Raw genomic sequence first — 72089 nt, 5'->3', positions numbered from 1 at the left:
GATTACTTAAGTTCAGCTCAATTAGCAAGATAACGATTATCAGTTATGTTGAGTTTAATAACTGTTGAGTTACTGAATTCTTAACCAGGACCAAAAGGGGAAGAAGTAAAATTGCTGGAATAATAAAAATGTCCTTAGATGGGAAGCAATGGTAACTTAAATCAAGAGAACAATCATAAACTGAAAATACCTCAATTATCATTAATTCAAATAACAGTCTGTAACATGGAAGAATTCATAGATCCAATTATAAAGGTAAATAGCCAACTCAAATGCTGAAATAAATAAATAAAGTGAAAGGGAAGTTTAAAATAAAGAAATATAAAACCTGGATTGAGAGTCACTCTTAAAGCAAGAAGAAATCCTAATCCTAAGAGAGAGAGAGGAGAAGATCTCCCTCTCAACTAAATCTAAATCATTGAAAAATAAAATATGCGAGCTCTCTTTGAATGGATGCATTCCCACACTTTATAACCTCTGGTCTATGCTGTCTGTACTTGGATCTGGGCCAAAAAGGGCTTCAGAAATCGCTATGAGCATTTTCTGCAATTTCTGGTGCGTGGCCTCTGTCATGTGGTCGCGTCATTTGGAGCTTTTCCTTGCCACGCGGTCACGTCAGTCATGCGACCGCGTCATGTGCGTTCTGCTTAAGGCGCGCGGTCGCGTCAGTCATGCGGCCGCGTCGCTGCTGATTCGTGCTTGGCACGCGATCGCTTCATCCATGCGGTCGCGTGGATACCAGTTTTCTTAAAGCTCCGTTTTGCCTTCTCCTTCCTATTTTGTATGTTTCCTTTTCCATCCTTTAAGTCATTTTGCCTTGGAAAATCTGAAACTACTCAACACACTAATCACGGCATCGAATGGAAATAAAGGTAATTAAAATAATTAATTTTTAAAGCTTAGGAAACATGTTTTTTACAATATGACATAATAAGGAAGGGAAAGTAAAACCATGCAATTAATGTGAATAAGTAGGTGAAGGATTGTATAAATCACTCAAATTAAGCACAAAAGAACTCATGAAATATGGGTTTATCAACCTCCCCACACTTAAACACTAGCATGTCCTCATGCTAAATCCAGGGTAAATAATTAAGGTTAAAGTGATGGAATGTCATGCAATGCAACCTAATTTAAATGCAACTACCTAAATGAATGATGCATCACGCAACTCTAAATTATTCACTCATATATAAAGCTTACATGTAGTCAAGTTAATTCACATTCTCAAGGAATCATGTATATATATAGCCAACCCTTAAATAATAAAGCATTTTAGCAAATGAGATGGGAAAGAAAACATTGTACAAACTTGCAAAACAATTAGTAAATTTAAGCACAGATATATGTTGATGAGTTATTGAACCCTCACTGGATTTTGGGTTTACTCTCTAGTCACTTAGTATTTGTTGGGTTTATTCACTCTATTTTTCTTTTTATTCTTACTTTCTATAGCTTTGTTCTTCATCTAACCAATCAACAATTATAGAATATAGTCATACCAAAAAGTCATGAGGTCTTTAATTGAGGTTGTAATGGGGTCAAGGTAAAGGTAAGGATTTATGTATAGGGTCAAGTGAGCTAATAAGTGAATCCTTAATTAGACTAAGATCTCACCTAACATACATATTTAGTAAAACAAAATCTCTTTACCTATTTTCCCATATTATCCCACTTATTGTTACATACTCATGTTTCACTTTTTATTTTTTTATTCCATGTGCATTGCTTTTATTTTGCATTGGGGAATTTCTTTTGTATCCCCCTTTTATTTAAATGCTGAAAAATAACTCTTCTCTTTTTTTTTTTCAAGGCACATGGCAATTAAATCACTTTGATTTTCTCATGAGCATGCTTCCCAAATTTATTTTATTTTTTTTAACTTCTCTACCTTTTGTTTCTATCATCCATGTTCCCAAAAGGTTTCCCACATTTAACTCTATTCATGATTTTCTATCTTAAGCTAACCAAGGATTCACTTGGGATTTTCTTTTGTTTTTTCTGCTTAAGGCTAGTAATTTGGCTAAATAGAATAAAGGGGTTTTAAAAGGCTCAAGGGGGCTAACAAGGGTGATGTAAAAGGTAGGCTAATTTGGGGTAAGTGAGCTGAAATCAAATGATGGCCTCAATCATTCTATTGGTATGTATCTACATTCTATATTCTATAATTGGACATATAGATTAAAGCAAAGTAAAGAACATCAGAATAAAAAGAAATGAAACACACAGAAATAAAATTATGATTTGAATGCAACCATACAATTAAGCTCAAGACTCACAGGCTGTGTGTTCTCTAACTCAAGCATCATATATCATTTATATATTGTATGCAGGTTTATTTAAAAATTCCCATTATTCTTATAAAAAATTTATTTAGGGTAGCTTTTAAAGTTTTAATGTTCCTCCTTGATGAAATGTTGTCAGCTTAACTACATCATGTAATGCTATATATAAGGTTTGTGGATTTAAATATGATATGTTCAATTTCCTAGCTTACTTCCTTTTTATATTTTTCTATTTAAACTATACTATCTTATGCTAAAAAGGGTAAACTATACTAATTAATCCACTAATAAATCAGAATTGCAAACTAAACTAAATAACTAAAATAAACTAAATGGCTAAAATATGAACTAAAGATGCAAAATGCAGAAAATAGAGTAAAAATATATAAAAGCAATGTATAAGTACTCAGAAAATAACAGTAAAAAGAAAAATACAGAAAAATATCCAAAATAAAAGAAAAAAGATGTAGTGGTTCACCAAAATAAACGCCAGAGATGGCGACCTCCCCACACTTAAAAGGAAGCATCGTCCCCGATGCTCAATCAAGCCGGGTGTGAAGGAGTGTTATCACTGGAAGGGATGGTAGGTGGAGTCTCAGTGGTGGTAGGCTGGGAGTCTGGCTGCTTTGGAGGAGGTGTTGACTGGATCGGGATCTCAAGATCCACAGCCTCAATCTGATGTGGGACCGCTGCCTGTGGTGCGGCTGGTGCTGCCTCCTGGGGATGGGTCTCTGCCTTGGGTGCATCCGCCTCCTCCTCAGATGCCTCGGATGGTGTGTCAGGCTCGGAGGGGATGTCACCAGATCGTATCATCAGCTTTAGGTGCTCATAGCGTTGCTTGTTGCGACGCTCCATCTGGTCAAGTCGTCGGAACAAGCGGTGCACCAGATGATAGACGGGTTCTGTGGCAGGTGGAGGTGCAGTGGTGGTAGCAGGGGTAGGTGGCGTAGCAGTGGAGGAAGAGGGTCCAGTAGACGGTGGGGCTGACTCATCAGTAGCAGTGAATGGTGGTGGTCTGTGGCCCAAGGCTAAGAAGTTTCGGCTGTGCGGAATGATCTTCCTGCAATCCGCCGCTGGTGGTCTCTCATCGGCATCCTCCCGTGGCACGTCAGCTCGACGGCCAAGCTGTATAACCAGATACGGAAAAGGGAGGGTGCCTCGGACGTGGACCCTGGCCATATAGTGCCGAATGAAACGTGGCAGATAAAGGTCCTTATCCTCCAGCACACACCAAAGGAGGGTGATCATAGCAGCCGAGATCTCCGTCTCGTGAGTACTCGGCATCACATAATTACTCAAGATCTGGTGCCATAACCGAGCCTCATCATTTAAGTACGCTCTCTTGATCCCTCTAGGCATGGTAGTGTCCTGACCCATCTCCCAAGGAACTGTCGGGTCGAGAGCTGTCCGTGCCTTCACGGCATCCCAATCAAACTGCATCTGACGCATGTCCTCCTCAGCCTTTGAATAACCATCAGGCTGATCGGACTTGGCTGGGAGCCGGAGAATGTCCTCTAAGGCCTCTTCATTGACCAGAATTTGTTTTCCTCTCAAGTTCACGGCATCTAGGGTGGTGAGATAGTAGTTGCAGTAGAATTCCTGGACCCAAGATGCGTTGACCTCTGTCAGTGTTCTCTCTAAAAAGAACCAGCCCCTTTGCTTGATTTGCTCAGTGGTGTACTGCTGGAGTGCTTCAGGAATCTTCAGAGTTCGTTCCAGGTATAGATTTATGGAGTTTGCAAAAGCCGGGTACTTCAGCTCATAGTACCGGTTTGCAAATTTTATAGGATCATTCGCAGGGAGCAGCTGGTCAGCTTTTTCCTGCTGTGTGAAGTTCTTCTCCCGCCATGAAGAATCGTGCATTAGATCAATGATGGACTAGGAGGAATCTCTTCTCTTGCGCTTGCCAGTAGCCTTGCCTTTTCCTTTCCTTTGTGAGGCAGACATCCTGAAAAACAGAAAACCAGAAAATGGATAAAATAGGAAAGCAAATAGGCAATTAAACAAAGGAAACTCAAAGCGGCAAGGGAGAAATAGAATAAGGAAAATGAGTAAATGAAATGTGATTGAATTTATGTTAAATGGAAAAATAATCAATATGCCATGGTGAGAAAGTTAGAGGGAAGTGAAAATAAGCAGAAAAGAGATCAAAAGGGTTAGTATGGTTAGAATTTGAAAAAGAAATTAGTAAATTAAAATTAGTGAGTTAGTAAAGTGTGGGTTAAAGTAAGTGGCATAGAAAAATTCCATATAACAAGGATTCACAGGTAAGAATAGAAGTACTCATAATCGAACAAGGAAAACAGGGTGATGTTGATTCGAATAGAAATAAAGAAAGCAAAAATTGGAATCAGTGAATCACAAATGCAGTTTATGAACCAGGAAATCAAAGAGGATAAGAAAGTCTGCCATAGCATTCATGAAATGGTTTGGGTAAAGCAGAGTAAAACAGAGTTCAGAAATGCCAAACCAAAACATGAATGAAAACAATTCAAAAAATTTGGGCAGCATTCCGGCTAAAATTGGATTGTCCCGGAAAATAAACAGCAATCATAGCAGTTCATATGAATTAAAAACTTGCTGCAGTCATTGTTGTCAAACTCTCGAGTTAACTCGTAAACTCGTACGAGTTTACGAGTTTAGATATGGAATCGAGTTAACTCGTACATAGACTCTATCTTGAGTAAACTCGTCTAGACTCGGCTAGACTCGGTCAAACTCGGACAAACTTGTGAGTTTAGGACTGAGTTAGCGAGTTTGTGTTTTTTCTTCATTTTTGCTCAAAAAAATGTTATTTTGAATCCAAAAAAACACTTTTTTATTAGGGTTACGATAACACTCCCAAAGAATAAAAGAAAACTCACTCACAAATCACTCACCTGTGTCGTTTCTCTCAAGTCTCACTTTCTCCATGTTCTGCCGCAGTCATTGTTCCCCGTCGAGCTGCCGCTGTTTGCCTACGTCTGTTACCTCTGCTCTGATTTGCGCCATTGTCTTTGTGAATTTTACCTACTGCTTTGTATTTCTTCACATCTTCACTATCCGCAACTCCATCGTGCTATCACCATTCACGAGTTCGACTACTTCTCCTACAGTTCTATCTCTGCTCTGGTTAGCGCCGTCGTAAAATCTATGACTCTTTGTCGCCATTATTTCGTGCTGCTGCTGCACCCTCACCACCGCTGCCTGCTGCACCCTTGCCTTCGATCTGCTGTTGCTGGGACTTTGCCCCTTATTTTCTTCTGTATCCTCTATTTTTTGTATGCCTTTTGCCCTTTTTTTAGCCTTTGCTTCTTGATTTAGTTTTTTTTTTTAATTTTATTGCTTCTAATTTTAGCCTATTGCTTATCGTTTATGTTAGATGGCCAGATGGTTCAACCATTGATGACTGATTAGTAATTAATTATTTTGATTAAAATTAATTTGATTATTTGATATTGTTTAATGTTTAATTAAAGATTTAGTATTACAGATTTAGAATTTTTAATTTTGTGTGTTCTATGTTGTATTTGTATAAGAATAATTATAGAGGATTTGAATGTGTATTTTAAAATATTTGTTATTATGTATGCTACTATTTTATTTATTATATGCTTTAAGATTGATATTATTGATTTTGAAGGATTAGAATTGAGTAAATATACATTATGATATATATATATATATATATATATATATATATATATATATATATAAACTTCATAACAGGTGAACTCGTACGAGTCTACGAGTTAACTCGCGAGTCAAGTCTAAGTTAGCTCCACGAGTTTACTTAGACTCGCGAGTTTGACAACCTTGGCTGCAGTTACCAGTAATGAATAGAAACAGGAAAATTTAGAGTAACAAGCAGCAATTGCAAAAAATCACAGCATATGAACGAGGTCACAGGAACAGCAGAATTGCAGTTATGATAAAACATAAACAGGAACAGTGCAAGTAAACAGACCTAGATCCACTAACCACAGCCTAAGCTACCTAACAACCTAAAAATCCACTACAGCATGCATATCTATCTATCCTAATGATGAACAGAAACGGAAAAAATTACAGAAAAACGATGAACGGATAAAAGGGGGTTGCGTTTTGCGAAACCTGGTAGGCGGGAGGGGTGGAACGGGGAAGAAGGTGGCTGCGGCGGCGTCCGGCGCGGTGGCGGCTGAGGGGGGCAGTGGCGGAGAGAGGGTTTAGGGTTAGTGATAGAAGAAGGGGGGTTTGCGGGTGGGTGGCGGAGAGGGGGGGGGCGCGGCTGGATGGCCGGCGGTGGTGGGCGGTGGTCGCGGAGGACAGTGGTGGAGAGGGGAGGAGAGAGGCAGAAAGAAGAAGAAAGAAGGGGAGGGGGTGGTACGGCGGCGGTGTCTGGATGGCGGCGGCGTTTGGGTGGGGGCGCGGTGGCGGCTGGTTGGTGCTGGGTGGTGGCTAGAGGAAGAAGAAGCAGAGAGGGAGAAGAGGGTTGGGGGTGGGGGGCTGCGCGACTGGTAGGGTTCGCGTGGCTGGGGGGTTATATTTTCAAATCCACGCGGTCGCGTGGGGCACGCGGTCGCGTGGTTGGGGTGAAAATGGGAGTGACGCGATCGCGTGGGGCGCGCGATCGCATGAGAGGGGGGAAAGAGGGGTGACGCGATCGCGTGGGTTGCACGATCGCGTCGCTGGAATTCGTGCTAAACGCACGACTCCAGCGCCGTTTTAGCGCAACTCTCTGTCTCCTTTTTGGGGTGATGTGCAATCCATGCGACGCGATCGCGTTGCTCACGCGGTCGCGTGGGATTGGTATTGTGCAAGTGACGCGATCGCATGGGGCATGCGATCGCGTGGGCCAATTTGTACGAAACGCACAAGGGCCGCACGATTCCAGCCTAACTTTCTGTTCGTTGGATCCTTACGCCGATATATATATATATCACGCGGCCGCGTGGGTCATGCGGTCGCGTGGGTGGTGTTTCTCGCAATATGACGCGATCGCATGGGGCATGCGGTCGCATCGTGCACCCTTTTTTTTTATATATATGCATGAAAAATGCAGAATGCAATGATTAGCATGAATGCTATGTATGATTCCAGGTTTAATAAATTAAAATGAAAAAGGAAAAAGGAAAGCAATTAACAAGAAAAAAATTGAAAAAGAAGCGACCATACCATGGTGGGTTGTCTCCCACCTAGCACTTTTAGTTAAAGTCCTTAAGTTGGACATTGGAGAAGTTTCCTGTTATGGCGGTTTATGTTTAAATTCGTCTAAAAATCTCCACCAGTGCTTGGAATGCCAATAGCCTCCGGGGTCCCAAACCAAGCATGCAAAGCTTTTGAGCAGCTCCAAACAGATTTTCAGGCTCCCGGGACTACGAATGTCAGGATAGAGTCCAGGATTCCAAGCCTTGCTTTTAAATCCGCCTCCGTCTTGATCTACATGTCTCCATCCGGGCGGTTTAAAAAGTAGAATCTCACCGTGGTGACCAAACGTTCTCCGTGATCCATGCAATTGAGCATGATACCAATCCGTGTACTTCGAGGTGAAGCGTGGAACCTTATTGAACCTTGTGCACCAGCTCTGAGTACGAGCCATTTTCCTCTTACTCTTAAAGCCGCAGAGAGCTATAAGCTGGCCATCTGTTTCAAGCAAACCATATTCAAGTGAATAAGTAAAGTTATAAGTTAAGGATTGTACCCACTTGAAGCTTGTATTAGGTGGTAATGGCCTTGGGATAGGTGTTTTTGGTGGTTCTGCCAGTTCCATTTCTTTGTGCTCTTCTGTGAATTCCTCCACTTCTTTGCAAAGATCTTCAATTGTATCTGTGTCCTGGTCAAAGTCTTCTATGTCTTCCTCATCACTTGAGTCATAGATTGGAGGTTGAGAGAAATCTACCTCCGCATCATCTTCATATTCACTTGGGGAAGATTCTTCGATCTCAGAGAATTCACTTGCGGATGCAAGTTCATCACTAAGAGAGCTAGACTTGTGACTATCATCATCAAGGGAATTTGCTTCTTGGATTATTCCGTCTGATTCCTCATAAACGACTTGCCTTGGAGATTGTACAGTATCCTCCTTAGCATCAACTGTAGTATCCTGGACGGAGTTTTCCTCAATTATGGATTCCCATGGAAGTTCAGCATCTCCTAGGTCTTCAACCAGCTCTTCTTCTTGAACAATGACAGCTTCTTCTAATTGTTCTAGTACAAATTCATGCTCTATCTTGTCCACTGGAGTTTCTGGCAATTCCTTCATGCTCTGCTCTTCATTGGGCTGTCCACATGGGGCTGTGGCTAATCCTTGTGTATTTGAGCGCCTAGAAACCCATTGAATTATCGCTTGCTCCAGTTGTTGAATGGTTGTTTGAAATTGATGTACTGTTTCCTTTAGGCGATCCTCTGCTTCTCGGGTTGCTGGACTTGGACATGATACAAAGGAAAGTGGTGGTGATTGGGAACGATTAGATTGGTATTGGGGTAAGGAAGGATCATATGGTGGCGAATGGTGAAGAGAAGCTTGTGAGTGTGGTGGTTCGAGGTTATGTTGAAAGGATGGTTTATATGCACGGAGTGGGGCTTGTTGGTAGTTACAAGGTTGTCCACCATGTCTTTCAGCTGGGTATGCACTGTAGAATGGTCTTTGTCCAGGATATCTCGGAGGGTGTTGCTGCCAAAAGGTTTGATTAGATCCTCTTGGTTTCATCCATCCTTGATTGGTCTGACCTTGGTACACATTCCTGCTGTAACTTCTATTTCCTTTAACAATATTAGAACCAAACTCAAAGCGAGAGGGGTGAGAGTTCATAGTAGCAAATAAAGATAAAAAGGAAAAATAAAAATAAATAAACAAGCAAAAGAAAAATATTTATAATAACCAATAATAAGGCACACGTTAGCAGTTCCCCGGCAACGGCGCCATTTTTTACGTTGGAATTTTTGCCAGTAAAGAATTTCATAAAAATAGTCGCGTTGTAGATATAGTCTCTAAACCGACAGAAATCCCTTCGTACAAACGTTTTGGGTGTCACAAGTAACAAACCCCTTTAAAAATTGTTAACCGAGTATTCAAACCTCGGGTCGTCTTCTCAAGGAACTGCGAGGAAGTATGTTCTTATTATTGGCTATAAAGGTTGTAATCGGGGTTTAGAAGATGAGAAGCAAGTAATTTAAATGACAAGTGAAGTGAATGGCAATTAAAATAAATAAATACTGTAAAGCAGACTTTTGGTAAGGTAAGAGAAGTTGGAGGTCCAACGTAGTTATCTCTCTCAACTATAATGAAAGTTGAATCTAAATTCCACTTGGTCAACCTTTACTAGGGCAAAGGAAAGTCAGGGGACTAATTAAATTGACCTTTGAATCCTATTTATTTCCTAAGAAAAGGTTGGGATTACTTAAGTTCAGCTCAATTAGCAAGATAACGATTATCAGTTATGTTGAGTTTAATAACTGTTGAGTTACTGAATTCTTAACCAGGACCAAAAGGGGAAGAAGTAAAATTGCTGGAATAATAAAAATGTCCTTAGATGGGAAGCAATGGTAACTTAAATCAAGAGAACAATCATAAACTGAAAATACCTCAATTATCATTAATTCAAATAACAGTCTGTAACATGGAAGAATTCATAGATCCAATTATAAAGGTAAATAGCCAACTCAGATACTGAAATAAATAAATAAAGTGAAAGGGAAGTTTAAAATAAAGAAATATAAAACCTGGATTGAGAGTCACTCTTAAAGCAAGAAGAAATCCTAATCCTAAGAGAGAGAGAGAGGAGAAGATCTCCCTCTCAACTAAATCTAAATCATTGAAAAATAAAATATGCGAGCTCTCTTTGAATGGATGCATTCCCATACTTTATAACCTCTGGTCTATGCTGTCTGTACTTGGATCTGGGCCAAAAAGGGCTTCAGAAATCGCTATGAGCGTTTTCTGCAATTTCTGGTGCGTGGCCTCTGTCACGTGTCCGCGTGGGTCACGCGGTCGCGTCATTTGGAGCTTTTCCTTGCCACGCGGTCGCGTTAGTCATGCGACCGCGTCATGTGCGTTCTGCTTAAGGCGCGCGATCGCGTCAGTCATGCGGCCGCGTCGCTGCTGATTCGTGCTTGGCACGCGACCGCTTCGTCTATGCGGTCGCGTGGATACCAGTTTCCTTAAAGCTCCGTTTTGCCTTCTCCTTCCTATTTTGTATGTTTCCTTTTCCATCCTTTAAGTCATTCTGCCTTAGAAAATCTGAAACTACTCAACACACTAATCACGGCATCGAATGAAAATAAAGGTAATTAAAATAATTAATTTTTAAAACTTAGGAAACATGTTTTTCACAATATGACATAATAAGGAATGGAAAGTAAAACCATGCAATTAATGTGAATAAGTAGGTGAAGGATTGTATAAATCACTCAAATTAAGTACAAAAGAACTCATGAAATATGGGTTTATCAGGTTGTCAGCTCACGTTTCAGGTCAGCAGATTTTTAATGGTAGCGTCACGAGGTTAACAGAAGGACGAACGTGCTTTAAAAATATTCATTTAGAGATTAATTTAATTAAAAAAATAATTCGGGGACGAAAATGAAAAACGCGTGATCTTTTAAGAACGATTTTGATTATTAACCCTTATTTAAATTAAGCAGATTGTTCTAAACCAAAAGATACATAGACGGCACTTATATAGTTGTATTAATAGAAAATTATGACAATATATTAAACTGCTCTTGTAAAAAAAGTTTTTCAATTAGTACGCCACTTATATCTCCTTTTTCAAATAACAACATTATTATGGGTGAATTTGAAAAAAAAATTAATATAGAAAAAAGAAATTAATATACGAACATACTTGGCAGTTAATATACGAAATTAATATACGAACATAATAGAAAAGTCCGTTTGAGCGTCTTGAACGTCTCATTGTCATGTTTGGCAACTTTTTTGAACCTCTAACCTAGAAGTGCTTTCACCTCTGAACGTACGTTCACGTGAAGCTAAAAATTCAAGCTTTTGCGTTCACGTTGGGAAAGTTAACTAGTTGGAGGAATTAGATAAAAAATTTATTCCATATCTACCAATTATACCCTTCATTTCTTGTATAAAAAGGATGCACATAACCACATAATTTCACACTTTCTGTATGTTCTTCTCTTTATGTTCTTGGTTACAAATTTTTTTTCCAGATTTATTTTCATCACCGCCAAGGTAAAGATTTTAATTTTTTTTTTTATTATTTTTAGTTCTTTCTTTCATATTTTGATTTTTATGTTTTTTATTATATTTTTTATTTGTATAATAAATATTTTTCATATCATTTTTTTATGTTATTTTTTTAATTTTCTATTGTTATATTTTTATTGTATTTTTTTATTTATATGACAACTATTGTTGATATAAATTTTTATTTTTATTAATTTTTATGATATTTTTATTATTTGTTGTTTATATAAATTATTTTTTTCTATCCTTTATTGTACTATATTTATGTTATGTATAAAATTTTTTATTTTTTTATTTGATTTTTTTATATGAATTTTATTTACTTTTTATTATAATTTTTTTGTTCATATAATATATGTTGTTGATTGTGATTATTATATACTATGTTTGTATGAATTTTTTTTTGTTTTTGTTTTTTATTTTTATTGTACTTCTTACTGTACTTTATTTTTGTTTTTATTATATACTAATTATAAGTAATAAAAGAGTTATAAATAATAAAAATTTATAGTCCAAAATGACACTAGATTAAAGAGTACTAACGACACTAGAATAAATTATAAAATATTTTTTTTGTTTAATATTATAAAATGTATAGTACTCCCTTTTATATTTTTATTTTTTATTGTTTTTTAGTTCATATGAATTTTTTTTATTATTTACTGTTCTTTATGTTTAATATGTAAAGTGTCTTTTTTATTTTTTATTCGCCGATGTAAAATTTATAATTATAATTCTCATATATTATATTTTATTGTAACTTTTTTATAATATAGATTAATTGATCCCATTAAAAAAGACAAATTAAATAAAAAATTATTCATAAGTATTAATAAAATTATGAATGTTGGATGCCAAAAAAGTCTTATATTGTCAATTTTTATATGTTACTTTAATTTAGTAAGTAAATATTAACATTATTATAAAATAAATTAAAAAGATTTATTTAAATATCTAAAGTAAAATAATAGAATAATATTCAAAATTATTTTAATTGATGTCTCTTTTAGTAATTTTTCATCTAAAAGTGATTTTGAATAGTATAATCTAAACAACATTTATTTTACTATAATTCATTTTGACATAAAGATTGCCAAACATAAATCACGTTAACACAAATTTACTTTTCATTAAAATCAAATTTACAAAATTAATTCTATGCAAACTCTCGTTTGTAAACTGTAATCCAAACACACACTATCGTCTCCCTACATGTTCTTATTGTGCGATTGTTGAAGCCAAGGTTGTGAAGAAATTTCATAGTCAACTATTTCATCAAGGGAAGTCGTACTTGTATGATAGATACAAGAATTACTACTACATAATAATAATGTTATGGCAACATTTTAGCATAACAAGTTATCTACTTCAAAAATCAAAACAGATACATCAGCTTGTGTCATCTAATTTTGAGGAAATCTCAATCCATGAATTGATGACTCAACATATATAATCTGATTGAATTCAAAGGGACATAGCAATATAGCATGTGCTCTTTTTCACATGTGTAATCCTTCCACTCCACATCTCCAACTACTCTTCATCGACACGTCATCACCACTGGCAATATTTGTTGGCCTCGGAGTTATTAACATGCTTGTGTGTATATAATGTTTTACTTTATGTATTTTCTTTTTTTTTCTTATATTAAATTGATTTTATTGAAAGAGTATTCAACATATTAGTAATTCTATTAGATTTTAAAATAGTGGGATAAAATTACATCAGTAATTCTAACATGAATTTTAGTTAATTAAGTTAAATTGATCTAATAATTAGTTTATTGGTCTATTTAAGTAAGTATGTGACAGTCAAATAATTTGACTTTTAAAAAAATACTTTTCATAAGAAATGAATGACATTTTTGCTTTAAAGAAGATATCAATTTAACAAAATATACTCTAATAATTTTTTTTGAAGGACTACGAGACTTTCAACCAAAAAAAAATATTCATTTCAACTCATTGAAGGACCGGGAAGTGCACTTACGTGATTGCTTCATTATGATCTAATGATTCATACTTCATATATATAAAATAATCCTCCTCTGTCTTAATTCTTAAGCTTGTTTGCTATAACAGTGTGTTGTGTACCCTTTATATGTATGAGTTAAAGTTATTTTCTTTGGTTAGGGTTTGTACCAACCAATCACAAAAAGCAGATAAGTTTGTTGAGTTAGAATTAACGAATAAAAGTAGAGCAATCTCACTGTTAATTTCTCAATAAAAGCAGAACAAAGCTATGCTAATGATTTTTTTCCAGAACATGTTTATGCTATATGTTAATTATTAATATATCTTTTATTTAATTTTTTTAAGTAAAAATAATTTAAAAATTATTAATATTTTTCAATTTTACATAATAAATTTAGTCAATATATTTAAAAAAGATAACAAAAAATATTAAAAAAAACCTAAAAGATTCTAATAATTGCCCAAAACACGAGACTCCGAACAAAAAAATCTATCAATCCTAAATGATTTTTAATGGATAAATCAACAGTTCAACATGTAACATAGGTTAATTCTTTAATACAAAGAAAAAATATTGACAACAGAACTAATCTGTCTCACAGAAATAATGATCAAAGATCGAAAAAAGTATTTTTTTATTGAGGGCCTCGTTGTCTTTCGAAATAATTGTCAGGGACCGTTTAAATTTTTTTTTCTATTTTTATAAATGACAAACAATTTATATATTTGATTTAATTTTGTTGCTGAAATATTTGAAAAAGTATTTAAAAAATACATCATAAAAAATACAAAAAAAAAAATGATCTCTGGGTCATGTTTCTAATTTTTTTTTTAATACTTTGCATTCACATAAAAAATATTCACTTAGAATAAAATTACTAAATAAACAATAAAAGGATTTCTTTTTTTTTTTTATAAATATACTTGAAAAAAAATTATATCAAAACTATAATTTTTCTTAAGTATATCTCTCTATATATTTAATACATTTTGTCAAATTAAGATCGTTTTCAGATGATGAAAATTTCATTTCTTTCTTTCTAATACCACTTTGACTTTATCAAAAACTTAATCATTTGAAGGCTAAAATAATAACTTAGTCGTTTGAAAAAACAATACAATAGCAGCGGTCAAATATGTTTGTTCAAATTCCATTGTAGCTAGTAGAAAGAATTGTAGAACAACGATGTATACCAGATACAGAAGGTGCCTACAAATACAATTCAAGAAATCAAGAACAGGCACCCGGTCACATATATCATTTTCCAAATTTCCACGTAGAAGCTATACTCTACCTAGCTATATTCTGACTTCTAAGGTTTGAAACATGTTAATTCAACAATGTAACACTTAAATTATAACATATAATTAGATAGATTTGGACTCATATATTATTATATTACATATTACACATAAGATGGTGATTGACACACCCTGATCACTATAGTTGCAGAAACCATGGTTATACCCACTTCCATTTTGATACCAGTTCTTCTTCTCTTTGCCATAAATCCCATAACTGAAGCTGGAACTCACAGAAAAGTAATAGTATCCAAATTGTCACACTTAGATGAAGAAGCAAATGCTTTGATTTTGAGTGGTTGGTGGAGTAACCAACACAATATTTCAAACCGTTGCAGCTGGCCTGGTATTCAGTGCAACAATGCCGGAAGCATCACAGAGATTACTTCTCCTCCAAGGGAGAATAATGACAGCTCTCTCGCGTCACAGGGCCGGTCGACAGGCATCGATTTTTCTGTCTTTTCGAATCTTGTCCACCTTGATCTCAGTGAAATGGGGTTGTATGGATTCCCAAAGGGGCTAAGTAGTCTCAACAAGCTGAAGTTTCTGAACCTATCTCATAACAAGCTTAAAGATGAACCAGGTTCTCCTTCTTCATTGGCAAATCTAACTCAACTTCTTGTGCTTGATATTTCTTACAATTACATTGGTGGTCAAATTCCTAATGAATTCAGCATGCTAGAGAGGCTAGTCACATTGGATTTGAGTTCAAACTTGTTCAGTGGAACCATTCCTTTAATCTTCAGTCATATGTCCAATCTCATCTATATGAACCTTTCTAGCAATCAACTAACTGGTGGCCTTCCTGCTACAATATATGCAAATCTCACCAAGTTAGAGAATCTTGACCTTTCCCAAAACGGATTTAGTGGTCTCATCCCTCAAGAAATAGGGAATTTAACAAATTTGTTAACCTTAGACCTTAGTTTAAACAACTTGGTTGGTCCAATACCTCACCAAATAGGGTACTTGAACCGTTTGACAAGTCTCCACCTTAGTTCAAATTCCATTAATGGTTCTATACCTTCAAGTTTAGGACTTTTAACCCAGTTGGAAGTGTTGACTATCAAAAACAATGAAGTAGGTGGATCTATCCCCAGTGAATTAGAGAACTTGGTTCATCTTAAAGTTTTAGATCTTTCATATAATGAAATCTTGGGTGTTATACCGAAATGGATATCTAACCTGACACAATTAGATGATATAAGACTTTCAGGGAATCAAATTTGTGGTTATATCCCATCTACTATACTTGGTCATATCAGTCATGTGGATCTCAGCACAAACAAGTTAATTGGAAGCATTCCCTTTCAGATTGGTAATATTTCATATCTAGATGTTAGTTACAACAACCTTGCTGGTCCAATTCCTGAGCAAATAGGGTACTCGAACCGGTTGACGTTTCTCCACCTTGATTCAAATTTTTTCACTGGTTCTATACCTTCAAGTATAGGACTTCTAACAGAAATGATAATGCTCACTATGGGACACAACAAGATAAATGGTAGTATCCCCATAGAAATAGAGAATTTGTTGCATTTAGAAGCTTTGGATCTTTCTACTAATAGACTTTCTGGTGTTATCCCAGCTGGTCTCTTTGGTCACCTTACATTTGTAGATCTCAGCATTAACAATTTGAGTGGAAGCATTCCTTCTCTAATTGGCAAAAGTGTTAATCATTTAGACCTTAGTTACAACAATCTCAGTGGCAACATACCTGAGGGGCTAGATTCTGTGCAATTCTACAATTTAGAGTGCAATCCTTTTCTCAATGGAGATTACCACAATTGTCAATCAGAAAACCTTAATAATGATCATGATAAAAGTTTAAGCACTTTGGGTTTGGTTTTGATAATTGTGGCCAGTATTCTTGTTTCTTTTGGCTCCATAGGGATTGGAATTTGTGTTCTATTTGCCAGGCATCGCCGTCGCAGACTAAAAAGCAAGGCAGCAAAGCATGGAGACTTGTTCTCAATTTGGGAATATGATGGCAAAATTGCATTTGAGGACATTGTTGAAGCTACAGAGGACTTTGATATCAGATATTGCATTGGAACTGGTGCTTATGGTAGTGTCTACAAAGCAGAACTTCCGAGTGGCAAAACCATTGCATTGAAGAAGCTTCACAAAACAGAATCAGAAAATCCATCTTTTTACAAGAGCTTTTGCAAGGAGGTTGAGGTCTTGACACAGATTCGCCACCGCAACATCATTAGGCTTTATGGCTATTGCTTGCATAACAGATGCATGTTTTTGGTGTATGAATACTTGGAAAGAGGAAGCTTGTTCTGTAACTTGGCCAATGAGATAGAAGCTCAAGAGTTGAATTGGAGCAAGAGGGTGAACATCATTAAAGGGACATCATATGCTCTTGCTTACATGCATCATCATTGTACTCCTCCTATTGTTCATCGCGACATTACCACCAGTAACATACTGCTGAATTCAGAGTTGGATGCTTGTGTATCAGATTTTGGCACAGCTAGACTTCTTGATACTGATTCATCTAACCAAACTATTCTAGTTGGTACTTATGGATATGTTGCTCCAGGTAAGTTTTAATTCTAGTTCTCTTCATATAGCTTCTAAAAATGGTAAAATTTGATGTTATTTGCATACTAACCTATGTAATATTTGGTTACATTATGTAGAATTGGCTTACACCATAAATGTGACTACAAAATGTGATGTATATAGTTTTGGAGTGGTGGCTTTAGAAACAATGATGGGGCATCATCCAGGAGAATTCATTTCCCGTCTGTCAAAGCCATCTACTCAGAACTTAAAGGTGAAAGATGTATTGGATTCAAGGATTCCTCTCCCAATTCTTGAGAAAGATATGCAAGATGTTGTGCTTGTTATGACACTAGCATTGGCATGCCTCTCTTCTGATCCAAAATCTAGACCATCAATGGAGGATGTGGCTAATGATTTTTTGGCTTCTAATTCACCAAGACATTTCTCTTTCTCTGATGTTTCAATCTACCAATTGATGAATCAAGAAATATATGTCATAGGTAAAAATTAGGACAACTGTGATTGTACTCTCTTATGCATGTCATCATATTTCTGTAAAGTAGTGATGCATTTATTAGTCCTTTTGGTCCTAAAAGACAAAATTGTGCATATAGGGCTTTCCCTCTCTCTCTCAAATTCACAGTCCAATTTAGTTGATAATTTTGTCCTGAATCATTTCAATTTTTATTGACAGCTAAGACTAAGAGTTATAAAAATCAGTTATATTAGTTATTACAGTTAGGCTATCCATGTATATATAGCAGTTGTGTAACCAAGAATAAACAAGAATATCATAATTCAATACTCATTCATTCTGATTCCTCAATACTCTTCTTTCTTTCTTTCTTTCTTTCTTTCTTTCTTTCTTTCCTGCATCATGGCGTTGATACTCTCTGGGTCATCAGCCACAAACAAACCTGAGCTTGTTCCCCTTACCGAAAAACTCGATGATGATAACTTCATCACTTGGAAGCACCTTGCATGGCTCACTATTCAGATTTTGGGCATGGAACATCATCTAGATGCATCCAAAACTCCAAAAGCTCCACAAGAATCTGCAGCCTATAAAGAGTGGCGGCAGAATGATCTTGCACTAACCACATGGCTTCGGGCTTCCATGTCCACTACCTTCAAGAACAAGGTAGTTCACTGCACTAATTTTTCTGATGCTTGGTTCACCATTATCAATTACTTCTCCATCACGTTAAAGACTAGGATTTGGAGACTCAAATCACAGCTCAAATCCATCAAGAAAACTGGTTCCATTGCAGATTATCTTGCTCGAATTCGTAAGTTAGCTGATTCCCTTCTTGCAGTTGGATATCAACTACAAGATGAGGATCACATCCAAGTTATCTTAGATGGATTAACTGTGGAATATAGTAACTACATCACTGTTGTGATGTCAAGGATGGAAACCTTCTCAGTAAGTGAGGCAGAGGCCTTTCTCCTTCAATATGAGGACATGCTAGACCGGTTTAAGAATCAAGCTAAGGATGGTGGTGCTAGGAGAGGACACAGAGGCCGGTTTCAAAGAGGAGGACGATCTTCTTGGAATAATTCGAGGACTCTTTGCCAAATTTGTGGTGAAAATGGTCATGTGGCTTTGAACTGCTTCTATCGCTTTGACCAACAATATCAACCTGGTTTGGGATCTTCCTCAGCATCACCTCAAATTTCTTGGTATCCTGATTCGGGTGCTAGCCACCATGTTACCACTGATCCCAATAATTTCCTCTCTTCCTCACAAGGAACTCATGATCCTGATCATCTATTGATCATGTATATGTAGATAATGGTACAGGTATCCCTATTAAAAACCATGTCTTTTCTATTTTGATTGATAAAAGAATAATGATAGCTTTAAGCTGCTTAATTTGCTGCATGTTCATCAAATAGCAGAGGACAATAATGTCTTTTTTGAATTTTGGCCTAAACAATGTCTTGTTCGTGATCAGGTTTCTCGAAAACTCCTTCTCCAGGGCACCACTGGGGGAGGAATTTATGCTTTTGATCTCCTAGTTGTCCCTAAGAGGGTTCTCTTGCTAAGAAAATACTTTGAAGTCTGAAGTGTTTGTCTTGTGCATTGAATTCTGCTCCTTGTAATAATTGTACTCTTACTCATGCAGATACCTCACCTATTAGGTGTTCTGATTCTCATATTGCAAATCCAGTTACTTGTAAATTTGTAATGCTTCAAATCTTTCTATGAATTCAAATTATATGAAGTTTTTTTCCTCTAATTCTGATTCTAGTTCCTTTCTTAATTCTGCCTCTATTAATATTGATCAGCATGTTATTCAACCTCCTTTAATTAAAACTGCATTATCAGCTAATTGTGGCAAATATAATACACTTGAATTATGGAGTTTATGTCTAAGGCTTTTACTGATTTCCTTCAAATTCATGGTATTAAACACATATTATCTTGCCTTTATAGTTTATACACATCAACAACAATGATGCTTTTAAAGAAGGCACAGAACAATCACTGAAAATTGGTTTCTCTCTTTTAGCCACGGCCTCTCTTGAATTTTTATCACCATTTGAAAAACTATTTAAGAAGCCAGATTATTCAATGCTAAAAATATTTGATTTGTGCTTGCTTTCCTTTTCTAAGACCATACAATAAACAAAACTGGTTTATAAATCTGAAAAATATATATATTTGTCAAAGATATGTGCTTTTTGATGAGAATATCTTCCCTTATTCAGATTTATTTCCCTCTAATACTCATTCTGTTATGACCTTGCCAATTGTTCCTGAACAATTGACTACTAATCTCTGAACCAGCTTCATCACACTCATCAATCACAGAACTTCCTAGTGATTGTCCTTCTCATTCTTTAACAGGACTTGACTAGGCTCAAACTCAGATAACTATTAGTGTATTGAGATCTACTTACCTCCTATTCTCTCATACAACTTCTAATTCACACTCTATTATCACAATATCAGAATCAGGAAACCAAAAACCAAGAACCTTTACTGTTTCTATTACCTGGGAGAGGTACTTTTCAACTAAGGTAATTAGCCATAGTTTAAAGAAATTTAACATTCAGTTATAATTTACAAGAAGCCTTAGATCAAGAAGTCCATGCTATGCTTTCAATTAGTGAACTGTGGAGTAACCAACATAATAATGTCTCAAACCTATCTTACAACAGTTTTGAAGGGATCTTTCTTGTAATAATATTTGAAATGATTGGCAACACTCTTTCGTTTCTAGACCTTAGGTACAATATCTCAATGGCAAAATACCCAAAAGGCGAAACACACTACAGTTTAGATTGCAATCTCTTTCTTAATAGAGATTATGACTGTCCTGAATCTCAAGAAATTATCGTTTAAGTTTGTTGAGTTTGAAGAACTAAAACATTGTTAAGATGATGACTAAATATTATTGGGTTATTATCCAATTATTTGTGTGATTAGTTTTGTTTAGTGTGAAGGAAATTAATTAAATTATACTGGTCTAAGAAACATGAAAAACAGGCCACATACACAATCGTGGCGCAAGGAGTTATTTGCTCCATCACAAAAGTGTCTTATCAGATACAAAAACAAGCATTTAGCAAAATGTAGGGAAAGAAAGAAATTGGCCCACATCCAAACACAAGCCCAAAATAGTGGTTCATATCCAAATTCATTCTTTCACTTATATTCAATTTGGATAAACAACTTAATTAAGCTACTTTTGAAAAAATAGCTTAAACAATAAATGATTATATATTAAAAATAGCTTATAAATAAATTATTTTGTTTTTAAATTTTTAGTTCTAAAAGTACTTATTTTATAGAAATATGATAAAAAATAATATTATGAGAGAAGTCCTTTTTTTTAATTCCTCTATAATCTCTTAAATAGCTTCTTAAAAAGTTATAATTTGATTTCGAAAATTGCACCAGACATTAATATTATTACTTTTCATAAATTAAAAATAAAAAAAAGTTACTTTTAAAGTTTACCAAACGCACCCTTAGTTGCTAACTAGATAACTCAATTTCATTTCATTTGAACCACGTCAAGTCACACACCATCGAACCAAAACTCTCTCTTCTCTCTCTTTTCTTTTCTTTCACATCAAGTAAACTCTCTGAAATAAGAAGAAAGGAAAAGGAAATCCTGAAGTTAGGGCAAATTGAACAACAAAAAGGAGGTTTCTATTTTCAAGCAACGAAGAAAAGGTTAAAGAGGCTAGGGCAAAAGGCAAAATCAAATCAGAAAGGCAAATCACAAAAAGCATTTCTACATTTGTGATTCATTAAAGAAGTGTTGAAGAAATCATCTGGGTTACAAGTACCGATTTGGAAGATGAAGAAAGTAAACGTAAAGGTACTCTGATGTGAATCAACGTTCACAAAAAAGACTTGGAGCCAAAGCAAGAATGTAAGGTTCAGATTCAAGAAACAAGATGAAAAAAGTTGAAAGAGAATATTAAAGGTATGGTCTTCGGTCATTGCTTATACCTTCTTTCTCCTGTGAACACTGTTACTATATCTGATTTCGGAGAAGAAGTCAAACAAAAACTTCAGTCTCTACTATTTTTTACTTAAAGTATTTCAACAGATATCAAGACTGAAAGCAAAATTAAAAAGAAGCCAAGATTCAATCTCTCTCCTCTTAATCAGTGATTGATAATCATTAATTAGTATTAGAGCTTGGTCTCAAATAGATCAAGCTTGGAAGAAAGATCCTAATGGCGAACAACGGTGGTTCCAACTTAGTGGCTTACACACTGATCGAAGGACAATCCATCAACAGACCTCCATTTTTCAACGGAAAATATTACAACTACTGGAAGGAAAGAATGAAGATATTTGTTCAATCAATGGATTACAACATTTGGAAGATAATCATGAATGGTCCTCAAACTCCCACCAAAATTGGCGTTGATGGTGTTGTCACTCCCAAAACCGAAACAGAATGGAATGAAGATGACAAGAAAAAAGTGGAACTCAATGCTAAGGCACTCAACTTGCTAAACTGTGCGATCAGCTTCGAAGAATACCGGAAGATTTCAATATCCAAAACGGCAAAAGAAATCTGGGATAAACTCCAAGTTACACATGATGGCACCCCACGAGTAAAGGAAATGAGGATTGACATGCTGAATAAAGAATATGAGATATTCTTCATGAAGGAAGGAGAATCAATTGATGACATGTTTGAGAGATTCTCTATCATCATTTATAACTTGGATGCTATGGAGATTATTCATTCCGAACAAGTGCTGGTGAGGAAGGTCCTAAGAAGCTTAACAAAAGAATGGAAAACTAAGGCTACTAATATCTCTAAAAGCAGCAACTTAAGTCAAATGACCTATGATGAGTTGAGAGAAAAGTTACTAGCATATGAAATCACTCACATAAAGAATGATACAAAAAAGAAAGGAGTGACTCTTAAATCTTGTACTGAATCATTGGATGATGAATCCAGTTACTCAGATGACGAGTTTGTGTTTTTTGTTAGAAAGATGATGAGACTCAAAGAAAGAAGCAAAGGAAGTAGCTCAAAGGAATCGAAAAAGGACCTAAGCAAGGTTATTTGCCACAACTGCGGAAAAGCTGAACACTACAAATATGACTGTCCGAAGCTTAAGAAAGAAGATAAGTTGCCGAAGGACAAGAAGAAGGGACTTAAGGCTATTGCTTCTTTTGATATGAGGAACGACAGGGAAAGAACAAGAGGCTGTGACGGTGGTGGCAACTTCGGGAAGGATAAAATTGACGCTCTTTGTAGGCTCCTGTAAGCACTACTTCGCTCTGTGCTCATTATTTTCTCTCAATTTTTGTTTTTGTGGGATAGTTCTTGATTTCTTGTAATTTTAGTCAATCAAAACAGGTTTCTTAGAAAATTTAATGTACTTTATCTTTCTAATAGAATGAACTATTTTATAAAGTGTAAAGTATCTTGTGTAAACAACTGCTTATAGGAAAATAGTATGCATGATTTTTGTAATGTACTGATATTGTATATCACCCTTTTTCTTTCAAGGACAAAGTCAGTGTTTTTTTTATGTTTCTATGATAATACCTGTAGGACGAGGATTTTGCGTCATATGGCATCTGAATTGAACTTAGATATGCGAAGTGATGGTTATGTCAAAGTTAATGATCTGCTAAAGTTGAATATGAAGACATTTGCTAATATTCCATTAAGATCCCACAATATTGATGATGTTAGGGAGGTCAGTTTATTCGTATATCTTTTGTTTCCTTGTTTGTTATGTGTTATCATTGCCATTTCTATTGTAACTTAGATTATTATGTTGCATTTCTGAGAAGCATTTGGCTTGGGGAAAATAGCAAAACAGAAAATAGACACATTATAGATGGTATTGTATTGGGTCTATTGACATTTTCAACTTGTAATTCGATTTAGACTTCTATTCCTGTTATCCTGTATCAGCTTTATAGAGTTTCCCTTTCTATATCTTTTGTTGCAGAGTGATACTAGTTTGATCTTGTAAAAGCAGTCGCAATATGGTTTTGAGAATTTCTTGATCCATCCCTTTGCAACTAACACTATTATAAATCAATAGTTGAATGAATTGGATAGGATTGACATGCTGATTGTAGCTGGTCATGTCTAGCCCACTCTTTCTTTACTTACTGCCACAAAATATCTGTGGCTTATCTTTTTTCATGAATTGTTATTGTATCCATAACCTCTTTTATCCGTAAACTCTATTTATGTGCTATTTATTTGCTTGTTTAGTCACTGAAGTAAAGATTTTGATGTCTTCCATTTTCATATGTATTAAGTATTAACTGAAGACCTTTTATTCTAAATGATCTCATGTTTATTGTCAGGCTGTTCGAAAGGATAATAAGCAGCGCTTCAGCCTTATAGAAGAAAATGGGGAGCTACTTATTCGAGCTAACCAAGGCCATACAATAACGGTAAACTATTCTGTTTTAGTTGAATGTTGAAACGTGTAAATTGCTTTTGAAGCACTTGCTTGGACCATTTTACTCATTTCTTGAGGATATCTTTTCTATTGAATAACTACATCTACCATCCTCTTTAGTTTTAGTTATTCCCTTGTATGCGACTATTTCTAGTTAAGTTTGATTTACTTAGCTTTTTCGTCCTTGATTTCTTACATAGTTTTCTATGTTGATTCCCAGGTATGAGGTGAGATGTAAATGTTCTGATCTTTTTAGATGTTAGAAAAGCATTGGAGGGTATGATGATATTCCAAACACAATTCTTGAAATGTTGAACTTCTCAGTTGTTTGTTGATGATTAGTAACTAAGATATACTCTTTTTACAATCTTATTGCAGAAGGTATGAAACTGTCATTGTTTCTTCTGCATAGGTGTTTTATACACTTGTTAAATTTAAAACAAAATGGTTAAGTCTAACTCATCCTATGAATTGTTAATGAAGTTTTTCCGAAGTTTGAAGTTTTTTGCATGCTCTATATATTAGACCAAGAAAAATGTCTAATGTTGAAGTCAGGTAGGTGGATGATCCATAAACTTTCTATTTGAAAGCGCTACATGATATTGGTTACCATTAAGATTTAGTCATTTGAGTGAGCAAACTGCATAATTTGAAAGGCAATGCTACAAGTGATAAAAATATAATACAAGGCCAAAAATACATAAAAATATTTGAACTGGAAGAAGACATACTGAGTTGAATACAAAACAGAAGATGACTTTCATAAATGAAATTAGGGAAATTACAAAGAAAATATGATTAGGGAAGAAAAAGCTCTCCTAAGTTTTACCTATTGCATATATTTCTTGATTCACAAGTTGGTGGATTGAAATGCCATCAAAATGCCAAAGCAATGGCGAGTTTGAAAACAAAAGCTCATTAGCTATGTCCTGCATTGAAGGTCTTGATGTTGGGTTGGGATGTAAGCATGCTAGTGCTAATGTTACAACAAGTACAATATCCTGCATGTCTTTTCGAAGAAAAGGCAATCGAATACGTGAATCCAGTATATCTTTGAGCATGATCTTTGGAGCAGATGGTTTTGACACATTGGAAATTAGTTCCTTAGGGTGTTCGCCCATTATTGTTTCCAAAGTCACCACACCAAAACCATAAACATCACATTTTGTTGTCACATTGATGTTATAAGCCATCTCTACAATATGTCCAAACATTAAATAGGTTACTAATGATATTTCAATAATAAATAAGGGAATAAAACTACACTTTTACCTGGAGCAATGTATCCAGGAGTGCCAGCTAATAGAGTTTGATTAGATGAATCAGAAGAAAGTAGTTTAGCTGTACCAAAATCTGATAGACAAGCTGACAAGCCTCTAAATTTGAAGTCAACAAAACATTGGTACTAGTTACATCTCGATGGACAATGGGTGGAGTGCAATGATGGTGCATATGAGTGAGAGCAAGTGCAGTCCCTTTGATAATGTTTACTCTCTTACTCCAGTTCAGCTCTTGAGCTTCTTCATCAATGGCTAGGTTATAGAACAAGCTTCCCTTTTCCATATACTCATACACCAAAAACATACAGCCGTTGTGCAAACAGAAACCATAAAGCCTAATGATGTTGCGGTGGCGGATTTCTGTCAAGACCTTGACCTCATTGCTAAAACTCTTGTAAAATGATGGATTTTCAGACTCTGTATTGTGAAGCTTCTTTAGTGCAACATTTCTGCCACTAGGAAGCTGTGCTTTGTAGACACTTCCATAAGCACCTGTTCCAATGCAATACCTTATATCAAAGTCTTCTGTGGCTTTAATTATGTCTTTAAATGCAATTTTACCATCATAGTTCCTAATTGAAACGAAATCTCCATTGTTCCTTTGATTATCATCTTTGGACTCATTTTGGAATGGACACCAGAAATCTAGGCATACAAATACTATTGAAATGCATATGCCATATAAGATGCACACTATGATTACTGCGAGAATAGGACTTGAGTGATCATGAGTTGCAGAATAGCAAGGGGGATTATTACCAATCAATGAGTCTTTCAGAAGATCACAAAGTTGGTGATCCAAATCAAAGGAATTGTAAGAGATGTTGAGGTAGGATACAGAATAGATTCCCACAGGTATGTTTCCGGAGAGGTTATTGTAACTAAGGTCAAGATAAGAAAGATTGCCCATTTGAGAAGGAAGGGATCCACTTATAGAATTATTACTTAGTTGCACATAATTGCAATGGTTTAGAATACCAAATGGAATTGGTCCCTCAAGTCTATTGTTGGAAACATCTAGTATTGAAAGTCTAGAGAGTTGTCCAATCCAAGATGGTATAACACCAGAAATCTTGTTGTGAGAAAGGTCTAAAACTTCCAGATTGACCAAGTGCTCTAGTTCTATGGGGATGGGACCTTCGATATGGTTCGAACCAAGGGAGAGAAATTTCAATTTATCCAATTGCCCCATAGAGGGAGGGATTGAACAATTGAATGAGTTATTTGAAAGAGACAAATGCTCTAAATGCTTCAAGTTCCCCAAGTCTTTAGGAATGGGATGTTGAAGTTGGTTCGAGTCTAGGGAGAGTTCAACCAAATACTTGAGGTGCCCAAAAGTAGATGGAATACCACCACTGAGAAAGTTGTTAGAAACATTAAGTGTTATAAGTTGAGTGAGATTTGAGATTGAGGTAGGTAACCCACTTTCAAGATAGTTACAGGAAAGATCAAGGTACATAAGCTTTGTAAGAGTGCTTATTTCAGTAGGAATAATTCCCTTGAGTCTCATGCCACTCAGTTCTAGACGGATCAAATTGGGGAATGCAGTAAAATTGAAGTTCCTCAATTCAGATGGAGGGATAACAAAATAACGCCTTGTTGAAATCTCTATGACACTTGCAGCTTCATTGCACACAATACCAGTCCAGTTACAATGTTTTGAGATGTTGCGACCTTCCGTCCACCCGATATGGAGCAAGGCCTTTTGTTCCGCGTTCAAGGACGAGGAATTCGATGCTGCCACCATGGTGTTGGCACTCATAACAGTTAGGAGGACTAATAGAAACAAAGTGGCAACAAAGGTATGCCTCATTAGTGTTAGTAAATTGCAACCTGAGTCTTCCATGTGTGTATCTAATTTTCACTGAGTTGTGCTGTATGCTGTACACTCAATTGTTGTCGCACATATATTTATAAGAATTTAATTTTGATGCATTGATATTGTCTGTTCTATATATTTGGCGAAAAGACGAAAGTCAATGACATGTGTGCCACTTCATTATATGGTTTATGGTTAGAGAAGTTGCTAGGTTCCTTCAGCAATCACTTATGAGAATGATTAAATAAGTAATGTCATTTTCTGTGAATTCCAAGTCTCTCTTTTGGAGATGACTTATGACTTATAGATCACGGAAATCAAATGCTGAATCAACATAGTAACATAGAATGAACGTGTAAGTCGGGCATTGTCTAATCACATATACACCAAATCAAACTTGGCGAACGATATAGTCACCCATTGTTTTCAAAATGGAAAAATACTTTTGTTTTGTAAAACTGAGGAAATCAAAGTTGGGAGAAATGTTAAGACCCTCTCGGTTATTAAATTATATGACTTATTTAGGGAGATTGATCAGTTAGTTAAATAAAACGTAAGATAAGATTTGATAGTAAAAGAAGTAAAAAGAAATTTGCTTACCTTTAAAAATAACGTAAATCAGACAATTTGATCAATTTAAATAAATTTTTCATTGAAACCATACCCTTCAACTTGCAGATTAAAGGAATTTATATGTTTATTGACACATATAAAACTACTTTAAACTGTAGCATATCAAATTAAATTCATATTTTTACTTTCTTTGTAATAAGAACGATGAGGGATGGCATAGTTATAGGCTTAAAATTTTCAATGTTGCATTATTTTGTGACCCACTAAAACTTCAAATTTTCAATCTTAAAACATATGTTACTAAAATACAATCATATGACATGTACATGCTATTGCATCAATTGGTAGATTGAGACATCGTAAAAAGAAAAATTCATTGAAGCCTTGTAAGCTGAAAGCTCATTAGCCACATCCTGCATTGATGGTCTGGATTTTGGGTCAGAGGAGAGGCATGCTAATGCTAGCTTTACAACATGCACAACATCTTGCATATCTTTCCGAGATTTCGGAAGTGGAATCCGCGGATCCAACACATCTTTCACCAATAATTGTTGAGTAGATGGCTTTGTCATAGTGGACATGAATTCTCCTGGGTGATGACCCATCATTGTTTCTAATGCCACCACTCCGAAACTATAAACATCACATTTTGTAGTCACACTCATGGTGTATGCCAGTTCTACAACAAAAACAACCATAGAGAGTTACATAAATGATGATGAGGACAGTGATTTATTCGGATAATTAGAATTAGAAATTACCTGGAGCAATATATCCATAAGTGCCAACTAGAAGAGTTTGGTTAGATGAATCAGGATCAAGAAGTCTTGCTGTGCCGAAATCTGAGACACAAGCTTCTAACTCTGAATTCAGCAGAACATTATTGCTGCTGACATCTCGATGAACAATAGGAGAAGGACAGTGATGATGCATGTGAGCAAGAGCATAAGCTGTCCCTTTGATGATATTCACCCTCTTGCTCCACTTCAACTCTTGTGCTTCCATCTCGTTGGCCAAGTTACAGAACAAGCTTCCTCTTTCCAAGTATTCGTACACCAAAAACATGCATCTGTTATGCAAACAATAGCCATAAAGCCTAATGATGTTGCGGTGGCGAATCTCTGTCAAGACCTCAACTTCATTGCAGAAGCTCTTGTAATAGGATGGATTTTCTGATTCTGTTTTGTGAAGCTTCTTCAATGCAACAGTTTTGCCACTTGGAAGTCGCGCTTCGTAGACGCTACCATAAGCACCGGTTCCAATGCAATATCTGATATCAAAGTCCTCTGTGGCTTGAATGATGTCCTCAAATGCAATTTTGCCATCATAGTTCCAAATGGAGAACAAGTCTCCATTTTTTGTGGCCTTATTTTCAAGCTTGCCATGATGCCTGGCACGGAAAATGCATATTCCAATCCCAACAGAACCCAATGAAATGGTAACGCAGACCACGATTATGACCAAAACCAGTGATCGGCGAAAATGCTTATTATGATGGTCGTTTAAATGACCATCGCAGTCATAATATTCGTTGTCAAGAAAGGAATTGTAATCCAGATAACAGAATGGAATAACAAACTCAAGTTCCTTTCTATTTTTGATACAAAGATTATTGTAACGAACGTCTAAATATGAAAGGTTTCCAAATTGAGAAGGAATGCTTCCACTTAAATTGTTATGGCTGAGATCCACATAACTAGAGTGAATAAAGATAGAAGATGGGATAACACCAGAAATAGCATTATAAGAAAGATTTAAACCTTCTAGATGCAACAAAAGCTCTATTTCTTTGGGGATACAACCATCTATCCTGTTGGATCCGATGGTGAGCACTTCCAAACGGGTCAAGTACCCGATTTGCTCAGGAATTGGACCAGACAAGAAATTTGAACTCAGGTCTAAGGTTAATAAATTTGTTAATTTCCCTATTTCATGAGGAATGGAACCACTAAGCAAATTTGAATCAAGGTGGAGACTTGTCAAACGGTTCAAGTACCCAATTTGCTCAGGAATTGGACCAGACAGGGAATTTGACCTCAGGTCTAAGATTAATAAATTTGTTAATTTTCCTATTTCATGAGGAATGAAACCACTAAGCAAATTTGAATGAAGGTGGAGACTTGTCAAACGGTTCAAGTACCCAATTTGCTCAGGAATTGGACCAGACAGGGAATTTGAACTCAGGTCTAAGGTTAATAAATTTGTTAATTTCCCTATTTCATGAGGAATGAAGCCACTAAGTTTGTTTTGGGAAAGGTCCAACACAAGAAGTTGAGTTAGATTTGCCAGTGTGAAAGGAAGATCCCCATACAGGAGATTATTGGAAAGTTTCATGTGTGTGAGGCTGTTCATTTGACCCAAGATCAATGGAATGCTTCCATCGAAGCTGTTGGCACTCAAGTCCAACATGACAAGTCTCTCCAGCTTGCTTAGTTCTTGTGGAATTGTACCACTAATATAATTGTTAGAAATGTCCAACACCACAAGTTGAGTTAGATTGTCCAATAATGTAAAAGGAAGCTCACCTTCAAAATAGTTGTATGATAGGTTGAGATGTTGTAGCTTCTTAAGACCACTTAGTTTAGGGAACTCACATAACCCCATTTCACTGAGATCTAGATGGACTAGATTTTGAAACACTGAAAAGTTTAGTTTCAAAGAGCAGAGTTGTGTCCTGAACTCGTCGGTGAAATTACTTGGAGTTGGAGGTGAAAGCAATGTTATACTTCCAGCTTTGTTGCAGTTGACTCCGGGCCAGTTGCAACGGTTTGAGACATTATTATGTTGGTTACTCCACAACTCTTTACTAATTGAATGCATAGCATTGGCTTCTTCATCTAAGGCTGACAATTTGTGAGTTCCAGCAGTAGTGGCGATGCCAACTAAAAACACAAATGATACGAATATCAAAATAATGCAAGTGGATGATATAGCCATGGAAGCTATAGTGTGTGATGAAATAATGATCAGAGTATGAATTTTTCACTTGTTCCACAACTTAAAGCCTCAGGGAAAGTGGAACAAGGCTTTAAGCTTTCTTCAGCGATCAATAATTAAGAGACTTAGTAGTCATTAATGCCATTTTCTACAAGTTCAAAGTCTTTCTTTTGGAGATGACCTATGACTTATAGGCCACGGAAATCATAGGTAGAATGAAGTTATCTCTATGAATAAAATCATTTCTTATTCTTGAATAAAATTCTACTATCATGAAAAATAAAATTATAAAGAATTAAAATACATTCATCACACTCACACCAATCACAGAACTTCCTAGTGATTAACCTTCTCATTCTTTAACAAGACTTGACTATTATTAGTGTGTTGAGATTTGCTTACCTCCTATTCCTCATACAACTTCTAATTCACACTCTATTATCACAACATCAGAATCAGGAAAACTGTGAAATATATGTCATAGACTCATTGGTAAAAATTAGGACAACTGTGATTATATTTCTATGAATCTATGATATATGGATGCATTTATGATTTTTTTTTACCTTATTAGTCTTTTTAGGCTCCAACAACACTACCGCTAGAGATTACACATTTTTCCAAGATCAATGTGACAATTGTCACCATGCAAGAGTTTTATTTAAGCTTTCTATACATGAACAGAATTTCGGCATGCAAAAATTAAGAGAAGTTGCTATATTTCACGAAAATCGATTAAAATGTTCATATGACCTTAGATATTCAATCAAATTCATGATCTTTTACGTCGTGAGCGTTTAAAAATTAGTTTATTTTTAGGTGCTGTGGCAGTACATAATTCGATATCTATATAAAATTATTTTATACTGTAAGTGCACGAAAATTTAACTCATATCATTTTCAAGTTTTTATTAATTATTTTTAATATTTTCATTTTACATTATTTTCATAATACTTTAATTTAAATAAAAGTTTACTAGGATACTAGATATATTAAAAAAGGGAATAAAAACATTGAATCTATCTATCTATCTATCTATATTTTATAAAAATTGATACCAAAGCCATTCTATATTCAAGTAATAACACATAAATTATTTATAATTTTGCCATATAAATTTATTATGGTAGATGTCATTCTATTATGAAACCAAGCATATATAATTATATATCTTCCTTTCAATCTTAATGTTATTTCTTGTAATAGTTTTCACAATAATTATCAAGATGATCTATACTATTAGAATCTCTTCTTAACAATAATATTAATATCATCTTAACCATTCATATTTTTTAAAACATACAATTTACATGCATATAGACACTAGAAGCAATATTTAAAGTTATAATAATGATGATAATGAAACCAAGAGTTGATTCAAGTTGTCACTACATCAAGCTATTAATAACTTGGTGGTCCTGAACTTTAGCTCCATTAGAAGAAAATTAATAATGTCCAAGTGAAATCCTAAGTTAATATCCTAAAATCAGGTTTCAGCAATCCACGTATCATAATTTCGGTTCATGTTAAATGTATGCATTCTTCTTTTCAACGCCCATGTTTTACCGGTCTTATTTTTCATGAATTCATCCAACAAATTCATCCCGTTGACGGTTGAAAATGTTATTATTATGGTTGGGCAAAGAGATTTTTATACGAATGCATCATGGAGCTGCCGTTCCTCTCTCCTAAGTCTTACCATGTGCTGGTCATCCATGGAAGTTTCAACACCTAATTCAAAGCATCAACAAGTGTGTTTGAAATTTGGCCAATCTGTTCTGAAAATTTACGCTATCACATGCATCATTGATGTAAATTTTACCTATAAAAAGAAATGATTCATTCATCAGACGGGCAAAATCTTTTTCAGCAAAAGAACCCAATTCATCCAATCTCTCCTTTCTTATTACCTATTTTTTATGCATCACAAATTTTTCATTTGTCCAAGCATCACCATTATCACACACAATTACTTCATTATCATTCAGACAATCACAGCATATATTGAGTGTACATAAAAGATTATCTCTGATTTTGAACATGTGGTTGCTGTCTTTCGAGGTTGGTGTGTCATCAAAACTTCTACATGAATGCATCATGGAGCTGCCGTTACTCTCTCCTTCTCCCTCCCCCTCTGACTGAAGTCCCCATTGGTTCTCATTATTAAATTATCCCTCCCCAAGTTATTAGTAAATATGTGTGATTTAAACAAAAAAACAAGACATCACATGCCCTTTCATATTTATTTATTTGTTTACTTGGGCCAAGCAAGCATGATTAAAATAGAACAAGCTCACTGCAATAGTCCAAAACAACAACGCAGCACATTCCTTTTTCCATTATTTATTTTTGTTTTTCAAAAACCATGAATGGCAAAAAAACCACCTATCTTCAAGGATTATGTCAGAAACTTTAACAAGGATAACTTACCAAAAATCTAACTACAATCTCCAAAGTATGAGAACCTAAATCAATCTAAATATGTAATTTGTTATATATTCTTTGGTATCTGAAAATAAAAGGAAAGAAAAAGAAACAAAAAAACCAAAGAATAAGCACTCTCTAAATGACAGTAAATACATCACAAGTAAATCAAGATCAGCACAATGATTAACAATAAACTCTAAAAGATTATCAATTTAAACCCAATTTTAATAAGATCAGCACAATGATTAACAACAAAAAAAAACATTGAGTGAGATAATGAGCACAACATCAAGAAAGCTTAATAAAATTTAACATCAGAAAAAAAGAAAGAACAAGCCAATATCAGTTTATCAGTACCAATTTAACATAGTTTTCACAAGGTTAACACAAAAATTAACATGCTTTAACAAAGATTAACAAAGTTTTTAATCCAATTTTAACAAACTCAGCACAATGATTAACAACAAAAAAAAATTCCTAAATTAGGTAATGAGCACAAAATCAAGAAAATTTAACAAAATTTAACAACAAATAAAAAAACCCAAGAACAAGCCGGTAACAGTTTATCAGTACCAATTTAGCATCAATCAATAAGCCAATGATTAACAAGCTCCCCACAATGATTAACAAAAAAAATGACTCCATGAGGTAATGGGCACAAAATCAAGAAACTTTAACAAAATTTAACAACAGACAAAAAAGCCAAGAACAAGCCCGTAACAATTTATCAGTACCAATTTAGCATCAATCAATAAGCCAGTAACAGAGTTAATTAATCAAGAATAGGCTAGAACAAGCCAGAGTAGTGAGCAAAGCCAATCAACCAAGAACAAGCAGTAAGCTGACAGAGCATCCAATTAACTCAAGCACAAAGTAAAAAAACAAAACAGCAACAAATCACTTAATCAATAATCATCAATCAATGAAAAACAAAACACCAACAGTGAGTATTAAAAAACGACGATCGCTAACCATCGGGGAACAAGCATGAAGAGGGTTTGGTTTCTGAACAGACAATAAAAAAACACGATGAACAGGCACTAGCAGTGAGCATTGACGACGACGGAGAGGGGTTGAGCGCAACGGACGACGGCGAAAAGGCGACTGATGAGAGCGAACAGGGGATGGAGAGCGAACAGATGACTGATGAGAGCGAACAGAGGATGGTGGGGGCGAAGTAACGAACGCCGATAGCACGAAGACGGAAGTTCTTGAGTGCGACGGATGCGGCAGCAGCAGTCTCTCACTCCGACAGACGGCGACAATATTGGTGGAGGCTAGGGTTTGCTTTCTTTGGTGGAGGCTAGGGCATTTTGCTGATGACTAAGGAAGGAGTTGGAAAGGGGGAGCCAAAAGCGTGCAATCCCTTTTTTCCGTTCAACAAAGGAAACGGCGTCGTTTCCTGTAAACCGACCGGGTCCCAGTCCCATTTTGCCGGCTGGTTCCCGACCAGTTCAGCAATTTGTATCCGGTTTCTACTAATAACCCAAACCGCCTAAGCAATCGGTTTACGGTCAGACTGATTTGATCGGTCAATCTGGTCTGATTTTCAGAACATTGATCACAACGCAGCTCAAGAAGGAAAACATAAATTTATAACAATCCTATCAACAATCCAGCATTCTAGCATATATAACAATTTCATCCATTAACAATAACATAAGTCTCAATAAAAACATATATCTAATGACATAGAACATAATATAGTCATTTATAAGATGGCTCCGAGAAGAGGATGGCTGGTCGGCAACAGCTGTATTGCCTGAATCTAGGTTTGTTGTATCTCTCCCAACAAAAGAATTTAATTAAGAACTTAAGATGCAGAATCATGGGTGGGGAAGGTTTCAAGATAGTTTAAGTCTCGGGTGGGTTAGATTTCAATGCATATTTTGATTTTTTTCGTTTTGGGTCAACTTTGTTGGCACCAAGTCCTAAAAAAAAATTAAAATTGCATTAAATTTTTAAATTAAAATTTAGTATTTAAAATAAAAATATTATTATATCTTGCATTTTAAATGTTTTTACATTATTCATTTTGATTATTAAATTTTGACAAATTTAAATAAAATAATTTTTTATTTTAAATTTTAAATATGATCTTAACTTTTTTTAAATGTATTTACATGGATCTAAATTCAAAGTAACAAATTTTAAATTTTTATGTATATCTTAAATAATACAAAAATATTTGTTAGTGATTTTTTTTTATTTTAATGCTTTATTTTGTTAGACATTATACGTACTAATTTTTTTTTCTTGTGTTCGCCATTATCAAGTTTGTTTTTAAGTGATTTTTTCCTTAAGCTCAACCTGAAATTTATAAGTTTTATTATTTGTATTATAAATTTATCCTTTAAAGTTATGTTTGGATAATTAGTATTCAACTCAAGGATCTAATATTCACATTAGATAATTGGTTAAGAAAAATAATTTAATTAATTATGATATATGTAGATTTAATAATTCAAACAACACTAAACTACTATTATATTTGACCTCAATATTTAAATGAGCATCTTTTATAATTCACCAATCTTTTATAATTCACTAATCAATTAGGATATATGTAGATTTAATAATTCAAATAACACTAAACCACTATCATATTTGACCTTAACGTTTAAATTTGTATTTCTTTATGCTTCACCATTACTCATAGTATCTATAAAATATAGGTGATGAATTGCGTATTAAAAAAAATCACTATGATAGTTAACTTACTCATATAAATTTTAGGATTTACCAATTGAGATATAGGGTTTATAATGAACATAAGTATCAGGTTAATTGACCTCAATCTTTAAATCATTATTTTTAGAGTGCACCAATATTCATGATATATATAGAATATATAGATTATAAATCGCATATAAAGAAATAAAAGAGTCGTTATCTGATTAGTGTTTACGGTTGTTAATTTATTTAGGTAAAATGAACATAACTGATAGGTTAATTGACCTTAATATTTAAATTAGCATTTTTTTAGAGTACACCAATATTCATAATATATTTATAGAATATAAGTGATGAATTGCATATAAAAATAAGTTGCTTTATCATTAATGTTTATTGTGGTTAGCTTAATCATATTAAGTTTAGAGTTCACCAATTGAAATGTAAAATTTAAAATGAAAATAAAAACTAAATTAATTGACCTCAATTTAAATATAAGAAGAACATAGGCTGATATTTTTTTTTAGTAAAAAAGTAATAATAAAACTTATTCATTAAATTAATTACATAATAAAAAATACAAATAATATGTTAACTAAAAAAAATAAAATTATTATTTTTTTATACTATATTTTTAAAAAAGAATTAAAAATTAATTTAACTCTTAATAAATTACATATTAAATATTATTATTTATATAATATATATCTATATAATCAATTATTTTAAAATAATTTAATTTATATTTTTATTGAATAATATTTATTTAAAATTATAATTTTAATTCCCGTACCAAGTACGGGGGATAAAACTAGTAACAAATAAAGTCTGAGATAGTTGAAACGTGAAACCAATTTTTAGTTTGTAACATTCATTTTTATCTTTCCATGACCATGAATTAATTCTTTCACTTTTTTTTGAAACATATATTGACTTTTATATGTCACTCATCCTTGTTTTAAACAATCATTCGTATCTAATATATTCATTATATGTACACTTTTTTCATTTTGATTGTGACATTTTATAAAAATTACAAAAGTTTTTAGATGTTCCAATGATTTTAGCCATTAATCTCAATTATGTATATATTTTTATTAGGGATAAATAGCAATTGAGCAAGTAAGCTGAGCTGGCAGAGTTAGTTAGCTAGTATTGAGAACAGTTAGTGGTTGTTAGTAATTACCATAAGAGCTACTATATAAGACTAAGAGTCAATGTAACAATTAGTGAATGAAAATCATTTTCTCTGGTTCACACACTATGAAAAGAGTTTTCTAGATCTTTCTCTCTTTCTCTCTCTCTCTCTGCTAGTGTTTCTCATTCTCTTCTCTGAAGAGTTCTGATACCTCACATGGTATCAGAGCATTCAGGTTCTGATCCATGGCTACTCCGAGCGAGCCTCAAGCTTCCGCAATCTCAAGTGCGCGAGCAATAAACACAGTTTCATTCAAGCTGGATGAAGATAATTTCATACCTTGGAGACGACAAGTGCTGGCGTTCATCAAATCCAACAGACTCAAGGAACACCTCAATCCGTTGAAGATACCGAAGCAATTCAGGACCAACGGAGATCGCCAAGCAAAGATCGAGACTCAGGAGTTCCTCGATTGGGAGCAGGACGATCAATTCTTGGTGTCGTGGCTGTTTGCTTCAATAGATCCGAGCTTCACAAGTCAGGTAGCGAATTGTGAATTTGCATGTGAGATTTGGTACAAATTAGAGGAATACTTTGCAAAACGGCTGAAATCAAAGGTGAAGCAACTCAAAACACAGATCAAAAGCATCAAGCTACAAGGTTCTGTAGCGGAGTACATGTCTAAGCTCAAGAAGGTAACAAATGCTCTCTCTGCCCTAAGTGCACCTCTTTCAAGTGAGAAATTTGTAGAAGCTATGACTCAAGGTTTAAATGAGGATTATAGTGCGTTTATAACCATGATTAATGCTAGAGCTGATGAAATAACTGAGAGTGAAGTAGAATCGCTACTAGTGGGTCAGGAAGAACTAGTAGAGCGTTTTAAAAGGACTGTTTTAGGCACAATGCAGGTGAATTTAGCACAAAATGTAGATCTAAGGTCACAAAGTCAACAACCTAACTATCAAATGTATCAACCTAATTTTCAACAGCAGCAACAACAATTTCAAGGTAGAGGTCAGAATTTTAGAGAAAGATTCCAGGGAAGAGGTGGTTTTAGAGGTGGCAAATCAGGTTTCTATGGTAACTCCAGGCCACAGTGTCAACTCTGCAATCGATTTGGGCAAACTGTGTGGGAATGCTTCCACCGCTTCAATCACAATTTCCAGAATCCACATCAGACTACTGGTAATGCACCAACACCACCTCCCTCTTCCTTCCACCAGCCACAACAAGACCAGCAAGCTCAAGCTCTCTTAGCCACTACACCTGCAGCAACACCTCTCACTAACAAAGCCTGGTACCTGGACACCGGAGCTTCACATCATTTGACCTTTGATGCAAACAACTTGATTACAGGCTCAGAGTATGCAGGAATAGATCAAGTGCTAACAGGTAATAGCCAAGGTATGAGTATAAATAGTATTGGCAAAACTATACTGTCCAATGAGACCAATCCTCACTACTTTAAACTATTAAATCTGCTTCATGTACCTTCCATCACCAAAAATCTAATAAGTGTCGCCAAGTTTGCTCTTGACAATCATGTGTTTTTTGAATTCCATCCTGTTGATTGTTTTGTAAAATGTCAGGAGACCAAGAAAACTCTATTAAAGGGGTCTCTTAGAGGAGGGTTATACCATTTTGAGCATGTTGGAGTGCTTGCACGAGCAGCACCGTCAAGCAATAAATCAGGCAATTCGGGGTCCAAGAACCCTCATCTGTCATCCACTCATAGAGTCTGTAACCTCAGTTCTTTTACATCTAGTTCTACAGTAGCAAGTAACACTAATAATGTAGGCACTGTCTGTAATGCTAAGTCAGTATATGAGTTTGATATGTGGCACAAGAGGTTAGGTCATCCGAGTGCACGAATTGTTGAAAAAGTATTACAAAGTTGTAATGTTGGCTATATGAATAAAAGCAAATTTTTAACCAAAGACTACTTGTGTAATGCGTGCTGCCAAGGAAAGCTCCATAATCTTCCTTTTTATGATTCTCAAACAGTCTATAGCCACCCTCTAGAGTTAATCTTTTCAGATATATGTGGTCCTTCTCCTATTACCAGTGTTTCGGAATTTCGATACTACATTATTTTTATTGATGCCAAAACCAGATATACCTGTTTGTATCTTCTCCAAAACAAGAGCCAAGCCCTGCAAGCATTTTTCCAATACAAGTTGTTGATTGAAAATAAAACTGGGCAAAAGATTAAAACACTTCAAATTGACAATGGCAAAGAGTATACCTCACAAGCTTTTACCAAATTTCTGATTGAGAATGGGATTGCACATAGACTTAGCTGCCCATACACCCATGAACAGAATGGAAAAGCCGAGAGGAAGCATCGGCATGTCATTGAAACTGCTCTAACCCTTCTCTCTCAAGCATCCATGCCTCTAAAATTCTGGGATGAAGCCTGCCTCACTGCAACTCACCTCATTAACTTGCTGCCCTCTGCCACCACACAATACATATCACCCTATGAACTCTTGAACAATAGAGCTCCAGACTATAGGTTCCTTAAAATCTTTGGATGCTCATGCTTTCCTCAGCTCCGCCCTTACCAACCACACAAATTTGACTTTAAGACTCACAAGTGTCTGTTTTTGGGTTACTCACCACACCACAAAGGATACAAGTGCCTTTGTCCATCTGGAAAACTCTATGTAGCAAGGCATGTAATTTTTTACGAATCTAAATTTCCTTATCAGTTGCTATTTTTTAATAAGGACTCAAATCTAAAGGCGTCAGTTCCTCATACAACCAAACTTATCACTATTCCTATTCATGTGCGCCATCCACCAGTACTTCTCGAAATTCCTCATGAGTCACCCCCTAGTACACCAGCACCCACAACACTAATACCCTCAACAGATTCCCCAGCCACAGCAGTACCCTCATCAAGTTCCCGTGAGTCCTCACCTCTTCAATCTAATTCGTCCGCTCATCAAGGGAGAGTTCTAGAGTCAGCCACTGTTATATCTCCTCCTCCAATTTCAGTTCCATCTGAGCCTACCTCAACCTCTCCATCAACCATAATTGAGTCATTTGCCAGTCCTATTTGTACTGACTCTTGCCCATTCACTGCTGACACTTGTATCTCTAACTCTACTTTTGAGTTTCCCTTAAGTAATGCAAGGTTAACTGAACAATCATCATGTGTTGTTCCTGCGCCTGAAGCAAAGATTGGGCGCACTCATCCTATGATAACCAGAAGTCAGGCGGGTATTTTCAAGCCCAAGACATACTCTTCCCAGCTTTGCTCCTCCTCACCTGATCTCACACAAGTAGAGCCCTCTTCAGTTGCTCAGGCTCTTACCTCACCACAGTGGAAGGCAGCTATGGATGAAGAGTATGCTGCCCTAATGAAGTGCAAAACTTGGAAGCTTGTAGACCCCTCAATAGTAGCAGACCCAATTGGATGTTAATGGATATTCTGCATTAAAAGATAGCCAAATGGAAGTATCCAGAAGTATAAGGCGCGGCTGGTGGCGAAAGGCTTTCATCAAAGGGAAGGCTTTGATTATGGGGAAGTATTCAATCTAGTGGCGAAACCTGCAACAGTCCGTGCTGTCTTGGCAATTGCTTTGTCGAGACAGTGGCGAATTCGTCAGTTTGACTTTAACAATGCCTTTCTCAACGGTGATTTGTCTGAAAATGTCTACATGGTGCAACCTGACGGCTACAATTTTGGCACTAATTTAGTGTGTAAGTTAGAGAAAGCGCTATACGACCTCAAGCAGACTCCACATGCATGGTTCCTCAAGCTAAAGAGTACCCTTGAGAGTTTTGGGTTTATCAGTACTACCTCTGACCCCTGCTTGTTTGTCAAGCACAGTTCCCTCTCCATTATCTATCTTTTGGCGTATGTCGATGATATTCTAGTGACCGGCACTGTTGCAAGTGAGGTGAACAAGCTTATTACTGATTTGAATGAGGTCTTTACGCTCAAGGACTTGGGAGAAATGAGCTTCTTTTTGGGTATTGAGGCTGAGAGAACAGCTGCTGGTTCCTTAGTGCTGAAACAAACGAAGTATGTAAGGTAGCGTTTGTTTTCGGAGACACGACACGGAGACATGGACAGCACATTCTTAAAAAGCGTTTGGAAGCAAAGACATGGACACTGAACATATTGTCTCCGGGACAGTTTTTAATCCTTTTGTGTCCACTCTTTTACGGAGGACAATGATAGACACGGATTTGGAAGAGAGACACAGACGTTTTTATGAATTTTTTTTCTTTTTTGTCCATGGTGCTATTTTTTATTATTCCACTGTTACCCCTTCTTATTTTTTCTATTTTGCGTTGTTCTTAGAAAGTACTTTTTTTTACTCCATGCTCTTTTTCTATCTCTACGTTCTTTTTCTTTCTCTTTTTTTCTCAGGTACTCTCTCTTTTTTATAAAAATTTTTATTGGACTGAATAATTTCTTTTTTCTTATCATTCTTACTTCAACATCATTTTAACTTTATATTATATTATTTGATTTGTAATAAAAATAATAACAAAAATAATTAGTCTGGAGACTTTTAAAAGATAAATATTATAAAGGTAAAATTGATATTTTAAAATGCTAAAAAATAATTTATAAATTATAATTGATTTTATATAATTTAAAGAAAAATTAATTTTTTGAAAGAAAAATAAAATTTTAGATAAAAAAATTAATTTTCTAAATAAAAATAGATTTTTATGTGCAAAAATTAATTTTTTTTTCCATTTAAAAATGGATTCTTTTTTTAAAACTGATTTTGTATTTAAAATTAATTTGGCTTATTAACCTAAATAAAATTTTTTATTAATCAAACTCAGATTTTTTTTATTAATATTAACTATATGTATTCCTACATATTAAAAATAAATTTAAAAAAAAATAATTATATTTATAAATTTTATTTTAATATAAATATTATTATATAATTTTTTATTAAAATTTTTGACTGCTTCAAATATTTTTTTCAAGTTCCCACTGTCTGTACTCCTACGTACTCTTATTATTTATTAAATTAGTTTATACTCAAAAATTTGGAATCACATGACTATTTTAGTCATTTTATATAATATTTTAGTCCTGTCCATGTGTATCCAAACATAATACTAGACATTACATTAGTGTCCTATCCATCGTATCCAAACACGATACACAAAACATAATTTTTAATAATGTCTCTGTCCTATTGTCTTTGTCTCAGTGTCCTGTTCTGTCGTGTCTCTACAAACAAACGCTACCTAAAGGACTTGCTCAAGAAGGCTGATATGGCTGATGCTCACGCTATGCCTACCCCTATGATGAGTGGTCTTCGGCTTGATGCTTCAGGAGCTGTGTTTGATAGGCCAACTCTGTATCGGTCGGTGGTTGGTGGCTTGCAATACGCCACCATAACAAGGCCAGACATTGCATACGTTGTGAACAAAGTCTCACAGTTTCTGCACTCTCTCTTAGAACAACATTGGAAAGCGGTGAAGCGCAGGGCAGGCACGACAGACATGGGGCTTGAGTTCCATAAGAGTGAGGACTTCAGGATTTTAGCGTTTTGTGACTCGGATTGGGCCGCTGATCCCGTTGATCGCAAATCGACTACGGGTTACTGTGTGTTCCTAGGATCGAACATCATCTCTTAGTCTAGCAGAAAACAAGTCTCAGTGTCCAGGTCCAGCACTGAAGTGGAGTTCAGGGCGCTAGCTGATGCTATGACGGATACTATGTGGTTGCAGAAATTGCTCTCTGAAATGCACCTTCCTCAAGGCCCAGCACCTACACTGTACTGTGACAATCAGAGTACCGTACTAATGAGTAGAAATCCAATACTTCACAGCAGGTCAAAGCACTTTGAAATTGACCTGCATTTTATTCGGGATAGGGTTGTTCAACAGCAGGCATATGTTGTGCATATTCCCTCCTTTGATCAAGTTGCCAATGTCCTTACAAAACCTCTATCTCATGATGCATTTATACGTCTCAGGTCCAAACTGAGATTGGTTTCACAACCTTCCTCAATTTGAGGGGGGATGTTAGGGATAAATAGCAATTGAGCAAGTAAGCTGAGCTGGCAGAATTAGTTAGCTAGTATTGAGAACAGTTAGTGGTTGTTAGTAGTTACTATAAGAGCTACTATATAAGACTAAGAGTCAATGTAACAATTAGTGAATGAAAATCATTTTCTCTAATTCACACACTATAAAAAAAATTTTCTAGATCTTTCTCTCTTTCTCTCTCTCTCCGCTGGTGTTTCTCATTCTCTTCTCTGAAGAGTTCTGATACCTCACAATTTTATAATAAAGATTAATGACTAAAGGAACTTAAACACCACCATTTTTTTATACATGTTCTAACCTTCCTAGAAATTAATTATCCTCGAAGACTTAGTAAACAGCTTGTTGGAAACGGCACTATGACACTGTGACATTAATAGATGGATAAGGAAATTCTCCAAAAATAACCAAGCTTGAACATATATATGCTTTTTGATATTGAGGCTTAGTTGCTGTGGAACTGAACTAGTTTCCATGGCTATATACACTTCAATTTTGATAGTATTAATCCAACTTCTCTTGTGTGCCTCCAGCAATTCCCATACCATTTTACCACCTGGAACTCAAAGAAATGCAACATCCAAAGTGTCACTCTTGGATAAAGAAGCCTATGCTTTGCTTTCTCTTCACTGGTGGAGTATCCAATACAATATCTCAAACCGCTGCAACAATTGGCCTGGTGTTGAGTGCAATAACAATGGAAGTATTACAAAGCTTTCACCTCCAAAAGTTTCCACCTATACCTTTAAAAGAGACCTCTATGTTAGGGACATTGATTTCTCAGTCTTTTCAAATCTTGTCCGCCTTGATCTCAGTCAAATGGATCTATATGAACTCCCTTTGGGACTAAGTAGTCTCAAGAAGCTAACATTACTTAACATATCCTCCAACAATCTTCAAGATGAAATCCCTTTCTCATTAGCAAATTTCCCTCAACTTATGGTGTTTGATGTCTCTAACAACCTATTTAATGGTCAGATTCCACATGAAATTGGCATGTTGGAGAATCTTGTCACATTGGACTTGAGTTTCAACATGTTCAGTGGATCCATTCCATTGAGTTTGAGTCATGTGACTAGTCTCAACCACTTGAGGACATCCAATAACCAACTAGATGGTGAGCTTCCTTCAATGATTCTAAGTCTTTCTCAGTTGAAGACTTTTGACCTTTCTCGCAATCGTTTTCTTGGTAAGCTCCCTACAACATTTGTAAATAATTCCCAGTTAAGGAATCTAAACCTTTCTGACAATCGAATAGGCGGTTTCATCCCATGTGAAATAGGGAAGTTAGATAATCTGGTGGTTTTAGACCTGAGTTTGAATCAGCTAGCAGGTCCAATTCCTGATCAAATAGGGTGTCTAAAAAATTTGACAAGTCTCCACCTTGATTCAAATTGGATTAATGGTTCTATACCTTCAAGTATAGGACTTTTAACCCATTTGAAAGAGTTGACACTTGGATTCAACCATATACATGGGTTGATTCCTGCAGAATTAGAGCACTTGGTTAATCTGAAAGTTTTGGATATTTCAAACAATGCAATTTTTGGTAGTATACCAAAATGGATATCTGCATTAACACAATTAACAGATATAAGACTTCAGGGGAACCAGCTTTGTGGTGTTATCCCATATGGTATCCTTATTCATAGTATTCATGTGGATCTTAGCCGCAACCATTTAAATGGAAGCATTCCTTCTCAAATTGGCTATAATCTTTCATATCTAGACCTTAGAGACAATAACTTGAGTGGCAAGAAACCAAAGGAGCTCGATTCTATTCGATTCTACTATCTATATTGCAATCCCTTTCTTGATGATGGATATTATGACTGCAGCGATTCACAAGATCAAAGAGATTCTGACCATCATAATAACCATTTCAGTCCATCATCTATGGTTTTGGTTTTGGTTTTGATAATTGTGGCCAGCGTTCTCATTTCTTTTGGCTCCACAGGGATTGGAATTTGTGTTCTCCGTGCCAGGTATAGTCGCAAACACAAAAATAAGGCAGCAAAGCATGGAGATTTATTCTCCATTTGGAACTATGATGGTAAAATTGCATTTGAGGACATCATTGAAGCAACAGAGGACTTTGATATCAGATATTGCATTGGAACCGGTGCTTATGGTAGTGTCTACAAAGCGAAACTTCCAAGTGGCAAAACTGTTGCATTGAAGAAGCTTCACAAAACAGAATCAGAAAATCCATCCTATTACAAGAGCTTCTGCAATGAAGTTGAGGTCTTGACAGAGATTCGCCACCGCAACATCATTAGGCTTTATGGCTATTGTTTGCATAACCGATGCATGTTTTTGGTGTATGAATACTTGGAAAGAGGAAGCTTGTTCTATAACTTGGCCGATGAGATTGAAGCTCAAGAGTTGAATTGGAGCGAGAGGGTGAACATCATTAAAGGGACAGCATATGCTCTTGCTCACATGCATCATCATTGTACTCCTCCTATTGTTCATCGAGATGTCAGCAGCAACAATATTTTGCTCAATTCAGAGTTAGAAGTTTGTGTATCAGATTTTGGCACTGCAAGACTTCTTGATCCTGATTCATCTAATCAAACTCTTCTAGTTGGCACCTATGGATATGTTGCTCCAGGTATTTTTTTTAGTTTTATACACACTATTTTGTCACAAAATTTATTGCATTAACCTATGTACTTGTTTGGTTGCATTGTTGTAGAATTGGCATACACCATGAGTGTGACTACAAAGTGTGATGTTTATAGTTTTGGAGTGGTGGCTTTAGAAACAATGATGGGGCATCATCCAGGAGAATTCATTTCCACTCTGACAAAGCCATCTACTCAACAATTATTGGTGAAAGATGTATTGGATCCACGGATTCCACTTCCGAAATCTCGGAAAGATATGCAAGATGTTGTGCTTGTTGTAAAGCTAGCATTAGCATGCCTCTCCTCTGATCCAAATTCCAGGCCATCAATGCAAGTTGTGGCCAATGAGTTTTTGGCTTCAAAGGCACCAATACATGTCTCTTTCTCTGATGTCTCAATGTACCAATTGATGAATCAAGAAGTATATGTCATAGATAAAAATTAGGACAAGCTATTATTGTATTCTCTAAATTGAGATGAATTTAGATGCAGGTAGTTTTGCATGAAAATTCAGTTCCTGCTCACCCTTTTCGATCCTTCTGATGGATATAATCATAGAAAATATACTTTAAAGTGGCGGTTTGTAGAGAGTAGTATTTCAAAGATAGTTAATTCGGTTAAAACAGATCCCATTTAGTCAAAACAAAATTTGTTAGTAACATCTCTTTTTGCTTGGATCATAAGCGTTAATCTATGTAAGGCTCTTTTTGTGCAATGTATACATAGATCACTATCCAAGCCAACCCAACCAAATAGAAGGTAGCATCCCCCTTGAAACAGTTCATTTGGTTAATCTCAAATTCTTATATCTTTCTTTTAAAAAGAATTTTGGTAATATACCAGAAGAGATCTCTGCATTAACACAATTAACTGACATAAGACTTCAGAGGAATCAAGTTAGTGATTTTCTCCCATCTGATATTCTTGTACACTCTAGTTTTGTGGACCTTAGCCACAACAATTTATATGGAAGGATTCCTTCTCAAATTGGCAATACTCTTTCATTTTTAGACCTTAGTTAATCTAATATATCATTTATATGTGACACTATGACAGTAAAAGATGGATAAGGAAATTTCCTAAAAACAATAGCTAATGTTCATCAAAAGCGGAATATAAAATCTCTCCAACTGACAGAGTTCTAATATTTAAAAGTTCCAATTTTATGATAAAGAAGTTAATTAATAATGACAAATTAAAAACCTGTTCTCTGTACTAACTAATTTAACTAACGGAAATGTTTGGTAACCAAAGAAAATCAGCCAAAAACAGCCATAACTTGTTTTATTTAGCTTTAACTAATATATATGCCTTTGAAGTTATATGACTATTTTCTAAATCTTTCGATGTAGCACTTCTAATCAAAATGAAAAATAATTCATAGAACTTTGTAATATCGAAAAAATGTATGGTAACTATATAAAAGGATAACTAAAGTTCCAAATGCTGATATCGGTTGGCTATTATTCATTATTCCTCTTCTTACTGTTATTCTTCTTTTCTACAATTTCCCAAACCAAGTTCGAGCATCTCGTGTGTGAGTGTATCTATATATAGGTGTAGTATAGCTACATTTTCAATCACTATGGTTATTGGTGACTACAAAGTATAAATTGATTATCTAATGATTAGTTGACAAGTGGCAGACTTAAAATAATTATTTCTATTAAGCAATAGTTAATCATGATTCTAATTAAAACTGACAATGGTAATTACTGCAGGGTAAAGTTATGTACTTATGTGTATAAAGAACTTGTGTATGGCGTAGACGTAAATAAGGGGAAATTCTTGGGGTCTCTTCATGCAAATGATAATTCTTGTATTGATTTATTAGTTGAATGATGATTTATTAAAAAGATTTTCAAGTGTATCGTCATATCAGTGTATCAGTGATTTTTAATGGTTGATCTTAATTATATATATTATATATATTTTTTATAATTAAGATCAACAGTTAAAAATTACTGAAACACCAATATGATGGCACACTTGAAAATTTTCCAATTTATTAATGAGCATTTATAAAAAAGTTACTTTAGTAATACGTGATATAAATTGATTTGAGAGAGTAAATTTGCGTACACCATAAGTGTAACTACAAAATGTGACGTCTATATTTTTGTAGTAGTAGCTTTAGAAACAGTGATGGGACATCACCCAGGAGAATTCGTTTCCACTCTGTCAAAGCCATCTACTCAACAATCATTGGTTAATGATACGTTGGATCCATGAATTCCACTTGCAACTCTTGGGAAGGATATGCAAGATGATGTGCTTGTTGTAAAGCTAGCATTAGCATGCCTCTGCTCTAATCCAAAATCTAGATCAACCATCAATGCAGGATGTGGTAATGAGTTTTCAGCTAAAAGACCCAAAGAGTCAAAAAAGAGTTCAACAATTGAGAGAGTCTCAACATTTTCTCCGTTATTATTTTTAGAGTAAAACTTTTCGATTTCTATCTTTTTTTTTTTTTTTCAATTTAGATAACCTATCTTAACCATTAAAAAATGACAATTCACTATTTATTATTTTTTTATTAAACGTATGAGCACTTCTGTATAAATTTTCAATAAATGATGACGAAAAATGCTTATATGTTATGTAACTTATATGACCTAGCTTTCATCAATTTTACTTGAAGAATAATCATTTGATTATAACTGTTTAATTCCTACATAATCATCAAAATGATATCCTAATCAAATAGTTATCATCTTTCTGCAATATTATTTTGATGACTGTATAACCGATAAACAGTCCCAATCAAATAGTTATGATCAATGTAAGACAGGTGAATGTCCACGATCATATAAGCTAATATTGTATATAAGTATTTTCTATCACTTTTTACCAGATATTCTCATAGACAAGAACGAATGGATCCAGAAATTTAATAGAGAAGAGGTCGAAAATTAAAATATTATATGATCAAATATAATATTATATATTCCTTAATATATATAATTATAATTAATATTTTTTATTAAAAAATACTAATAAGTGCTTGTTATATAAAAAATTATTTTAGTTCTTATAATTTTTTTATTTTGGATTCGATAAAATATAAAAATTAGCTATTTTTTATTAGCTTATTTTGTTGAGTATTCTTGTGACAGTAAGTTATATTTTTATACTTCATATCATAAAAAAATATACTATAAAATAATATAAATAAATTGTTCTAATAATTTTGTTATATGCATTTAAAATATATTCATGAATAAAATATATAAAATATAATTATTTTAATAAATTTACTTAATATGCTATTAATATAATATTATGAAAAAAATAAATAAATTTTAAAATAATTTATTTCCATGTATGTACTATAATATATAAATATTTTTTTAGTTATTATAAATATTAAAGTATTTTTATATGATAATAGGTGTAAAAATTAAGAAAAAATATTTAAAAAGAAAAAAATTTAAATATTTAAAAATTTATTTAATCAAAAAGTAATTTGGTAATAATATTTTTTTAATTTAAAATTATTATTTATTTTTGAGTTTAATAATTTAATTATTTATTTAAGATAATTACTTACTTTATTTTTTAGATAAAATTATATAATATATAATAATTTTATATACTTAAAATTGTTAACTTTGTTCAAAAAAGTTAAAAGACCTATGCTTGCCTTCTTTAGATTTGTCCCTGTTTATAGAAGAACTTATGTGTCAAAAAAAAAAAGGATAAAAAATAAATTATCATTTTTCAATCATTAATGTACAAATTATCTAAATTGAACTACCGCAAAAGAATTTTACATGTGCCCCATGTGTGGGGTTAATGTTCAAATTGGTCTCCGAAAAATTACACGATCGTCAATTTTGTCCCAAAAGAAATTTTTAATCAAATTAATCCTCGAAAGATTTGACATCAATTATGTTTGTCCTTCCGTTTATTGGCTCACAGATTCCGTTAACGGCAGTACATGTGGACCGTTAAGTGACACATAGGTTCATCCAAAACGACGTCGTATACCAAGAATCCCTATTACTGAAGTAACTCTCTCATTCCCCTTCTCCCCTTCACTTTCACTAACACTTTTCCTCCCTTTCACCCAAAACCAACAAAGAGTCACCGAAACAGAGTGACAAGAAGAAGCTACTCTAATCACCCGTGGAAGCAATAACTAGCGACGCCGTTCGCATTGCGATCTGTCCTCCTCGTCACGGTTTGAAGGCCACCAGTCTTCTGCAGTGGTAGGCGCCGTCTCCGGTGAGAGGTAAGTTATCTTGCGTGGCGAGTTCGTTCTCTACTTCTTTTTCCTTTTTTTGTATGAATGTATGGTATCATATTCGATGATTTTGAATATTAGTTGATTTTGGGTTAGGGTTTTTGTGCTGGGGGTAATTGCTGCTAGGGTTTTATAATGGTTCAGACATTGTGTATGTTGAAAAAATGTGGATGCTCTCTGTTTTGATATGGCCGAATGCAATGTGTGTGGATAGATAAAATTTTTTGTTTTGTTTAGTTCTTGTGAAAGACAGGGTTTGATTCTTTGCGGTGTTCATTTTAGATGAAAGTAGTGATTGAAATTTTGTTGATGAAACATAAATAAATTGTACTAAAAAATAAAAATAAAACAGAGTGCACTCTCATGATTCATTGTTGCTATTTTTAATTTGTAGATGAAAAATCATCCAATAACATTTGTTTTTCATCATGGTGAGAAGTTTAAGAATGATGAAGGTGGATCAAAAATTTATGAACCAAACAATACAAAGGTGTTAGCGGGAGTTGAACGGGATACGCTAGATGTTTTCTTTGTAAAGGGATATTATAAGGAGTTAGGATATTCAGGGGTGGACAGTTGTTGCTGGAAAGTACCCAGAATATCGCTTGAAGTTGGGTTGAGGAAGTTAGAAGTAGATGCTGATTTGTTGGAAATGGTGAAGGATTATAGAAGGAATCACAATTCGATCAATATTTACTTTGTGCATAGAGTCTCAGAGCCACACATGGTGGAGTGTATGAGCGAGGATGATGATGAGTTAGTTATATTAGAGAACCAGAGCACCTGTAAACCCAAGGCCACAAATACCTCCCAATTGAATAAGAGATACTGTTTAAGGCCCAAATCACAGCCACTGTCCCAACCCAAACCACAGCCCATGTCTACGCCTAACAATACACTACCACAGCCAAAATCCCAGCCCAAAACACAGTCCATGTGTCAGCCCAAATTCCAACCCAAATCACAGCTCATGTCTCAGCCCAAATCACAGCCTAAAACACAATTTGTTCTTCACAACCAGCCCCTGAAATCCTCATCTCAGCCATCAAGGTCATCTACCCAACCCTTAAAAGCTCAGTCCCAACTACTAAAGACTCACAGCCAACCCTCAAGATCTCAGCCTTTCAAAAAGCATGTTGTTGGAGATAAAAAGAAAGAACCAGTGAAGGGAACCAATGTGACAAGGAGTGGTAGAGTTGTTACCCCAGCTCCACTTCAGGAGGATAGTGACTCACATGATTCGTACGAGAGTATCGAAGATAGTCTGTATAAGCCTCTGAAGATCTTGGGATATGGATATGAGAGTTCTGGTGATAGTGATAGTGATAGTGGGGTTGTTGCAGCCAAGAATTCAGGTTCAAAAAAATATGAAAACAAGGAGAAGTCTAGGCCTGCATCTCATAAATCCACTGAAAAGGAAATTGATACGGATGACTCTAGTTATGAGGATATTGAAGATGATGAGATGTCGGATTCAGATGACATGCAATTTACTTTGTTATATTATTTATAGTATTGTGTTAGAAACTTTATTTATGAAACTCTAAAGTGTTGTGTTGTGTTACTTTGTAAATACTGTTTGTTATCAATTTTTCAGGATCAGAAAGAGGTGTAGAGTCTAACAGTGAATCTGAATGTGGATCTTGGCACTCAGAAGATATGAATCAAGCATTAGATTATGATGAGGAAGACAGTGGGGTTTATCCACTGTATAACAAGAAAGCCAGGTTTGGAGAGCTGAAGCTTGAGGTAGGTATGATCTTCAAGACAGAGCGTGAGTTTATGAATGCCACTAGGGAATACACTATACAGTGGAGTAGGAATATTATTTTCAAGAAGAATGATAATGTGCGGATTAGGGCTGTTTGTAGGGGAGAAAATTGTTCTTGGGTAGTGTATTGTGCTTTGAAGAAGTCTGATATGTCTTGACAGATTAAGATTTTAGTGGATAAACATACATGTCCTAAGAGTAGGAGTAATAGGGCTGCTACTCAGGAGTGGACTTTGAAGAAGTTTGTTCCTAAACTAAGAAAATACCCGACAATGAAGCACAAAGAGGTGTATAAATGGTTTATGAGAAAATGTAGCATACGGCTGAACAGTACATGTATCACTAGGGCATTACGGAAAGCTAGGAAGGTTGTTGAAAGAGATGAGGTTGCACAATATGGTCTGATTTGGGATTATGCCCATCAACTGTATACCACTAATCCAGGTTCAACAATTCAGGTTGGAGTGATTCCGATGCCCGAGAGCCCCCGACAGTTTCAGAGATTCTATGTGTACCTTGACGCTTGTAAGAAAGGGTTTAAGGCCGGGTGTAGACCGTTGATCGGATTGGATGGGGCATTTTTGAAGAATCTACATGGGGGACAGATTTTGACTGCATGTGGGCAGGATGCCAATAATCACGTTTACGTGATTGCTTATGCAATTGTGGGAATTGAAAACAAAGACAATTGGAGTTGGTTCTTGGAACTTCTCCACAATGACCTCGATGACACACAGCATGGCTGGGCATTTATCTCAGACATGCAAAAGGTGAGGACTGTTTTGATTTTTGAAAAGATTTTTAAGGACTAATTTGATTTAATGATGATCATTTAAGGACTATTTTAACTCATTATCTTTTTGAGTTTTGATGTTTATACAGGGACTAATTCTAGCTGTGAAAGAAGTCATGCCAAATGCTCACTACAGATTCTGTGTTTGGCATCTGTGAAAGAATTTTTCGAAGCAATAGGGCAACATGGAATTGAAGGATATGGTATGGGAATGTGCTAGATCAAGAACCGTGTCAGAATTTGAAAGAAACATGAGCAAAGTAAAAAAAGATTAGTGAGCCAGCTTGGGCATACCTTGATAAATGGCCAAAAGAAGCATGGACAAAGGCACACTTCAGAGAGGAGCTGAAGATGGACGCAATATGCAACAACGCGTGTAAATCGTTCAACGCGAAGATAAAGCATGAAAGGGCAAAGCCCATCTTGACACTAGCTGAAGAAGTCAGGAGGATCATCATGAAGAGCGTGATTGAGAATAGACGAAAGTTATTGCACTATCAGGGAATTCTTACTCCAGTTCAACAAAGCCGGTTAGAGGCAATGACAAAGCTGTCAAGAAATTAGTTTCCTCAAGCTGGGTAGGCCCACAATGACCAGGAGAAAGGACAAAGATGAGCAACCTGTTAGTTCAAAGACACGGTTGAAAAGAAAGTATAACCCAATACGGTGCCTATATTGTGGTAAAGTTAGGCACAACAGAAGAACGTGCAAAGTGAAGAAACAAGAGGAAGCTGCTGAACAAGCAAGGCTTATGCAACTTCAACTTGCAGTAGTTGCTGACCCTACTGATGCTAATGCTGAACATGCACCCAATGGAATCCCGATTGATCCTGTTACTCAAGATCCTACCAATAGCAGCAACTTTGAATGCACCAACTGAGATGATCTTTGACCAATCGGAAGGGGTTCCAGTTACACAAGAATATCAACTTTTATCTGTTTTCAGCCAAGTATAATACTTGTAATCTATCTTTGATTATAAATTATAATCTTCCATAATGTCAATATGATTAGTCAATTGACTTTATCCTTCATGATAATAAAATGCAGGACAAAGTCAGAGCAAGGCCTCCAAAACTTCATGTTAAAAAAAGGAAAAGCAACAATCCCAGCCTCACCACAACCGACTGCAGCTGCAACAATTCCGGTTTCAGCTGAAACAATCAAGGGCACCAATTCTGCTACTGCGAAGAAATTTGCTAGCTTAATGACTTTTGTGCCAACTCCCGGATTCAAACACCCGAGGAAGAAACACAACGATGTTTGAGTTGTGTTGTTCATTAAGGGATGAATTATGTATTTTGTAAAGGGCTGGTACTTTAGAATCTTTATGTATTATAGACATATTGAAGTATTTTGTACAACCTTATTCATATTTTGGTATAGCCCAAAATTAGGTAACTTATGTTTGATATTATAAAGACTTCATTAATAGATTTGGTATTATTGTGAAGACTATATTAGCATGCTTATATGGACATGCAAATATTTCGATTTTAATACATATGGTTAGACTTAATTTATCTTATGCAAAAATGTTTAGACTTATTTTTATTCTCTTGTTTTTAAAATTGTGTAAAAATTTGTTAAGCTAATGTCAAAATATGCAGGCTGCATGATTGTTAATGGATATTCAAAATTGTTCAAACTGATTTATTACATTTCACCAATACTCTTAACAAGATCCAATAAAATAACAATATTTCACCAATGCTTTTACAAGTTTTTTACTTTCCCACTGATTTGACACAAAATGCTCCAACCACTAACATAAGCATTATTACTAGAACAAACATGAAAAAAAATAACATCTTCACTACTCTGACTTCAGCTTCCAAACTACTCATTCTCCAACCTAGTTTCACTTTCCAATCTTCATAATCACTTTCAACTTCAAACTATGCTTCTGCCCCACCATTTGCAACTTCAAAAACTTCATATTCATTATCATCTACCCAACTAAAGTAGTTACAATGGTTGCCTTTCTACACATGTGAAGTAAAAAAATTGAATCTCATATTAATGGTGAAAGGGGGTTCAAAAAACTATGGTTCATACCAATTTAAACTCACCCGATATCTTGGACAAGTGTGAAACAACTTTTCTAGATTTTCTGGTGTTCCGGATTTCTTGATCACAGTTTTCAGCCCACAGAAACAGGTTCTGTCCATCTTCATCCTCCTTTTTCGCATGGAGGAGCTAGAGCCGAAGCTACCAAGCGATCGCGGTGATAACCCAGCACTTCGTCCTCCACCAGAACTCTGCATCCTAGCTTCTAAACCTGGGTGATGTCTTTGCACCACTGCAACACCACTCCTTAATGTTTCCGTTCAATTTGGGGATTAGGGTTTATAAAATAGGAATAGAAATTATTTTGACATAATAAGGAGAACATATCTTGTCAGTTTCCAACTGGGTACACACCTGTTAACACACCTGTCACTTAACAGTCCATCTGTACTGCCGTTAACGGAATCTGTGAGCCAATAAACAGAAAGACAAACACGATTGATGTCAAATCTTTTGAGGATTAATTTGATTAAAAAAAATTCGAGGACAAAATTGATGATCGTGCAATCTTTCGAGGACCAATTTAAACATTAACCCCATGTGTATTGACAAGAGGATAATGCAGTGGTGTGATATTTACTGCCATGGGCTCGAGAAAATTTGTGCCTTTGATTTTTTTTTTGCTAAATGTAGAAATTGCATCCATCGACTTATATTTTTTTAATTTTTCTTAAAAAGATTTAAAATTAGGAAAATGTTAGGGGCTAATAAATTTTATGATTTGTATCTATTAATTAGTTATTATTGGTATTTTTAATAATGTGAAATTAATAGATTACTCATTTTTTTGTGCTGATCAAATTTTAATAAAAATACTGACCTCCTAAACTTTCTCTTAAAATTATATCCAACATTTTTATTTAAAAAAAATAAAAACTAGACTTTTCGAGTTAAGTTTTTTAAAAATTGGAATTGGCTCCTTGGATTTTTGTTTTTGAAAATTAAAAAAACTATATTTTTAAATTAAAGTTGGACCCTCTATTTTTCGTTTTAAAAATTAATGTTATTAGTGTGAGCAACTGAGCGTGCTAGACACCCTTCAACTCTCCATTAACGCAAATGTATTATGCGCTCTTTTATAAATACCTTTTCTTCATGTTCTTTCTTTTTTTTTCTTCATCATTATTCTTTTATTAGTATTGTTGTTACTGCGATTTTTTTTCTCATCCTCATCTTAGTAGTTTTGCAACATTATGTATTTTTTTTGTCTTTATTCTTATTAAGAAAGTAAAACAAGAAGAATTATGAAAAAGTGAAACAAGAAGGAGAAGATGAATAAGAAAAGAAAAAGATGATGATAATGATAATGAAGAGGAAGAGGAGGAGGGGTTTTGAGTTTTGCAGAACTAATCAGAAAATAACATCAAAATTTTTTAATTATGACACAAAAGTTTCTCAATTTTGACATCGAAATTTCTTAATCATGACACAGATTTGAGGAGGAGGAGGAAGAATTTTAAATTTTACAAAATTTATCAGAAAAATAACATTGATATTTTTGAACCGTGACACAATTTCTTAATTTTGACACTAAAATTTGTTAATGATATCATTTCAAACCATGACATAGAATGATATACTTTTTTTTTTATCATTAAACTGGTTGAATGATATTGAATTCATATATGAGGTGTAACCATTTTTATATCATTTACAATAAATTATTGTATCTTTTTGTTTTAAAATATATTTAAATATATTTTATTGACTAAATGAATTAAGTTTTTGGACTTATAATTTTTTAAAATTTTTTTATGTCATTTATTAAATTTTTTTTATTATTTTTAATTAAATAATATATTTTGTTATTACTGAATTGATTATATAATATTAAAAAAGAAGAAAAAAATTGAGTTGCAAAATTTAATAAAAAATAGAGTAAACTACCATTTGTACCCACGAAAGTTGAAAACGCTGACATATCTACCCATAGAAAAAAGAAATTACCATTTGTACCTATAAAAAATTGTTTTTACAGGCAAAATTATTCAAACCCTAAAAAATTATCTAAAATCCCTAAATTACCCTTCTCTCCACACTATCGTCTCCTTCCTCCCTCCTCTCTTTCTCAATGTTCTCAACCACCCAATCCCTACCCTTCTCTCCATACTATCATCTCCTTCCTCCTTCCTCCTTCCTCTCTCTCTCAATGTTCTCACCCACCTCATCATCGTTCACCCTTCTCCGCTAACAACGTCGCGGACCTCCGCCAGCCCAGGAGCACCGCGCCATCTTCTCCTCGCCACCATCACCATCGGCCTCAAACCAGAGCCTACCGCGTCAGAGACCCTCCTCTTCACGCTACCTTATCGCCGCTATAGCCAACCCTCTTCACCTCTTTCTACGTCATAGAACCACCACTGCCGCTGCCCTTCCAGTTGGGAGGAACAGCGCCAACCTTCTCTCTCTCTGTCAGGACAGGTGTCAATGACTCCAATGACGAGATCTGAACCGAAATCCGTCTCCTTGAGGAGGTCGGCCCTGTCGGCAGTTTTGAGGCCCAAGAACTGCGACGAGCGGGTAGTATAGAGTTGGCAGACTTGCTCTGGGATCACTGCGACGACGTAGGACAGGGATTCCAGCTTCTGGGCCTCTAAAGGTGAGAGCTTTGCTGAGAAACCGTGAAAGACAGTGTCATAAGTGTGAAGGACGGCAACAGAGGTGGCGGTGGTGGTGGTTTCAGCTGCAGTGGCATGGTTGATAATAGAAGTGAGAGAGGATTCGTACCAGTGCTTGTGGGTTGGGAAGATGGAGGGCTTGGCTTCATGGTGGACTTGCACCGTGAAGGTGCTCTTCTTCTCCGGGGAAGCAGCAGCAAGGTTGCTGTGACTGTGAGGATGAAAGAGATGAGGGTATGGCAAGGAGCCATTGGAGCAGCAGTGGGGACTGAGTGGGAAGTAATGGTGAGAATGTGTTAGAAAGGGAAAGAGGGGTGGTGGCTGGGTGAAGAGGGTGGTGGTGGGATTTGAGATTAGAAAGGGAAAGAGGGGTGGTGGATGGGTGAAGAGGGTTAGGGTTAGAAAGGTGATTGGGTGAAGGAGGTGGTGTGGTGGTGAAGATAAGGATAATTTAGGGATTTTAGATAATTTTTTAGGGTTTGGATAATTTTGCCTGTAAAAACAATTTTTTATGGGTACAAATGGTAATTTCTTTTTTCTATGAGTAGATATGTCAGCGTTTTCAACTTTGGTGGGTACAAATGGTAGTTTACTCTAAAAAATAATACTAAAATTTTTTAACTGTAATAACACACTAAGTTTTCTAGCTTTTTCCACAAAACACCAATTAACATGGAAAGTGAGAGAGAAAAGTACAAAGAACCTGGATTTATTTCCTATGTACTCAACTACCTTTTTTTCCCCTTCATATCCATTGAGTTTAAGCCATGTGCATATGCAAGAGAGAAAGTGTGAGATAGAGAACATGGAAGAAAGTAAAGGAAGAGTGTGTGTGACTGGAGGCACAGGGTTTATAGGTTCATGGATCATCAAGAACCTCCTTCAACATGGTTACTCTGTTAATACCACTGTCAGATCCAACCCAGGTTCAAAGTAGAACAAAATTTCCTCTATGCTATCTTCTTTCAATATTTGTTGTGTTTTGCTGATGATCTAATTAGTGGTATTAAACTCTTAATTACTACAAACTACATAGGATCTGATATCTGAATTTGAAGCCTTCAAGGATTTTAAGAATATTTACTTGTTTTTTGTACTTAATTTTACTATACAATTTTGATTCGAAAACCTATGATCATTATTCATTGCCAAAACATTCTTTTTCTGTTTTGAATATTTCATAAATTAAAAAGTAAAAACAATATTTTTTTTTATTTTCTATGTTTTCTTTTATAAAATTCCAAAAATAGAATTTACTAATATTGAAAATAAAAGCTAAATAGACCTTTGTTGATTATCAGAATTCTTATTATAACTAGAGGTATTTAGCAAGGACTATTATTTTCAATTTATTTAACTCACTTTGAACTAAAATATTAACTTTACTTATCTTTTAAACAATAAAGCAGAACACAAGAGAGACATTAGCTTTCTTACTAATTTGCCTGGAGCATCACAAAATCTTCAAATTCTGAGTGCTGATCTCAGCAATCCAGAAAGTTTCGGTGCAGCCATTGAAGGGTGCATTGGAGTTTTCCATGTTGCAAGCCCAATGGAATTTGAATTAAAAGAACCTGAAGAAGTTATGATAAAAAGAACCACTGATGGAGCACTAGGAATTCTCAAGGCATGTCTCAATTCCAACACTGTGAAGAGAGTAATCTACACTTCAAGTTCCTCTGCTGTTTTGTACCATAATAGTGGCAAACATGATCATGAAGAAGTTGTGTTGAATGAGAGTTTCTGGAGTGATGTGGATTACCTTAGAGCATCAAAGATTAATGGTTGGTTCTATTATGTTTCTAAGACACTCACAGAAAAAGCAGTGCTTGAATTTGGGGAAGAGAGTGGATTGGATGTTGTGACTTTGGTTCCAACTTTTGTTATTGGACCTTTTATTTGTCCTAAGCTTCCTGGTTCAGTTCGTGCTTCATTGTCCTTGGCATTTGGTAAGGACTTAATCCTTTTTCTTCTTGTATTCGTACATAATATCTAGAACATATTACATCAAGTTTGTCATTAGGATAATTTTTTTTATAAAAATAATAAATTAATAATAGATTCACTCATTTTGACCATACATTATTAGGTCAACAATCATTCCTGTCATTAATTATTAGGGGTGGCATACCCGGTCGGCTCGCCCCAATCTATTTAGGCAGGAGCGAAACTAGACAATATTTATCAGGGGGTCAATATTTTTTTAGCTTTTTATTTTAACAAAAAAAGTTAAAAGTAACTCTATATATAATTTTAATTAAAAATAACAACTAAAACTTAAAATTTACTTTTTATAAGATAACTGAACATATTATATATTAAAATAATTAAACACAAATATCTCAAAACTAATTTCAAATATTGTAAATATAAGTTGTTACATACTTGTTTTTAGAATCTTCAACTACTATTCAATTCTTCTTTAGACATTTCCTGCAAAATTATTAAAAAAATGTATTATGCTTCAACCTTTATGTAAATAATTTAAATCACAACCATAATTTATGCAATAAAAAAATTAGTAACAATATTATTAGAACTGAAATAAATTAAAATTTACAACTTATATAGACAATTGAGCTTGACGTTTTTTTCTTGATTCAAAGTCATCTATTATTGAATCTGTACTGAAAGTAGTTGCAATTTCTTTCTCAATGTAAATGACTAAATTATTTGCAAGAAATTCGTCTGCCATTTTATTCCGAAGTCTTGTTTTAACAATTTTCATTAGCGAGAAAGCTCTTTCTGTTGTTGCTGTAGATACTGGAAGAGTCAAGACATTGCGAATCAGTCTATCAACCAAATGATAAGTTCTTGATTTTCCTGTTTCCTTCAATCTTTGAGAAAAAAATTAAAAACAATACAAGGATAATATTATAATTACATGATTCAAAAACCTAAATTATTATTACAATATTATAAACTAGATAAATAAATAAATAAATATATATATAAATTATTCATTAAAAACAAATAAAATAAATAACTTACAAAAGAAAGAAGAATGAAAGATGATAATGGAAGACCAAAGACTACTTGCTTTCTTTTAAGTTGTAATGATAATGAAAATATGGAGTGATGTTTTGTTTTCTAATTGAAAGAAGAGGGAAGAATGAAAAAGTGATTTGTTGACTTTTTGTTATTGCATTTTTAGATTTTTCACTTTTAATATAGATTGGGGCTTTTTTTTAATTAAGTATATGACCCACTATTCATAGCCCAAATAACACACTACTTTCTAAACTATTTTTTGAATAAAATTATATACAGCATATATTTTTTAAAGGGGGAGGCCTACTTTTTTTTTAGGGGGTCACTCTTTAATTTTTTATTATTCTTGTAAACAAAATTTTTTTTGGGGGCCACTGCCTCCCCTACAATCTGAGAAGCTTCGCCCCTGCGTTTAGGCTCGTTCCAACCCGCCCCGCCAATTAAAATAAATTTGAAATGCTAGTCCATCTTGTTTTATGGTGAATTAGTGAACCAACATGTTAGTTCGCTTGACTTTCTTTTTTTTTTGAAAAATAAAAATTATTAAAATTAATAAAAAATAATAACTAAAAAATTATATACAAATAAAAAATAGTCAAATTATAATATAATTTTTTTCATTATTTTTTTAATTTTTAACTTTAATAAAATTATTTAAAATAATATTGGTCAATAAACTATCTTTATTTCAAAAAATAAGTTACATAATTTTTTTTGGGTGACTTAAATAAGTTACATAATTTATGTATATATATGAAATTATAAAATAAAATAAATAAAATTAATAACTAAAAAAAATAAAAACAAAAAATATTTAAAAATGATTTATTTATTAATTTTGTAGCACTAATCACTTTTTTTTAATTAAAAAAAATAAAAACCTTTGACCCGACAGGCCGGCTCACTCCGTCCTACCAAAATCCCCAAATTTAGCGGTGCGAAATTGGCAATTTTTTTTATTAAGCGAGCTCCAAATCCTAACCGATCCACCTTTTTTAGCGGGTTCGACCTGTATTGCCAAGTGACAGTTATACTTCATTTAGTGCTTGTTTAAATGCTATTAAATTGATAAATTTTTTAGTCTGTTTTGTAAAATTTTAGTTGTCAAAATAAAAATATTTTTTTAAAAAATTATAATTTATATATTATTTTAAAAGATTTTCTTTTTAAAAAATACTTTTTCATATAATAAATAAACAAAAAATACTTTTATATTATTATACCTAAACATAATTAATAAATAATTTTTTTATATAAAATATTTAAATATAATTTTTTTTTATTTTTTTATAAAGTTTTTAAACAAAAATTAACTAAAGAAAAAATCTTTTATTAGAATGTCACTCAATGAAGCCCTTATAAGTAATGCAATATTATATGAATACCAAAAGTTACTTATAGTATGAAAATACATACATACATACATACATACATGTGTGTGTAGGATTTGCAATAAAATTTGATTATAAAAAAATTATTATTCTATTAGGATAAATTTAATTTTATGTGCAGGTGATAAAGGTCCATTTGGTTCGTTGGCTTCGCTCCTTCAGGTACCTATGGTGCATGTGGATGACGTGGCTAGAGCCCATATATTTTTACTTGAACATGCTAATCCAAAAGGGAGGTATAATTGTTCATCATCTTTGGTTACTGTTGAAACAATATCTCAACTTGTTTCTTCTAAATATCCGGAATTTCAACTGTTAACACTAGAGTGAGTTTTGTTACACTTCTCTATAATGTTCTTTTTAAACAAGAAATAGACATGCATATATATAACTTAATTAGTTCATGATTTTCCTTTGGTTTCATTGAAATAAATTAAATTTGTATGTTTATGTTGTTGCATTGTAGCAAGTTGAAGCAAACTGAAGGTGCCAAGTTACAAAATTTATCATCAAAGAAGCTCATAGATGCTGGATTTGTATTCAAGTATGGACTTGAGGAAATGGTTGATGATGCAATTCGATGTTGCAAAGAAAAGGGTTACATCTGAGGTTGTTTAGTTATGTGTCCGTTTTAGGGTTTGAACTTTGAAAAAAAAAATTATTAATTGACTACTCTTATGATTAACATTTTGCTTATTTCAACCCTTTAATTTTAACACTTGAAATACCAGGAAAGTTTTATTCAAAAGTTAATACATGCTTATTTGTTATTAAATTTGGTATTTTATAGACATTAAATAATACTCTATATTTTAAGTGTTTTGAAAGATTTTAATTAGAAGACAATATATAGTTAATGAAGATAACATTAGCTGCAAATGCATCTTACTTATATCTCAGTTAATAGAAGGTTGATACTAACCTGACATATTAGTCATACATTAGATTTATTAATTTGTTCTTATATACTAGTAAAAAAGGTTATCTATAGAAGTGGAACCACCTATAATATGTAATACTAAATTCTAAACTAGAATTCTCTTTTTATATGGATATTGACTTTATAATTTATTTTGATATAATTTTTATTTTCTCATGTAAATTATAAATATATTATTTATTCACTGAGTTGGAAAATTTATTCCGTCATCTTTTTATATTTTTCAGATATAGATATAAATAAAAGTTCTAATTCTTTTATCTCTCAGTAAAAATCGCCTTTTGATTGAGTTCTTAATTTTCAACGATGATATAATTTGTATTATACAGTTAAATTTTTTAGTTCTATTTTATGCTCCATATATCAGTAATATAAAATAAATTATATTTGAAATGATGCATTTTGAAAAGAATTATTGTTTTCTAAGCTATATATGGTTGATAGACTTACTAGAAAATTTTGTGACAAAGTTGGTACCAGATCTTAGATTTCTTTGTGTTGTACGGAGCAAATATTTTTTTTGTGAGATGACGATTGTGCAAATAATTATTGGCTCATTTTCATGAGCGTGATACTACCAAAAGCCTATAGGAAGTGAAACTCAAATCTGCCGTTGATAAATTTTTTTTTCCTTTCTATAAATCTTCTTCCAATCATTTTTCTATTCCTTAGATGAAATATGCCACCTAAATTACGTGATGGAGTCATTCATACTCCTAATATTACAACATATAATAAGATTAATCAGTAAAATATCGTTTTTATTCTTAATGTTTGGAATAAGTCTTATTTATATCTTTAATATTTAAATTATTTTTTTTGTATCTCTAATATTTATAAAAATAATTCAATGTTATTCTGTTTAGTTAGAGTTCTGAACATCTCTTAACTTCTTGAAGTTAGAATACAAATGTTCAAGACAGAACTCATATCCATTCCAGATAATAACTCATCAAAAATTAAAATTAATCTTTATAACATTTACATAATTTACTTTTTTAGGGATATAAACATAAATAGTTGGTATAATATCGGAAATGTTTGGTAACCAAAGAAAATTAACCAAAAACAGTCATAACTTGCCTTATTTAGTATTCATTAATTGTTGCGACAATTAATAAATGCTAAATAAGGCAAGTTCTAGCTTTTTTTTTTTGTCTCCCTAACATTACCCAATATATGTATAATATATATTAAAATCGAACACATTTAAATGAGACCAAATTAAGAATAAATACAATCAAACGAGAATAATTGAAAAATGCAATCAAATAAGAATAATTGAAAAATGCAATCTGATCTATTAGTATAATTAAATGTAGGATAACATTAAATCATTTTTATAAATGTTAGGAATATAAATAAGACGATTTAAATGTTAGAAATACAAATAGAATTTACCCCAAACATTAAAGATAAAAATAATACTTTACTCTAAAATTAATCATTTTAAATTACGAAAATTTAAGAGACAAAGAATAACCACTAGACTGATAAGAAAAGTACTCCAAGAAGAGGAGGCCCATGAGAATATAGCTCATACTGATATAATTTTAGAAGAAATACAAGAAAATCGAGTAGGGAGCGACTTAGATAAATATGTCAAAAACGTCTTTTTTTAAAGATATATTTTAAAAATTAAAATTTAATATATATAATCAATTAAATTGTATTATTTTTATTAAAATTAGACTGAACAAATCAGTTTAGTAAAAAAATTTATAAATTAATTTTTGAATCGATATAAATTAATATTTTTTTAAAAATGACTACAATGCCCCTATTATAAAACACAACTAAAATATCTCTATTATATATATATATTGAAAACTTTAAATTCTAACCTATAATGACAGAGAAAAAAAGGGTTAGAATTTAATATTCTTAAAATTAATATATATAATAAGAGTATTTTAGTCATTTTATATAATAAGGGTATTATAGTTATTTTTTATAAAAAATAATATTAATTTAGATAAATTTAAAATTTAATTCACTATTTTTCGGTTAAATTAATTTATCTGACCTAATTTTAATAAAAATAACACAATTTAAATAATTATATGTGTTAAATTTTAACTATTAAAAAATATCTTAAAAAAATATTTTATGCATCTTGATGAAAGCATCTCCCAATCTAGTAAGGTAAACTAAGAGTCTAAGGCTATCACAATTTACTTTATCGAATAGTTTTTCAATGATAACAAGCATTCGTTCAAATTGAAAATTATAACAGATTATTAATAATATTATGCATTTGTCGAATTTTTTAAAATTTTCGTGATTTTGTTTGAATAAAATAAATATTTAGATATTATAATTGAAAAATCTAAATTAAAGATTAAATAATAATTGCCTTTAAAGTAAACTTCTTTCTTTTACATTATTTACAATAGCATAAGTGGTTTCATTCCTCTTGAAACAGGAACATCAACAATTTATTAACCGTAAACCTCGGTTCAAATTCCTTGTCCGGTCCAATTCCTGAGCAACTAGAAATTAATTAGAATATTATGATATTATTATTGTTTACACTAATAAAAAAATTATTTAATCTGATCAAATAGAGAAATGTGATTAGATGAATATTATATTTAGTAATTATCTTTAAAATTTAACTTTTTTACTTTTGCCAATCATATCTCTCCTTTTAAATTTTTTTATGAAAAGTTCATAAGAAAACATAAAAAAAAAATTATAAAAAATTATAATTTTATTTTATTTTATTTAGGTAATTTTTAAATGAACTAGCTTCTTCTTAGTTTTATTAGTCCAAATTTTTATATTCATACATAATACATTTATACTCTTTTGTTGTTATTATTATTATTATTACACCTATGGATATATTACAACGCATTATACATACGTAAATTACATGTGTATATTTTTTATGTCTGATATACTAATATATATAAAATTAAAGATTAATAATATAATACACATATTATTACACATACTAATAATTAAAAAAAGTTGGGTTGGACCATCAGGCCCCATAGATTTACGGGTAGAGAAAATTAAAATTTTATGCGAAATAAAAAAGTAAATTAAATATGTAATTTTTTTTAAAATATAAAATTATTAGATTTAATATAAATTTTGTAAAATTGATTGATTCATTAAAAATTATAACATCAAAAAAATTTAAGAATATTAAATCAAGATTCTAATCGGATCCGCGCTGTTTATATTAGTATATTGTGTGCGGTATTAATGTTACCCATAATTATAATAACTTTAATTGTTTGATTAAATTAATAAAAATATTCAGAGTATCAGAATTTATTTTTTTTGTTATTATTTTTAATTATTAATTTATTTTTTTAATTTAGTAATTTAATAATATATTTTTAATTAGTTCATATTTTTAAATATTAATGAGTGACCGATGCTCTAAATCAATAAATTCTAATAGATTTTTAGTATTTTTTTAAATTACTAAAAGCTAAACAAATATACGAAGGTAGTGTTTCTTAAATTAGTAAATTGATGGAAATCCTGTTCAAAGCATCAAGTTGACGTAACGATGTTTTTCTTAGGATTAAGTACGATTTTTGATTCTAATTTTTTTTTTTTTATAAATTTATCTCTAAAATTTAATTTGGTTTTAAAATTGTCTTTTAGACTAAAATATTTTTTTTCTAAAATTTTTATTTTCTATTCTTCTTTTTTTTTATCACAAAAATAAAAGTAAAAGCAGAAGCAACCAAAAACAAATAAATAAGATAAGAAGCAGAAATAATACACATGAATAATGAAAATAGATAAATAAGACAATCAGAAAATAAATAAGGCAATACACATTGAGAACCAGAAGAAACAGAAGGTAACAAAGTAGTGTATGTCTTGTCTTCTTCTCCAATAAAAAAACAGAAGCGATGAACAACCAAAAAATCAACAACAACAATAGAATTAGAAAAAACAGAAATAGAACCATGAAAACATAATAAAATTAGAATTAACAACAATAATAGAATCATAATTAGAAATAATGCAATTAACAAAATTAACAAATAAAAAAATTCAACAATATAATTTTTTGAAGTATAGTGGCAAGGACGCGAAGCACAACGGCGGTGATGAGGAGCAACGGCGACCGGCGAAGAGCAGTGACGACCGGTGACCGAACGAGGAGGAGGAGGAGCAGAAACGGCGAGCAGCGCACGACGTCCACCTTTGCGGATCTGCTGGCGTCGATGTTGAGCGAAGAAGAGGAGCAGCAACAAGATCTATAGCAGCGAAATCCAGCGGCGATGATGCGAACGACAAGGAGCGACGACGAGGAGCAGCGGCTCCAGCCTGATTCCCTTTCCCCTTTTGTTTTACCTTTTTTTTTATATATTTTTTTAGTTATGAATAATTTGGTAATAAAAATTAAAATTTTAATAAAAATGACGATTTTAAAACTAAATTAAATCTTAAGGACGATTTTATAAGCAAAAAAAGTTGGAGACGAAAAAAATTTTCAACCCCTACCTTAGGGACTAAAATCGTACTTAACCATTTTCTTATTTGTTGGGATGACACGAGGTCTGCATGACAGATAAAAAAGTAAAAAACGCATGTGTTGAACTAAAGTTAAAAATGTAAAAAATATGTAGTATAAATGTATTTAATTGTTAATTTTAATTTTTTTATTCTATTATTTATATATATTGTTCACAATTATCAATATTTCTCCATACTTTCTGATACCGAGGAGGAGGGATAAAATCTAAGGATTTACGGAAACAACATGTGAGTATGTGACAGCTACACTTTCTTTTCAGGGACAAATGTTTTTTAAATTTTGTCTTGTTTCCATTAATTTCTTAATACTAAAAGTACAAAATATATAAAAGAGGAGTAATATAACTGCTATATATATAGCATTCTACATTGAACTTTAAAAGTGTAATAATAATAATAATAATTCACTGATTACAAAATGATTCATCTGCAGAGAGTATGCACATAAGAAACTCACTACCAAAATATAATTAGTACGAAAAATATCCATTAATCACGTATAGAGAAAATAAAAAATAAAGTGCAGCGCATGCATGCAAAACTTAGAAAGATTCCTTAGCCGTATTTGTTAGAACCAAAAGAAGCACGTACATGCTTCTGTCTAACTATATATAGATCTATAGTAATTGGCTTCAGGGCATACAAAACTATATGAAAGTTGCTAATTTTTAAATTATTGAAAGTTTTGTATTAATAAATAATAAGTATTATTTCTACATACATTTTGATGCCCTTCGCTTACAGATGTGTTTTTTCCTTTTGAATTTCGATACAACATAAAAATTCATTATTGTCCACTCAAATGCTTCATATCAATATATAAGATAGGATAACTTCAAATTAATTACATAAGGTCCTTAATAATTGATAGTAGTACAATGTACTTAAAGCTGCCTTAAAACCATTATTAGCTGGCATGGTTAGAGCTTATTTCGTAAAGAACCAATCTTCTTTAATTTTTTACTATATATATCTCGACACGAGAATTTTGCTTTTGCTCTCTTATATCTTTGTGTGGCATTAAACCTTGACGGTAATTTTTTTTTAACATTTGTTTACTTATTTGTTCTACTTACAATTTAAGCTTCAGATCACTTTTTATATTTTTAGTAAGTGTTGTTTGTTTATGGTGACATCTTGCAGCTGCAAAAACATGATGAAACAATTCAGCTTTGTGAACAGAGTTAGTATCTTCCACATCTTTGAATAAATTTGAACATAGCTAATAGCACATACAATTTCAACATTTGATCTTCTTGAGGAATTGCAACAAGTTGGATCATATCCATCAATGACAATTCATTTTTTGGTTTTTCAAATAAACAAGGCTAATGTTCTTTTTTCTATTTAAACCTAGATGTTTTATTTTTTTTTTTTAAATGCTAAATATGTCTTAGTCTTATGCCTATTTCAACCGTGTTGCTTTTTTTTTAAATTGTTTTTTTTATAGCTTGTGACTTGAATGATCTGGACTGCTTTCTTGCTTTTGGCTTATTAGATTCATTTATTATAATTTAGATACTATGACTAGGATGTTAGAAAATTATAATTTTTTAATTATTTATGTACAAAATATATATATAAAATTATAAATTTATAATCATATTAGCTATTAGTTATTTTATGTTAAGTGACCTATATAAATAATTTTATTTATTGTTATAAATATTAAATAGAATAAATATTATTTTTAATTTAAATTTAAATAAGAATAAAATTAAATATTCTATTTTTGAATTTTAAAATTTAATGAGAATCAATAGCCAAATATAAATAGAATTTTAAAATTTTTGGTCTTTGATATATACTAAAATTACTTTGCAACTCTTGTTGCATCAGAAAGTCACTGTATATGTAGTTTAAAATAAGGATTCGAATAATTTTGGTTGAGAAAAAAAATCAAATTTTTTCAATCATATTCACGAATTTATTTATATACAGGGATGGATATGTAGGGTTGAGTGGTGGCCTCGGCTCCTAACTTTTTTTAAAAAAGGTTAATAGTAATAAGTTATTAAGTATGATTTAATTTTTTTAAAAAATTATTTAGTATTTAGTCTAATATAAATAAAAATTCAGTTTAACTTAAATATTAATAATTTTTAATATCTAAATAGTAAGTAACAATATTAAAAAATTTAAAAAATATATTATTACTAATATTTTATAATTAAATAAAAATTTTCAAATCCCATAGAGTGATTTTTTTTTTGTGAGCATCCTTCTTGATTCATTTGGTATTAATTCTCTTTGTTTCAACTATTACAATTGAGAAATCTTTTTCAATTATGAATATTGTGAAGAATAACTCAGAAACAAAATGAAAGATAAATTTCTTGTTAATTGTCTTTTAGTTATATTGAAAAGAAAATTACTAAAAAATTTGACACAGATTCTATTATCGATGACTTTTATCATACGAAGAATCGACCACTCGTTAGTAAAAAATATATAATATTTTTTGTATTTAAAATATATTCTCTAACAGTATATTTTTGTAATACATTTTACATTATATAATTTTTTGCATAATTTTTTAATATTATAGATGTTATTAGTCCTCTATGATAATATTTTTGGATCCATCCTGCTTTTATATATATAGTGTTAATAATATAACATATATGATCTTAAGATTAAAAAATTCAATAATTCCAACATAGAAATGATTCATAGGTATATTTTGGGAATGGTTTAATTACTCTGTTGGTCCCTATAGTTTCGTGAAATTTTCAATTAGATCCCTATACTTTTTTTTTTAATTGGGTTACCAATTTTTTTTTCAATTAAGTCCTTTTTAGTAGTAATTGGCTTAATTTTATAGGGACCCAACTAAAAAAAAAGAATTGGTACAGGGACCTAAATAAAAGGAAAAAAAAGTGTAGAAACCCAATTAAAAAAAAATTTGGTACAAGGACTCAATTAAAAAAAAAAATATAAGGACCTAATTAAAAATTTTACAAAACTATAGAACTAGCAGAGTAATTAAACCTTTGGGAATTCCATCATGTTTTGTCTGCCAGGGTATGCTACTCTTAATTTGTTAAGATGCTATTTTTGTCTCAAGACCATAGTTTTAATATATGTGCTTTTGACGTTAATAGTGTTATATTAGTAGTTACTTTTTTTTCCTCTAAAGATCCAATTATAATTTTGTAAATCTATATATATTAATGCCAACTTCAATAAATTTTTTAAAATTAATTTTATTTATATTAAATTTTAAATTTTAAATCTTAAATTTTTCAAAATATAAAATTTTTAAAACTAAAAAGATTAATTAATATTAACTAATTAAAAATTAATCTCCTATATTTTCAGTGTATTTTATATTTTTCTTAAGAGCTATCACCACTTTACAACATAGTTTTTCCTCTCATTTTTCTCTTCCAAGATCAAAATTCTAACAATCCTTAAGCCTTAATGATGTCGCAAAAGATAGTATAAATCTCTTATCTCTATATGTTGTTAGTAAGTTGGGAAGAATAATAATATTAAGATGACGACTAAGCTAATAATTTGCATATGCTTAACATGCATGTGAGAGTGATTTATTTATTAAGTTATTGTTATTATTTTAATAAGCAAAGTTGGAGAAACCAGACAACTTTGTTGCACGTGATGGACTGTAGTCGACATGAGTCCCAAAAATAGTTTGCACTTTTAATTAATAATAATAAAAAAAAGATCAGATCTGAATTGCTGGGCATGCAAGTTCTCTCATGTGCTTCTAACTCTTCTGAGTAGAATCACCTCACTTAATAATCCATAAATTCTTACTTGCTCAGCCACCCACATTCATTAAAAATGTTTTCCAATTCATGTATTGATGCATGGTTAAAACTATATGTATGTATTATTTTTCAAAAATATTATGCGTATATAAAAAATTAATTAATAAATAAATTATTATATATTTATATATAAATATATATATATATATATATTGTTTAATTTATTTTTATTATATATTTTATATTTTAACATATATTATAAAACTAACTAATTTTTAGTGTACATTTTATAAAATATAATATATGAAATAAGTACACAACCACGTGATAATCGTGATGGTAATAAAGGTGGACGCAGCAGCTGTACTGAAAATGTGACACCAACTTTATTCTATTTTCTTCATTGATAATCATGATGGTAATAAAGGTTAGAATCTAATAAAAATATGAAAGTGATGAAAAGATAATTGTTTTAGCAGAAGGGTAAATATGGACTGGAGCATCAGTATCAGTGAGAAGGTACATGAGAGTGGAACAGAAGATTCTATATTAAGATGAGAATCTAATCAAAATATGGAAGTGATGAAAAATTTAATGTATGTGATGAAAAATATGTCTTATCTAGTGTGGATATTGAAAAAAATTTTAACATTTTTCGAGATCATCTCGCTTTACTGCTTGTTTGCTTAATTCAGATTTGTAAGATGTTGATTTTCATGGTCATTTTTTTACTTGACAACGAGATACAATTCGTAAAAGATTTGACAGATAATGTATCTTCTAAAAGAGAATATAAAGAGGATCTTCTAAAAGATAATGTATCTTTTTTCATGTTTGCTGTCAAGATCCGGAATAGGAAAGTTTTTAAAAATTTAGCTAAAAGAAAATCAAGGCTTTTAGCTAGACTCTAAGGCATCTCTGCAAAGTTGTTTTTGAATTAAATCCTTTTTTGGAGGATTTGCAATCGTCATTATGAAAAGATCTGAAAGCTTTATTAATTCAAGAGGATGTTTATTGAAAGCAATGTTCTCGATGTAAGTGGATTAAATATGGATATAGAAACACTTTTTATTTTCATAGTTTAGCCACTGTCAAGAGAAACAAAAACAAAGTCAGTATGCTAAAAAACTAACAAGAGCTCTGGATTGAGAATGACTAGCAATTGAAGGAGGTTAGTGTTGATTATTTTCTAAATCTCTATAAGAGGATAGTGGGTATGAGAAGGTAGAAGCTCCGAGTTTGTTTCCTATGTTTACAGATGAAGAAAAAGAGCGTTTAGATAGGGCTGTCTCGCCTGAAGAAATCAAATCGTCTTTCTTCTTTATGGGCGCTTGGAAAACACCAG

General features: G+C 33.2%; 5 protein-coding genes, 1 non-coding gene and 1 pseudogene across 10 annotated transcripts; 4 read left to right on the top strand and 3 right to left on the bottom strand.

Annotated features, from left to right (window-relative positions):
* The first annotated feature begins 14465 nt into the window (after positions 1-14465).
* LOC107627817 (uncharacterized) lies at positions 14466-19437 on the top strand. 2 transcript variants are annotated; one of them, XM_088503930.1, is made up of 4 exons: positions 14466-17286; positions 17387-17752; positions 18158-19056; positions 19211-19437. In XM_088503930.1, the coding sequence occupies exons 1-3, from the start codon at positions 14892-14894 to the stop codon at positions 19042-19044; spliced, it is 3648 nt and encodes a 1215-aa protein (XP_088360056.1). In that variant the 5' UTR covers positions 14466-14891; the 3' UTR covers positions 19045-19056; positions 19211-19437. The 2 variants fall into 2 exon arrangements, with proteins under 2 accessions (XP_088360056.1, XP_016186123.1); XM_016330637.3 differs by lacking the exons at positions 18158-19056; positions 19211-19437 and having other exon boundaries at positions 14476-17286; positions 17387-18073.
* Positions 19438-21246: 1809 nt separating this feature from the next.
* On the top strand, positions 21247-24673 carry LOC107625950 (uncharacterized). Of its 2 annotated transcripts, XM_088503929.1 has the most exons (5): positions 21247-21609; positions 21930-23002; positions 23297-23444; positions 24070-24159; positions 24388-24673. In XM_088503929.1, exons 2-5 carry the CDS (start codon positions 21954-21956, stop codon positions 24391-24393), a joined length of 1293 nt encoding a protein of 430 aa, XP_088360055.1. In that variant the 5' UTR covers positions 21247-21609; positions 21930-21953; the 3' UTR covers positions 24394-24673. The 2 variants fall into 2 exon arrangements, 1 of the variants encoding a protein (XP_088360055.1); XR_002357990.2 differs by lacking the exon at positions 23297-23444 and having other exon boundaries at positions 21282-23002.
* A 903-nt stretch (positions 24674-25576) lies between these two features.
* Positions 25577-27332, bottom strand: LOC107627816 (uncharacterized; annotated as a pseudogene).
* A 727-nt stretch (positions 27333-28059) lies between these two features.
* On the bottom strand, positions 28060-31614 carry LOC148575332 (uncharacterized). Its single transcript, XM_088503928.1, has 2 exons — positions 28601-31614; positions 28060-28518 (listed from the first exon to the last, which is right to left on the bottom strand). The coding sequence occupies exons 1-2, from the start codon at positions 30774-30776 to the stop codon at positions 28169-28171; spliced, it is 2526 nt and encodes an 841-aa protein (XP_088360054.1). The 5' UTR covers positions 30777-31614; the 3' UTR covers positions 28060-28168.
* Positions 31615-32101: 487 nt separating this feature from the next.
* LOC107627815 (uncharacterized) lies at positions 32102-34956 on the bottom strand. The gene is made up of 2 exons (XR_015904911.1): positions 34177-34956; positions 32102-33286 (listed from the first exon to the last, which is right to left on the bottom strand). It is a non-coding gene; the product is annotated as an uncharacterized LOC107627815 (transcript).
* An 8566-nt stretch (positions 34957-43522) lies between these two features.
* On the top strand, positions 43523-46137 carry LOC110268095 (uncharacterized). The gene is made up of 2 exons (XM_021114000.2): positions 43523-45662; positions 45747-46137. The coding sequence occupies exons 1-2, from the start codon at positions 43523-43525 to the stop codon at positions 46121-46123; spliced, it is 2517 nt and encodes an 838-aa protein (XP_020969659.2). The 3' UTR covers positions 46124-46137.
* An 11753-nt stretch (positions 46138-57890) lies between these two features.
* Positions 57891-62330, top strand: LOC107628538 (vestitone reductase-like). Of its 3 annotated transcripts, none has more exons than XM_016331178.3 (4): positions 57891-58102; positions 58586-59125; positions 61680-61884; positions 62025-62330. In XM_016331178.3, exons 1-4 carry the CDS (start codon positions 57895-57897, stop codon positions 62164-62166), a joined length of 1095 nt encoding a protein of 364 aa, XP_016186664.1. In that variant the 5' UTR covers positions 57891-57894; the 3' UTR covers positions 62167-62330. The 3 variants fall into 3 exon arrangements, with proteins under 3 accessions (XP_016186664.1, XP_020971969.1, XP_020971968.1); XM_021116310.2 differs by having other exon boundaries at positions 58583-59125; positions 61680-61794; positions 62025-62291; XM_021116309.2 differs by having other exon boundaries at positions 58583-59125; positions 62025-62291.
* Positions 62331-72089: the final 9759 nt, after the last annotated feature.

The sequence above is a fragment of the Arachis ipaensis genome, chromosome B2 (assembly GCF_059453495.1).
Source record: "Arachis ipaensis isolate K30076 ecotype BB chromosome B2, ASM5945349v1, whole genome shotgun sequence".
In the NCBI taxonomy this organism is placed as follows: Eukaryota; Viridiplantae; Streptophyta; class Magnoliopsida; order Fabales; family Fabaceae; genus Arachis; species Arachis ipaensis.
Note: the sequence above shows the minus strand (reverse complement) of the source record. Positions and strands in the feature narration are given on the sequence as shown.

Coding starts and splice junctions, on each gene's coding strand:
- LOC107627817 (XM_088503930.1), top strand. CDS start 14,892: ATGGTTATACCCACTTCCATTTTGATACCAGTTCTTCTTCTCTTTGCC. Junction 17,287..17,386: donor TTATGGATATGTTGCTCCAG/GTAAGTTTTAAT, acceptor TACATTATGTAG/AATTGGCTTACACCATAAAT. Junction 17,753..18,157: donor TCAAGAAATATATGTCATAG/GTAAAAATTAGG, acceptor CTGGGTCATCAG/CCACAAACAAACCTGAGCTT.
- LOC107625950 (XM_088503929.1), top strand. CDS start 21,954: ATGGCGAACAACGGTGGTTCCAACTTAGTGGCTTACACACTGATCGAA. Junction 23,003..23,296: donor GACGCTCTTTGTAGGCTCCT/GTAAGCACTACT, acceptor TAATACCTGTAG/GACGAGGATTTTGCGTCATA. Junction 23,445..24,069: donor ATATTGATGATGTTAGGGAG/GTCAGTTTATTC, acceptor GTTTATTGTCAG/GCTGTTCGAAAGGATAATAA.
- LOC148575332 (XM_088503928.1), bottom strand. CDS start 30,776: ATGGCTATATCATCCACTTGCATTATTTTGATATTCGTATCATTTGTG. Junction 28,519..28,600: donor TTATGGATATATTGCTCCAG/GTAATTTCTAAT, acceptor TTTTTGTTGTAG/AACTGGCATACACCATGAGT.
- LOC110268095 (XM_021114000.2), top strand. CDS start 43,523: ATGGCTATATACACTTCAATTTTGATAGTATTAATCCAACTTCTCTTG. Junction 45,663..45,746: donor CTATGGATATGTTGCTCCAG/GTATTTTTTTTA, acceptor GCATTGTTGTAG/AATTGGCATACACCATGAGT.
- LOC107628538 (XM_021116309.2), top strand. CDS start 57,895: ATGTACTCAACTACCTTTTTTTCCCCTTCATATCCATTGAGTTTAAGC. Junction 58,103..58,582: donor CACTGTCAGATCCAACCCAG/GTTCAAAGTAGA, acceptor TAAACAATAAAG/CAGAACACAAGAGAGACATT. Junction 59,126..61,679: donor TTCATTGTCCTTGGCATTTG/GTAAGGACTTAA, acceptor TTTTATGTGCAG/GTGATAAAGGTCCATTTGGT.